We start from the raw sequence: 72,089 nt of genomic DNA on the forward strand, positions 1-72,089 counted from the left end.
TGGTGGCTGGGCGGCCAGGACGTGGCTGACGAGCTGGTGGTCGCCCTGGGTAAGCTCGGCCCAATGCAGAGGAGAGCCATCGCACGATCAGGCGCCTTCCTCACGGACCTCATCCTTCCTCTCGGGCGTCCCTCTGCGCGCCGCCACCTTCAAGCACGGCCGCTGTTCGCCTCCGCACGGTGAGCTCCCCGCACCGCGCGTGTGGGTGTGGGATGTGGATCCAATCTCGATCGATTTGAGACGCGATGCAAATAATGCAGCCACGGGGATCTGATTGGTTGGGCCATGAATAGATTAGAGGGAATTTGGTGTCGGGATTTGGCCATGTGTGCCGCGGGAACTAAAAAACAGAGAGCGCAGAATAGATTACAGGGAATTTGGTGTGAGATCACATTCAGTAGATAGTTTCTGGAGCTTAGATGAACTACTCGGCAACCTGGAGACGAGTGGTTTAATTCTCACACCATGAGGTCATTCACTCAGGCAGTAGAGACATCCAAATCCATGAGCACAAACAACACACCATCACATTTGTTCAATCTTAGTTACAGGGCACACCCGTACACAGCATTACATATGCTCAGTCTTAGTTACATGGCACACATTTATAACAAGTAGCAAGGACACACATTCAGTCGATCGACATACACAGATATAGAACATATATGTCCACATGTGCAATGTGGACAGAAAACACACAATAGCAAGCCAAATAGCACACACAAACCACACATCGGATGGCAGTCGGTCAATGATGAATGGATATGATAGGAACGGCACCTCCGGCATCAATCCTGGCTCTTCCAGCAGGATGGGAATCTTGCAGCCTTGCCCATTTCTTCTATGTTTCGCATTTCTTGGTATTGGTTTTCTGGTTTGTTGTGTATAAGATTGGGTTTATTTTTATGTTTGTTAATTGCTCCTTTCAACTCATCAGGGATCAAATCGCCATTGAACTCGAGCTCCTTCAATTTTGGAAGGTTGCCAATGCCGGAGAGACTCTCCACCGTGCCCCTTGTGAAGGACCAGATGATTTTCTCGAGCTTGGGAGCAGATCCGCTGGCAAACTCTATCTTGGTGATGGATGAACCGTCGACAATAAGAAGGTTGAGCCTTGGGAACTCATCTTTGTTGAACAAAATCTCATTTTCAACACAAGCTTTCTCCTTCAGCACTAGGCAGCGCATATACTGTATCTTGGCAAACATTGTTAGATCATCTTTGCTCAATTTGGTACCACAAAGAGTCACCTTGGAAACTTTCTCGGCCTTGTCAAATAATGAAAGCTTATTGTTGTTGTTCAACTCGACTTCCTTCAGTTCTGGAAGGTTTTTGACTCCAGAAAGAGATTGTATGACATCAGTGGAGCATAAAATGATCTTCTCGAGCTTAAGGGCCCCACCTTCAAACAAGATGTCAGTCATGTTGGAGCCCTCAACAAGAAAGCACTTGAGATTTTTGAATTCGTCATTCTTGAAGGTGAGCTTGCCATCGGTGTATGCTTTGTCCTGGAGCCTGAGACAAACTATATTGGGAAGCTTGTTGAGGACCTTCAGATCAACCTGCTTCAGTCGGGTTCCAGTTAGAGTTATCTTCGCAAGTTGGAAGTCGTCACTATGTTTGGTCAGCAGTTGAAGAAGTTTCCCCTTTTTTGTGGTTCCAGTAATGCTTAGGCTCTCAAGAAGAAGCTTGGGAGGTTGTTTATAATAATTGAGAACAGTACTTGAAAAATCTTCGTTGGAAGGATCTTGCTCAGTCATGGGAAGAGTGATTGACAGAGACTTGAGGCACTCATGCAGGTCACTGATAGCTCGAAGCAAATTCCTAATGAGTTTGTCATTGTCTTCAATAGCCACACCAAGCTTCCTCAGCTGCCACAACTTTCCAATATCTTTCAAAACTTGATGATTTCGTGCCTTTACATTGGACAATACCTCCATGTTTAACATTTTTCCGATCTTGTCAGGAACATAAGATATTTCAGTATTGCCTTCCCTTGAGTTCAGCACGGCGTGTCCAGCCAGCAAACGCTTCAGCTTCAGGGGTAGGACATTTACTGTTGCAGACTCAGGCACATGGGTGTCCCGAATATCCAATACTTCCAGCTCACGGAGGTTGTTGATTTCACTAGGCAGTTGTTTAACATCTGTTCCTCTTAGACTAAGATAATTGAGCAGTAACATCGTCCTGCAAATGTCCTTGAGGTACCGCTGGTTCTTACCACCAAAGCATTTACAACCTTCTAGATCTAGCACCTTGATAATGGATACTCGAAATGATTCTTCATAGAGCTTTTCAAAGAATCTATTGATTTTATCAGAGCGACGGATTCGGAGATTGTTGAAAATGGAGAAGTGGCGAGCCAAGTAGTGTGACAGGCGTGTTTCTACAATGCGCTGTTTCCTGGCGATCTTGGTTATGAATCCATGAACTACATCACCTATCACACAGCTCTTCACTTGTCCCGTAGCACCAATATCAGCAGGATAAACAAGCCATCGGTTAATTAGCGCATCAAAACATCGATTGGCATGTCGAACAGAACTGGCCCAGTCTTGCTTGGTTATCAACCCCTCTACAACCCACCGTCCTATCAAGGTTGACCGCCTGATGTGTTGTCTTCGAGGGAAAATTGCTAGGTATAGCAAGCAGGACCTGTATTCCTTAGGCAGGTCACTATAAGAGAACATGAACATCTTCTTAGCAATGATATTGTTGTCCAATGAGTTGTGTGCAGATGTGTGTGAAGCTTGAGGTACCGGCTGCAGGGCTTTGTGCAACTTGCTTAGCTCTTCATTGCTCCTCTTGGGGTTGGCGTGCAAAGCATGAATGAAGATCTTCATGCAGAATTCATGTTGCTTACACTTGTCCAAGATGTCAAGATAAATCTTCGAGTTATCTTTAAGCATGTGGTTTTTTGTAAGCTCAAGTGCAGTATCATGGTAGAGGCCAAGAAGACAATAGTCTATAGGCTCCCGCACTGGCCAACAATATTCTTTGGCTCGTGCTATGTTATCTTTGAATGTCAACATCAGTGCACCAGCTATGCGACCAAACATGCTGAAAGCATTTTTGGTCTCCTCCCATCTGGATACCCAGTCAGCATCGAGTTTGAGGATAACCAGGATCTTGTCATCTTGTCTCGTCAAACAATCTTCAATTTTGTCCATGATTCCTTTCATCTCGAGCTGGTCTTGCATCATGCACTCGATTTCCTGAATCTTTGCTATGGTTTCTTCAATTAGAGCATCGGAGATACAATGCTGACTTTGTATACCATCAGTTGTATCTATTTTCTTCATGGATTTGTCTTCCTGCAGCTCAGGTGGACCTGGTTTCTTCATGGATTTGTCTTCCTGTAGCTCAGCACCTGGTTTGTGCACGGATTTCTCCTGAAGGACCTTGCGTATCATTTCTTTAATTTGATCCTCAACCAATATAATGGTGCTAGTGGTGCTGACGGCGGTGGCTTGCTCCTGGATCTGTGGGCGCTTCTTGGTGGTCACCTGGGGAAACACCTCCCTTAGGATCTGTTCATAATGGGCTTCATTGAGACGAATTGCCGTTCCTTCATCTTCTTCCATATGCCCTTTAAGCTTCTTGGCTGTTCCCTTGATGATAGCCTCGTGCGTGATTGTGTATTCCTTCCTTTCTAGGTCTCTGATTGTGTCTTCCTTCCTTTCTAGGTCTTGTTTTGGTAGCAGGCGCACCTTCAGCTGGCTTGTGCTTGAGCTGCCACAGCGCTTGGAGGAGTACGCCTAAGGGTTCATCTTTAACGGATTCTGGCAGACCTAGCGGGTCTTCATCCATTTGTTCCAGGTTGATCTGCAGCTGTCCGCCCTTCATTTTTTCCATGGTGTTCTTGATTTCTTCAAACTTGCTGTCCACATTCATTGCTTTGATTTTTTCTGTGACTTCATCGAGCAGCTTCCATTTTTGTAAGCGAATATCAGTTTTTATTTTTTCAGCCTCCTCTTCACTGACTTGATCTTCCTGTTGCTGGGGCCGGTGTTCGGCAGATTGAAGCTTCCGCAGGATGTAGTACAGAATGTCCCGAGTTCGAAGGACTCGAGCAAACAAGTGCACTGCTGGGATGTCGACCATGACACTGCGCCTGCCTGGACAACGTTTTCCCCACATTCCCGAAGCTTCCTTCGCAATAGCCAGGGTTTCCTCCTTATCCGGTGCCACAACGGCGACCGATGGTATTGGTTCCCCCTCAGCAATGTGGTGTTGCGCGACATCCTCTATCCATTCAGCCAGCTTCACCCTAATGTTCTCCGGCGTACGAGGCTGGTAAAATGTCCCTCTTACACCAGAATGGTTAGTCGTTGCCATTGCTAGCATGAGTTGATCATTGCTCTTTTCTTTTTCATCTCCGGAACTAGCGGATGATGCGGATGCTTGCTCCTCCGCTGTAGGCGAAAGTGCCGCTGCCGCCTCCTTCGCCGGGACCTCAACGCCATACCTTTAACATGCAGGAAATAATTAATTAGAATGGAAAGTTCAACCATGTAGCAAGAACAACAGATAAAGAAAAAAAACTTCTCTAACTTCAATATATACAAGCCAGATGGAAATTCCGAGACCTTTGATAGGTTTATCTCGTCAAAACAGTCAAAATGGTGTGATAGTTTATCTTTCTATTTTATTTTTTTGAGGGGAGTGTGGTGGTTTATTTAGGTAAGACTCTGGACGAGGGGGGAATGGGTTTGATATTTTGACAATGGATGTTTACACAATGTTCATGTATATACAGGTTAAAGCGAATTATATTCAGAAATATATTATGTGACAACATAGCCGCTCGGTAGCTAACTAGCTACAATAGTTAGTTTCAGCCGAGAGTTTGTCATTTCATTTATCAGTAGGTATTCATCTCGGTGCTGCCAGTTGCACAGCCATATACACTAGTAGCATATGATTTCTCCCCTGATTTATTAGTTCTTACTATTAACTGTAAACTCAGTAGTATTTGTTCATCATATTATCAGTTGCTGACATTTAATTGTAGCATGACTGAACTGTCAGCCTCATTTATTAGTTCCTAGTAGTTAACTAGTACTCCCTCTGTAAATTAATATAAGAGTGTTTAGATTAATAAAGTAGTAATCTAAATGCTCTGATATTAGTTTACGGAGGGAGTACGTACTAGTTAACTAGTACTAGTAGTTAACTAGTACTCCCAACGGCCAGCAAGGCCAAAGGCCTACATTGCATGAAGGGCAGCTGGACTATATATCCTACAAATGAATCGCCGGTGCAGACGGGAGTTGATGGGCCTAAATGCTTTTTTATATTCCATGTTGTGTATATTCTAAAATACTTTCTCTTTTATTCTCTCTCTAGCATAGTGATACATGGGTTTATATGTGTGCACTGTTTCTTCTACATGTATAATTAAATTGTTCATCATTATTTTTTGTGAGGAAAATTGTTCATTACTCCCTCCGTTACATATTAAATGTGGTTGATTTATTATAACTTCGTACTATTTCTTTTAATTTCTCGATTTGACAATATGTATTATATCCATTTTATTGTTTGATATGTACTATTTTTTGTTTCACATATTTTCTGTATTTAATGGTTTTTGTTCTAGTACTTATTTTAATCTATTTTGCACCACTTAATCCGGAATATTCATGACGACTTCCTTTTCAGATCTATTTTCCCACCGGTAATCGCGGATTGCCTTACAACAACTTTCAATTTCTTCCAATTTATTTTTTCTATTTCACTAGTAATTATGAGTTTTTTTCTCTGATGATTTTATTTTTGTTCCACTGTTTTTATTCTTACAATAATTATGTTTGATGATGAATTCTAGTAATCTCGAGTTGCTTAATCTTGAATTATTCCACTGTGACATTATTTTTGTTACTCTTTTCTTGTCCCAATAGAAATCCCAAATTATTTTGAAAATGATTTTCCCACTTTTTTTCAAATAGTTGTATTGAGTTGTTGCATGGTGATAATTTTTGTTCCACTACTTACTATGGATTGTTCCAAGTTGACTTCCTTTTTGTTCCATTGTTAGTTATAAATTGTTTTATTTCGTTCTTTTTTGTTTAATAGTAATAATATTGTTGTATGATGATTTATTTATTTATGTTACATTAGGAGTTCGAGGTTGGTCGCGAGATCTTATGGGTTTCATCTAAGCCTATTGTTGTAATTCCTTGTCCTAATAATTATCTGGAATTATCCCACGGCTTCCTTTTTGTCTCACGTATTGTTTTTTGTCCAATAGAAATCCTAGATTGTTCCACTTATTTTAAGTTTTTGTTGCAATAGAATTATTGATGAATTCCAGCATGACTTTTTTGTTCCACTTGTTAATTTTCTATTACTAACATAGAACTGTTCCATGACGACTCTCAGTTTACTGTACTTACTTTATTTCGTGTTCAAATAGGAATCCTAATTTCTTCCATGAATTTTTTTAATGTTTTTTTTTCAACTAGTAGTATTGAATTGTTCCATGATAGTGATGTTCACTTGAGCTGTGTTGTTGAGTGGTCTACATAATTTGGCCCTTAGTGCATTGAATCCTAGTGCACGATTCCATAGTAGGTACTGCCATACCGGTAGGGGGAACTGGCAAATCCTATTCCACACCCTCCTTCCTAACAAGCAGAGTGGTAGGGACCTTGCTTAATGGGCCAGCCCATTTCCTTCTATGGTGTTTTCTTCATTCGTTGTCCAATTTACTTGTCTTTTTTTGTCGTGTTCATGCGATTTCCCCAAGTTTGTGTATTTCCTGGTTATTACGTCTTTGAAGAAAATTTCACCTATTTGTCTTTGTTTCTTATCCTTTTTCACTATTCTATTTTTTGTCCTTTTCATATTTTTCCGTTCAGTTTTATTTTCCGCCAGTGGAATATTTTGCTTGATTAAGGCACTTTTTGTGGATCCCAAACTTGTCCCACAAAAGATATGGGGGACAAAAAAAGAGCCTGGTAAAAATTTGAGATAAAGAAAGTCGATGTTGAAAAGATTGTGCCACAAGGTGGCATCTCTTTCTAGTCGCTGAAAAGTCAAAAGGGAGGCGAGCTACATCCGCTTCTCGAGAAAAAGCAAAAAACAGTATTTGGTGCCTAATTTTTCGTAAAGATAATAACAAATATTTTTATAGATGCCTAGTATATATGTACATACATATTTTTATCAATATATGTTTTAGACATAGGGTAAACAAAAATAATAATTTGTGGAGCTAGGGATTTGTATTTTGGGTAGCTTTTAAACTGAAGATTCTTTACTAACATTTTACATGTACTCCCTCCGGTTCTTTTCTATCCACATATAAGATTTGTTTAAAGTCAAACTTTGTAAAGTTTGACCAATTTTATAGAAGAAATATCAACATTTATAATACAAAATCAACATCATTAGATGCATCATAAATTTAATTTTCATATTGTATAATTTTGGTTTTGTAGATGTTGATATATTTTTAAATATAAATATGGTCAAACTTTACAAAATTTAACTTCAAACAAATCTTATATTGGAAGTAAAAAGGACCAGAGGGAGTATGCAGAATACATTTACATATATCCGTGAAATAAATTCAACTTTTTAAAACTTTTGATTATATTTTTGTACTGTTGAAAATACCATGTTCTATGGAGCACAAACAGATTGACACTCTCAACATCCCCTCTCATTTGAGGCAGACATTTTAAAGGAAATCAATAGATTTTCACTTTTGTGCCACTCTCTAGCCATCCATCTCGATGTCCTTTTGTTCCTCCATACCTTGGGGTGTCCATGCGCCTCTTAGGTTATGAATATGTTGATGGCACACGATAGATTCCCTTGACACACTAGTGGAGAACACAATCTTGTGTTGTCACCACTTTATGGTACAAGTTCACGTTGATGACCAATTATTTGTAGTAGTATAAATGTGTCTAAGCATTCTCTTATCGTTGTACTGTATTTATTAATCTTTTGAATTCGAAGAATTTCATGTGTAGATATTCGTGCTTCTATTTATACCTTAATGCACTCGAATTGGATGGACAACCATAGTGTAAGTAGGGAATTGCGGTCTGTGAGCAAGTACGGGCCCTATTTGCTTGGCTTCTACATAAATGCCAGAATGTGTGTGAATATCTTGACATAATTTGGAAGTCTCACAATGAGAAGAATTCTTGTTTTGTATCTTGAAGTTTTTTTAATGTTTTAACCCTTACTCGAAGCTTTGTTTCCTTATATGGCTGTTTCGTTTTCAAATTACTTGAAGTGTACTTTTACTCTTTGAAACAGCATGTATGAAATTTGGGAGTAGTACACCCTATAATTTACACACTCCTTCACCATAAACCACACAACTTAGAAATCCACCTTGTGATTTTGTACGTACATGAGCCAAGATGTAATTGAATTCCAACGGTTTTGTTATTTCTAAGGCAATTAAAATACCTAACTGCAAATCGATACTAGGATTCGTAGGATCTGATCATTGATATTCATACGAGCACAAAGCTATGATAAAATCTTCATCAGATGGCTATAAATATTAAATATCAAATGAAAAATAAACTATTTGTAAGCCGATTGAGAAATAGTCACTCTTGGATTTCTATTTCATAGAGCGGTTGTTGAGGCATGTTCGTTGTTATGTTCCCCTTGATTGCATGGATGTCTATTATTAGGGAAAGTTGTAATTGTACGACCTTTTATCTTCGGGAGTACCTAGAACTCATCTAGATGAGACATAATTTGGTCTCATTCACTTTGAAAACAAGAACAGATACAACCCACGTCAACACACGCGCATCTTATAGCATTACATCCAACGGCTATAAAAGGTGAATGAGACCAAATTATATCTCATCTAGATGAGTTCTAGCAAAACTGTTTATCTTCACTGTCTATTATTGCATCGAAATTCGTCTGGACAAACTTTTTTTTATTGTTCTCCAAATAAAAGAAAAATTGAACTCAAAACTTCGCAGATCAACATCACACAAGTATTACCAGAAATATTTTCAATTTTCTTGGTGCAATAGGAATTTATCAAAACGATACAGCACATTCAAAATTTGAAATTTGACAAATTTATGTTTTGTCAAAAAGATCGGAAACATTTTATACAAAGAGTGGCACTTGTGTGTAGTTGACTTGCAAAGTTTCAATGTCAAATGTCCTCTTGTTTGGAAGAAACAAAATTGAGAAATTTCTATACAAGGATAGCATGGATCTTGATGCAAACTGAATGGTGTACGTAGAAGGTGTACCTACATAGGGGTATGAAAAAACCACTCTTATCTATTATTGTAATTTCTGTTGTTAATTGTCAGCCATGGATTGGAGATAAAAGAGGGTAACTGCGGCAAATATGCTACAGTATAGTGTTCTGAGAATGCAGAGAGTGTTACAGTACCTGACTCGCCGCTCGCCAATGTCATGCGCCCTTTCCCTGAGCACACCCAGCTGGATGGCCGCGCGACGCTGCGCCACCATCTTGTTCACAAACCAAGGAAGCCAGAAGACGTAGCGCCGGAGGCCGCCCCTGGCGAGATGGAGCTCGGGGTTGCCGCGGTACAGGTACATGTCGATGCAGTTGTTGCTGTCTTGGGCGAGCAGCCGGACCTGGTTCATCCACGTGCGCATCTGCTCGTCCTGCTCGCCACCGCCGGGCGCCTTCTTTGACAGGTGCGTCAAGAAGCTCTGCATGCTCTCCATCTCCTCCTGGATGAACTGCACGTCATGCCGAACGCGGCCCAGCAGCAGGGCCTCGTTGCGGATGACGCCCAGCAGCGAGCTCACCGCGCCCGACGCAAGCTCCGCCATTGCTAGCTCCTCCCTCCACCGGCCGGTGGCTTTGTGTCTAGTTCTTCTCGCCTCTGTATTGCAGATGCGCCGGTTGCACCACAACGGTGCCGGCCGGTGGCTTCGTGTCTAGTTCAAATCGGTGATGCACTAATTCGTATGCACCCATGTGGGTGGGTGGCAAGAATTTGTTCTTCTTCACGTGCTCAAGGCAAGTATCTGTACCTAGCTTTTCCTTCGAAAGAAAGAAATACCTTCCTTCTTATGTCCACCTTGTGATCAGTACAAGATGTACACCGTCATAGATTCCAAAGCAGGAAAGATAATTGGCTTGGCTTGGTTTGATGGAGCCGAGCTGAGCCTACTTTCTACGAGTAGTTCGTTTCTTGACAAGCCAGTAACCAACATGTAAATGCAAGATCAGTTTTGTAGCCGACGGTTAATCTTTCAGTTTAAGCAAAATTTCTCAAATTAAAATAATTTTGTTCAATTTTTGTGGTGTATAGCACAAAATAATGGCTATATTGCTTGTAATACATTCCGCGGAATCCATCATACCATTTCGTATCTTCCGTTCCATCGGACCTATGAGCCATGTCTAGTCTACTTCAAATTAGATGGCCTAAAGTTAGGAGAATTGAAAATTTATAGATACATGTTGGAAATTTTCATAATATTTTTGTTGGTTAATCATTTGCGACATTTGAACTCACAATTTGAGCTCACCTAAACCCTTCAAGTTAAAGCACCCTCAGCTCACGAGCCCAGCGAGCTAGCTTGAACTTGATAACGGAGCTAATTAAGTTCTTTGTCCACCACAATATTAAGTGTTAACTGGTAACTAAGGCAGCGGCCCTTGATGATAATATACGAGGTAGGGGACCCAGTGTGGGTCTTTCTTAAAGGAAGTAGTGAGACAGACTGTAAAACGGATTTTCAGAACATGGGGGCAATACAATACTTTATTTTGAACTGCTCCAAAAAAGTACTTGAAAGATTTTAAAAATGTTTTTTTACATGAGAATGCATGCATGTGGTCTAAGTACCTGTAAATTTTGTTCAATAATACATTGTATTTGTGCTGCACAAAAAAGGCAAAATTTCGGCCCTAAAACAACAAGAAACAAGCCCATAATTTCGTGTATATTTTGTCTTTATTGTATCTTTTACATGTAAGTTGTACTACCTCTGTTTCTAAATATAAGTCCTTTTAGAGATTTCATTACGGACTATATACGGAGTAAAAGGAGTGAATTTACACTCTAAAACATGCCTATATATATCCGTATGTAGTCCGTAGTGGAATTTCTAAAAAAACTTATATCTAGGAATGTAGGGAGTATATTGCCAAAATTTTGGCCTAATATACTGCACTGGTATACGTTCATGCACACAATTTTTGAAAACTTTCAACCCGTAAAATTCTGCTTTTTTGAGCTTCAAAATAAAGTGCTCCGTTGCACCTGTGCTCAGATGTCAATTTTCGGCCAGACTGGTCCTGGATTAGCATATACTAGATAGCATCTTTAATTTGATTCTTTGATTCTTATCGAACCAACAATAATCAGGTCACCTTTAATTTGATTCTTTTGTTTTAGTTAAAGTTATTCTCTCCAAACTTGTATGTCACGCACAAGTCATGGCTCCAGGGTGGAATCAGGAACATAGCCAAACGTTGAAGTGGCCATGCACAGCGGCAAGTACTTCTAACCTCTTCGTTATAATGCTGCGAACTGATCCAGGGTTCATTCTTGAGAAAAAAGGTTTTCCCCCGCTTTGTATTACAAAGCAAACATCCGATACAACCAACAATAGATGCTGGGGCGGAAGCAGCACAACCACGCCCAAAAGAAAAAAAAGAGAAAAAAGAAAAGAAACAAATGTCGATAACGGCGGATCGACAAAGACGACGAAGCCTCGTGACCGTTGCTTCCACCGGAAATCGACCCCCAAGCTCCGAGACTTCGAAGCGCCGGTACCAATCAACACCTCCAAGAAGGGACGCTACGATGACGACGCTGCTGCCAAGGGTTTCCCCCGGTACGCGACGAGGAGAGAGGAAGGGTAGCCCCCACGCCCTCCAGGAAGGTCCGATGGCACCCTCAGGCGCCACCGTGTCGGTGTCGGCCAAGCCAACAGGGATTTCTCCCGATCCCATCCTCCACCTCAGGCACTCCGGAGCTCGCCACCAAACCGAGCACCACCCTGCGCACACGGACACGAAGCTTCCCACGCTGTCTCACCACGGCACCGCGAAGATGGCCTGCACAACAAGGGGAGCCCGGACTAGGGCAGCAACACCGTCAGCATACTGGAGGCCCCCACCTCCACCGTCCACGACGGTAGCCGACCGGATGCCAAAGCGGGAGCCTACCGGGCCCGTGGCCCCACAGGCCCGGCCGGGCCCTCAGAGGCCCGGACAACTCCCGCCTCCGCGGCGCAGCTGGCATGCCGTAGGCGTCGCTGCCCCCCGTCCGAGCTGCTCCATATATGTGTGTGGGGGGGGGGGGGGGAGGGCGCCCTAGCACACACCAGACAATTGCCTAGCTGTGTGCGGCGCCCCTTTACCGTTTACTCCCCCGGTCATATTTTCGTAGTGCTTAGGGGAAACCCTGCGGAGATCACTTCATCAACACCGTCACCACACCGTCATGCTGACAAAACTCATGTACTACCTCGACATCTTGCTGGATCAAGAAGGCGAGGGACGTCACCGAGCTAAACGTGTGTAGATCTCGGAGGTGCCATACGTTCGGTACTCGATCGGTAGATCGCGAAGAAAGTTCGACTACATCAACCGCGTTGTGAAACGCTTTCACTTACGGTCTATGAGGGTACGTAGACACACTCTCCCCCTTGTTGCTATGCATCTCCATGGATAGATCATTGCGTGTGCATAGAATTTTTTTGTTTTTGCATGCAATGATTCCCAACAACTCATAATATAGATATCGTTGAATGAATTGCCTGATTGATTACCAATTCAGTAAGCCTAGCTATACCTTCTCAGTTTTTTTTGACCATAAAACAGTAAGGCAAAAGCCTTACTGTAGATCTTTTTCATATAAATAGGAGGAAACATAGTCTTTACAATGGTTGTTGGGGAGACAACCATGGGATATTATTGAAAATTACATGAAAGTGAAAAAAAAATTATTAGATGTTATCAATCCAAGATGGCATGCCCTCCTTTAGACTGGGTTTGGCTCTTAGCATAGTCAATTTGAAAGTTTTGATAAATTCATATCTGCAATCATTGATAGAGCATGGGATTCCTTCGAATATCAGATCATTTCTTTGATTCCATATACTCCAGCATCCAATAATCATAATTTCCATGAAATGGTGTTGTCGATATCTTTGTTGAGCTTCAATAATCATATCATGACCTCCTCAGGTTCCAGCCTACCTGCTCAACCCGCGGACCCAGTATAGCAGCCCTTGACCCCTGGTCCTGATCCACTAACTCCAGCACCTTCTACTTTTCCACTGAGCCGACAACATCAACCCCCATTTCAGCAACTCAATGGCAGCATGAAGGCTTGAAAAATCATATGCTTGGTTGGCATGATGTTTCAGAGAAATAAGATCACTCGAGTAGCAAGTATTTACAAATTTGGCTTCATCTGCACCATCTAAGGCAATAACACACATACAATAGTTGTAAGGATGAGAGAAGAAGAACGACGTATGAACTGTGAGCAAGCTTAAAACAAATGACTCAACCACATTAGCTTTCATTCAAGGTTGCAAATGCAGCCTTCAAACATTTGGCCACCTTAGAAACATGGTTACAAATGCGGCATACGAACATCGTCCACCTTAGACACATGTCTACAAATTTTATCATTACAAAATGATACCTTTACCGCTCAAGTTTTAAGGATTTTTTCAGAAATAACTTAGTGACAAACATCTTGCACTTTCCGAGATCGACTTAGTATGTGTAGCCGCTGAGCTACCTCCATCATCGTTGGTCTTTGATCTACATCAAGGCTAAGGCATTCCACAGACATACCTGCTAGGCTATCAAGAAGCTCCAAATCTTCTGCTATTGCAATTTCCTTGTCAAACAATTTTGTCGCTTTCTTCTGTTTCTTACTGGCTTCAAGGAAACTCTTAACCGAGCTATCATTCTCAGAATGTATGGCCCTTCTCCTGTTAATAAGCTCCAAGATCGCAACTCCGAAACTATAGACATCATTTTTTTCGGTGAGTAGGCCTTCCTGTGGATATACCGGATCCATATAATTCATGTCGCCGATGACTGATGCAGTGTGTTCCTTGTCTCTCGCAAGCAACCTAGATATGCCAAAGTCTGAAATCTTGGGTACAAAGTTCTCATCCAAGAGTATATTTGCTGGTTTGACATCACCGTGTAGAATTTTAATATTTGCTTGTGAGTGCATATAAGCTAGACCATCCGCTGACTGTGCAGCAATACTTAAACGTGCATCCAAGTTGAGAGCAACCTTGTTATTGTTGCTGTGAAGAATGTCATGTAGGCTTCCTTGGGAGATAACTCATAGACCAGCATGGGGGATTCAACTTCAAGGCAACAACCAACGAGCCTAACAATGTTCTTGTGGATGACTTGAGATTGGATGATGACTTCATTTGCAAATTGTTCATTCTCTATCACACTACCATTGATCGGCTTCTTTATTGCAACTTGTTTGTTGTCAAGAAGGCCCATGTAAACTTCACCGAAGCAACCTTTCCCAATTAAGTTGCTATTCCTCAAAATTGGCTTGAGCTCCCCCTTTTTGAAAAGTTTAATGGTATTTGCCTGCTCTAATGTAGGACCGTCGTTTTTTTTTGTAGAATTCTTTGGTCTTCTTTTTCTCTTTGTGAAGAATAACAAGAAACAATAGAACCGCCATGAGAAGAATAACACCTATTGCACCTAGATGGACAAGAAACAAACTTAGGATATGTCACTAGATTCACAATTGTAGATCTAGTAGTAATGGTTTGTATAGCACGTGAATGGTTTCTTCTGTTCATGTACTCGGAATCTAAAGCAAATTACCACTAGAATCATCACCAGCAGAAAAATAATATAAATCAAGACGTTCAACAGGTTTGAACTACATGAAAATTAAGTGTGCAAAAGACAAGGAATCGCCCATAAAAAAGACAAGGGAATCATGTGGGTGGTAAGTTACATTCAAGTCATCCAAAGAAATTAAGCCCTAGATCAGACTGATTGACAAGAGGTCTGCTTCGGTACAACCCCCCCCCCCCCCTTAACGTATAAGGGCATTTTGGGCATACGGTGCTTAACGTATCCCGCGCCGTATGCGGCGTACCCATACAGGTAGAGCCGAGCGCACGGCTCGAGCCGATACGGCTGGCTCGCAACTACCCTCTCCCCGTCGTGCGAAAAAAACCCACGACCTGCGCTGATCACGCGGCCCATTCCAACGTCGCCCCGCCCCGCCGATCGCCGCCCTTACCCGCTGATAGCCGCCTTTCCCCGCCGATCTAGACGTGATCACGCTGCCAATTCCAACGTCTTCCCGTTCGGCCGATCGCCGCCTTCTTCCCGTCTTCACCCGGGATCTGGCCGGCGCGGACAGATCTTCGAGTCGCCCGCCGTACGTGATGTCGCGTCCGTGCAGGTCGTCGCGGTGACGTGGCCTACATGGATGCCGTCGCCGCCCGCAACTCCGTGATCAACCTCTCCGGCAACGTCCTCGCCGTCTGCAGCCACGCCAGGCGGGCCGAAGTGCACGTGCATGCCATGTAAGCCTTCTAGTTCGTCAAAAAAATTGAATCTGTAAATAATTATGTGCAATCACTTGTTAGATAAGAATTTCTCATCTGTATGATCGTAGTACATTTAATTTGATTTAAAATTGATAGATCAATTTTTATTATAATATTGCAGTGTAGGTTGAGAGATCATTTAATGGATAAAGAAACTGGATTTACGGATCTGTTTTTGGACACGAGTGAGTGGGATGGTAGCGATAGTGTTGATCGTACGAATGGTAATGATAGTAAAGATGATGATGATGGCAGCGACAATGAATCCTGGTCGTCGTACGATAATTTACCAGAGGAGGATTTTGAAAAGGAGGAGGGTGCTTGTAGTGAAAACGTAAGTGTCTTGTACATTCTTTTTGTCGCATGAAGAACCATATGGTACTTGCACGTGCATATGATTTTTTTATGTGCAGGAGGATATTGACGTTCACAACGAGGAAAATCATGGTGTTGAATCTTTCGGGGATAACATAAGCCAGGTTCGGTCCAAAATTTAAGATGTCATTGAATAATAAATAGTTGGTAATGACAACTTACACTTGCTTATGTGGAATATTGTAGGCTAACTTTGATGGTTGGAGTGGTGAAGATGGATATGAGCATGAGGATGGAGCTAATATGGACATTGAGGAAGCTGAAATCCAGCAACGTGCGCTGGAGACACAGTTGAAGGTTATGGGTATGACATTTGCATCACAATGGAAGGCTCACATGTTCTATAATAACTACGCCAAAGACCGTGGATTCAGTATCAGAAAAGATAAGGTGAAACGAGGAAAAGGACTTTCGACCACTGTTCGGTATAGGAGATACGTTTGCTCGAGGGCAGGAAAGCGTCGCAGTAAATTTTTAAACCCGGAGGGCCGTACCCGCAGGCTAAGACCAGAGACTCGTTGCGAGTGTGGCGCACATTTAGTCGTGCAGTTGGACAAAGGATGTGGAGTTTGGTTCGTGGCAGCTTTTATGGATGATCACAACCATTTGTTGGCTAGACCAGATGAGGTGGTATTTCTGCGGTCACATCGAGTGATGGAAGATCACCAGATAGCTGAGATCTTGGCGATGGAAGGAGCTGGGATCAGAAAGCATATCATCGTTGACAACTTCATTAGCAGGTATGGCTCGTATGATAAGTGTGGGTTTCTGAGACGAGACGTGTACAACCTATGTTGCCGAGAAAAAATAAAGTTGATTGCGAAGGGTGATGCTAACATGGCAATTGGGATTATGAGGAGCAGAAAGGAGAAGGATCCAGAGTTTTTCTTTGAGTACGTGCTCGATAAGGAGGGCCGTTTGAAGAGCATGTTTTGGTGCGATGCACAGTCGCGGCGGGACTATCAACTGTATGGAGATGTCACGGTGTTCGACAGCACATATAAGATGAACAGATACGGTATGCCGTTCATCCCCTTTGTTGGTGTAAACAATCACCGTTGCACCACAGTTTTTGGTTGTGCCATTGTGTCCGATGAGACCGAAGCGACGTACGTGTGGCTGCTCCAGACATTCCTGAAGGCCAATTGTCAGAAAAAGCCAAGGTCAATCATCACAGATGGAGACGCTGCAATGATACAAGCTATTCGGTTGGTTTTGGTTGATGTGTTGCACCGTCTCTTCTCATGGCACCTGGAAAAAAACATGCAGAAGCACCTTAATTACAAATCGCTAAGTGAGTTCAGGGCACTCTTGTACTACTCCACCTCTCCAGCCAACTTTGAGGCGAGATGGCACGCTTTCGTTCGTAAATGGAAGACTGATAAAACAGAAGAGTGGTTGAGTAGGATGTACAGGAAGAGGAGTCTGTGGGCAGCATCATATCTGTTAGATGGTTTTTTTCTGGGTATGCGCAGTAATCAGAGGAGTGAAAGTCTTAACTCTTGTCTTCACCTGCACTTGGACGGCGGTATGACTATTGTTGACCTAGTTGTGCATTATGAGAATTGCATAGTCCGACTACATGAGAACGAGGCGCATGATGACTGTGTTTCAAATCAGTCATTGCCACCATCAGTCACAAAATATAAGGATATTGAGAAGCATGCCGCCAAAGTATTCACTCATTCCAATTTTTATATTCTTCAACAAGATCTGAAGAAGATGGGAGAGCTTGAGATTTTTGAGACGCTAGTGGGAGTTGACTGCCACACCTTCATCGTGACATGGAGGAATAACCGGAAATTTCAGTTCAGCGTGAATTATCGAGCTGAAAACTCTGAGAATACGATAGACTGCAGTTGTGGACGAATGCTTCGGAAAGGATTGCCTTGCAAACACATTCTGTATGTGTTGGTTCATCTCAAAATATCTAAAATACCTAAATGTTGCATCCTTAAGAGGATGTCGAAAGTTGCGAGAGGTGGGCTGCCTGCACAGCGAAAGAGTGACTTGTTTGGCTGGGGTTGGACAGGGGCAGAGCAGCGTGCTCGCTATAGTCAACTCAGTATAACAGGAGCTGAAGCTTTTCATGTTGCTTCAAATGATCCATTCGTCTATGATGAGTTGATGCAGTGTCTGCAGAACATAATAGCGAAGAAAAAGGTCCCTAATGATGATGCCGTTGGTAGTACAAGAAATGTGCATGAGGAGCCACGTCAGCCGGAACAATATGTTGATGTCATAGGTGATCTCGTGAAAGTTTCCACGAAGGGCGCCCCTAAACAGAGCAGGACAGGGCGGGCAAAGAAAGATCCAAATGTTACAAAAAATGAAAGACCAATATCATTTTCTGAGAAAAAAACCGGTCCTCTTTGTGGCATTTGTAAGAGAGAGGGCCATAGACGGCAAACGTGCCCTGAGAATGAAAAGTAAGTTTTCCATAATTTTAATTATTTTCTGGTTCTCTCTTCACAATTGTCTGATGAGTTGTTTACAATTTGTTATGTAGGAACCGGGCATAAAGAGAACCGGGCATAAAGATGAAGTATTCATAATCAATTGAAGGCACTGGCAATTTCAATTTATTTGTTTAAGAATAAGAGACATGGCACTTTGAGTTTATTCTTTAAACCACCTTGTTCGATGAAAGTCATTACCACTTTCAGTTTATTTGTTTAAGAATAATAGACATGGCACTTTGAGTTAATATTTATGCCACCTTGTTCAATGTTATGAGACATGCGATTTATATGAGGACATGCGATTTATATTTTTATGTGTGAAACATATTATATTTGTATGAATGTGTTCTGCTGTCATGGCTTAGTCAACTTATGAACATTTTTAAAATTTAATGTATGTGACAATTTTTTTAAAAAAAACCCAGCAGTGGCCGGCTGCGCGCATGAACAGTAAACTACAACGCCTTCTGGCCGCCGAGCGGGGAGGCCATGGCGCACAGCAGGGCATTCATTAATGTTCTGTAGCGAGCTTGTGAGAAGGCGAAGACGCGGGTATGTTAACCGGTCGGTGCGTCTCTCCGCGGGCGAGGTGGGACTAAACCTACTCGGCACAACGCGCACGAAGAGGATCGGCCCACGCGCCCGACGCACGTCGTTTATGGGCCGACAGATCGCCATATTCTCCCTCGGGATCATTGCATGTGCCCGCTGGCTGGGACGGGACGAGACGTGCGCGCCTGTCGGTCGGCCGGGTGCTGGGCCAGTAGACCCGCGCGTGGCGCACGACCAATGGCGCCAGCCCGCACTAGCTGGAGTGCGCGGGCCCGCAACTGCCTCGGCGGGCGGCCACCGCACGGCCTGGAATATTCGTCGGATCCAGCGCCGCTGCTGCCACCAGAATCGACGTGGGATATTGTGCAGGTTTTATCCACACCGCACCAACTCAGGACGGCGGGCATATTTTTTAATAAAAAATGACCGCCGCGAGTAGGAACAACAACAACACTACATTTAGGGGCAAATTTCTACAGCAAATTTCTACAGCAAAGTGTGGCGGCTAAAACAAGCGCCACACCTTAGGCACAAATTTCTACAGCAAAAGCCTCTTCCAGCTGTGGCAAGCCTAACCTTAGTAAAAAACCAAACGTGTACCTAGAAAGATGTGGCACGGCACACCTTTGGCGTGGCTAGCTAAGTCATGAACCAAACATGTCCGTAATATCGCAGAGGCAAACTGATACATTTTAGGATAGAAAAATATTATTTGCCCACACGCATTTAAATGTGTAGTGTCTCACGAAAGCAATAAATAAAACGTGGAAAATTGTCAAAATCTATCCCAGTGCCATGTCGCATTACAATCGATCAAAGTATCCAACAACGGTAGGGAAACCTTCTACGAGACTAAAACCCTACCAATGCTAATACCTACTCCTTCTCCATGATTTTAACAATTTTCATCTTCACTTTCTCTAATTTGTTGACCTCAGAAAAAATGATTTCCGCGACAATACGTGGCCTTGACTCATTAATCTCTTGCTGGTCAAATTCATGTGTCCAGCGATCTCCGTTCCAGTATTTTATGCATCACATCACAAAAACTCCACAAGACACTCTGCAATAAACATGTGTGATCATCTTAGGATATAGCATGCACTTTCTTGTACTCATTTAACTTACCCATCATGTTGTGCCGGTATTTTATACTCATTAATTGGCCATGATGAGACATCTGGAAATTTTTTTGATTCAAGAATAGAGTTGGCCTCCATAATATCCTTAGATATTTCAGCTCTCTGAAACAAATTAACAAACCAGAATTTAATGTATGACTCAATAATTTTCTGAATGCGAGTGTGAAAATTTTAGCGTACCAGGGTGCCAATCATATTGCGAATTCTTTGGCTAATTGCGCCTTTAGAATTTGAGTCAAGAACTTGAAACTCCTCCTTGACGGTGTGCATCACTATGGTTATCCAATGATTATCATTAACGTGCATAGGAAAATATGCCTATATAGTAATCAAATGATGTTAGCGCAATTAAATAGTAATGAATAACAAAAACAAATAAATATGAAAGAAATACCTTGTCCCGTCTGAAATACTCATCCATTACTCTTGCGACGACTTTTGCTTTCTTTGTAACTTGTTCTGATTCTAAATCATTAATTGACTTGGTCTTTCCCCTAGCCCTACCCAACATAAATTTTGGGAACCACGTTGTTGATATGAAACGGTCAGAGAAATCACGGTGTTGTAGGTGTTTAGAATATGCATTGATTATCTGCATACATAAACAAAAAATTTCTATCAACTTGCGAAGTTCAAATGAGAGTATTGTTAAAACCAAACTCATACTTACAGCGCCATTCAACTATTTAAACTTCAGGACATCGTGAAGCATAGCTGGCGTGCATATGTCCCCATCTGGTGGCGGCATATCGACCACGGTTCGGTGTGCATGCTTCTTTGTCGATGCGAGAGTCTCAACAAAAACTCTGGCTGCCTCTATGTGATCCGGAGTCATATTAAGAGTACTTGCCAGAATTGAATATGGTGACGATGCAAACAGATCTAAAACAATGCAGCTACACCTGTTAAAAATAATAAAAAATTTACGTAACGCATGAATGAATTATAAAGTAGTACTTGACTTACTTTTTTAACACGTTTCTTGTGGGTAATGAGAAGGTCGTACGGGGATTGACAATATTTCGACGGTTTTCGTTTGCGTTTACCTTCATTGTCCTGACTGCCTTCACCATTACCTATATTGCTCTTTGTCGGGAAACTCTCAGACATGTCTTCAGACTTTGTTGGTGACAAACCATCCATAGACTCATCAGAAATATCAGCATTCTGCGGGGTTCTGGACATAGACGGAAACTCTTTTGTACGTACAGTTGATGACGAACATGGGGACTTTTCATTATCGTGTATAATGAAAGGATCAGTAGCGTCACCTTTACCCGGTGTCGTCGTCGGAGCACCCGTGTCATCAACGGGCACGTCTGTATCATTGAAACACGTGAAAGATGTTACTAGCTCCACGTCGGTAGGTGAATCAATATCTGGCCAATATTTTGATGACTTGTACTGGCCATTCTCCATCCCAACTCCTTGACGTACATTAACAAATTCATCATTGCTGTCCCTCTTATTGGGTTTGTACAGCACACCTTCTGTGTTCAACTTTTCCATTACCATCTACAAACACAAATGAAACCCGATCAGCATTTGAACAACTAAAACATGTTTAATATAACTTCTACATTACCTGTGCACATCTTTCGGGTATATTGAGAACCTCCTTGTGAAGCAGCTTTATGTATGTCATCACACGGTCCATACTGTTAGTCGTGTTCGATGAAACCCCTGACGTGCTTGGCTTTCTACTCCTGCCACCACCTTTCCGTTTAGGTTTCTTCGTTTCTTCATCTGGGACAGTCCCTTCACGTGCTACCTTAGCATGTCTGTACTCTTGGCTAACACAATTTTCAAGCTGTACAACAAAAAAATAAATAAATAAAATAACAACTATAGTTAATTACTATTTGCAACCAATAAGGACTATACTTATTGACTTACATTGCCGGTGCCACGCCCGTGCATGTTGTCATAGTCGTCTCTCTTTTTCCCTTCCGTTTCTGGCCAGTTAACCATTAGTGGGTATTCACGAGACAAAGGATCAAATGTATCCACACCAATTGGCTCAACTTTTTCCCAGTATATATACTGCATGATAGTAAACACAACTAGTCGGACACATAGATCACATAAAATATATATGTACATACAACTATTACAAATTTCTTGTACCTGAAGAAGAGCCAAGTTCCCGATAGGCCACTTGAATTTTTCAAGATCTTCGACCGATTTTTTAATAGCATCCATGCACACCCTCAACGTAAAATCGTTCCAATTGTATGACTTGATAGCGTTCACGTCCTCCACCATTTTGTAATAACGATAAGGAACAAACTTGGTGGATTGTGGTGCTAAGACTGTACCTATGAGAACCAGTACGGTCCTTCTCACAAAATCATCATCATATGACTGAGTATCAACAATATTTTTTATCAACTCATCGATGAGGATTAGGCCTGTTCTTTTGTCTAGAAACCGATTCGGAACCATTTTTTTGGCATCTAGTTGTACTGTTGCTATCATGCTACTGACATCATCACCCTCGTTACGTAGCCCGAATATGTCGTAAACATCTTCATTAAGCACACTGATGCCGTCTGTATTTGGTCGAATAATAAATCGCTTTCTAGTACTATCATACGTTGTAATCATAAATTCCAATAAAAAATTTCCTCATTTTCACGGAAGGAATTCTCAACATACAGTTCAAACTTGTGCCACGTAGCATCATGCGCTGTCTGGGTGTGAATTTTTCCACCAATTCACACCACTTCTCAACCGAGTAGTACACATCTCCCAATTCTTGCATTCTAAATAAGATGCCAGTTATCTAACTAGTTACGAGATTCAAAAAAGATTACATATGGTTTAATACCATACCTTCCGTCGTCTAGACGAGCACCGGCAGCCCCCGTTGCCAAACCCCGCCCGGTGTGGGTTAGTCGTGGCAGCCGCACGCCCTTTGCCCACACGAGCGCGCTGGCCGACGACCCGTCCTAGGGTTTAGGGTGCCGGCGAATTTGCCGAGACGGCACGGCCGGGCCTGAGATCCAAGTCGCGCGCGCAGATGAAGGATTGTATGGCCGCCGTCAGGCCGGCAGGGAAGGGAGTTTGGACGGCCACGGCGGTGCAACCGTCGGATCGGGGACGGGTGAGGATGTGCGTGGAGGCGGCGGGGCTAGGCGGTCTTGGGGCGAGGTAATGGCGGCTTGGTTTCCATGCCATGCACGCACGTACGGCGTCATCGACGTGGTCACGCCATAGTTGGCCACTTGGCCCGTCCCGTCAAACTACCGCCGGCTGGCCCGTGATGCATTTATTAAAAACATGCATTGTAGTTTAATACCACATCGCTAAGCCGGCGCGCCGTTGACTCCTTTATATAGTTTTCTTTCGGTCAATGCACAAACATCTTAGTTCGTGGGACTCTATTTGGAGGATATGCATGATCGATGTGAGTCTTCACCTGCTCAGAGCTTGTGAAGGTTCACATGGATCATGAATATTCTTCAAAAAGAGAGCCATTATCTTCGATGTTTTTTTAACCTTAGAAATTATTAATGCATTTTTTAATGCAACCATTTTAACGTCAGCCGGTGGACCTCAAACTTTTTGGACACACATCTATCCACAAGTCCATCATGCGTGCAAGGTGGGCATAAAAACCGACCAACCGAATGTCGAACCGATACCGAAACCGAAAAAACCGAATTTTCGTTTTTTGCTGCTACTACAGAAAATTTCGGTTTTTACTTTTAATAACCGAACTCGAAACGGTAGGTTCGGTATGAAACCGATAACCGAAAGAAAAACCGAAGACTCGAGCGATCCCAGTACTCCAGGCAAGTACAAGGCTCCCTCACATCAAGCGTCAGGCTGGCCACACATCTCGCGAAGCCAGCAGCCACTCGCGGCCACGCGCTCGTGTCCAGCTAGCCCATGTGCGAGCTACTTTTTTTGTGCGCAGGCCCACGTGCAAGCTAAACCAGTTTTCTGTGTCATGGCCTCATGGGCCTGGGCTGTCCGTATAAATTGAATGGCCCAATCGTGCTAGTGGAGTCTGTAGCAGCAGTGAACTATCTTATTTGTTTAGTCCCACATCGACCAGCTTTTCTCAAGCGGCTAAGGTCCTTGGCTATATAAAAAGTCTCAGGGCCTCAAAGTAGCGCTGTAACTTGTCAGCAGCAAGGCAACTGTTCGGCATAAAACCGAAAACCGAACCGAATTTTCGGTTAGCTGTTTTGTGTTGCTAATTTCGGGTTCTACTTTTGCTAACCGAATTTCTAAAAAAACCGAATGGTATAAACCGAATTTTAGGTTTCTACCGAATGCCCATGCATGCGTATGGTGTTCGAAATCGTTCAACTCTTGCGTGGGGCCCTAAGATGGGCATGCCCACTGTTTCCCAAAATTGGGTCACGTTTCGTGCATGCCACCTTGTACCAGCAATACAACCGGCACTGATCAATTCACTTGCAAATGAAGTTTTTTTTAACATCCTTGAAATGAACTCAAATTTGTGTGGCTTTTTTTCAATAATTTTTTCGGTGAAAACACCACATACCACACCCCCGGACGTGACGCAACATGTTTCTCGTAACGTTGAGATGCATGTTTCCGTTTATTTTTTGAAGTTGCATGACTAACATCAAATTAAACATACGTTTTAAAAAAAAGTGCACAAAGGGACAAAATGGAAAAAAATTGCTAGGTAATATAGTGATTTGACTATACATAGCTACCCGGGCAGGTATGTAACGTCAAATCTCTTTAGTATTAGCTATTTTAAATCTAACAAAGAGCACGAACGCGGCTATATAAGCCGGTCGTGGCGTCCCTCAGCGCGCGAGAAGGCAAAAAAAATAATGATTAAAAAAAACCCAGCCCAACCGGTTGCAGGCCGCAACTGCGCGTAATCGGTCCGGCCCGATCAAGCCGGGCGGCGAAAGGGCCGGCCTTTCGGCCCAGCTACAGCCTGCAGCACAGTCAACCGGGGCAGTGGCGGGACGGGGCGGGAATCATAAGAGTTCGAAAGGCCGGTGGGAGGCAGGTATATAAGGCGGTTGCGGCGTCATTCGGCGGGCGAGGTGGGACTAAACTTTAGTCCTCACCCCCGCCGACCCTGCCCCCGCACCGCGTGCAGAGTCAATGGGCCGGCCCACACGCGGCGCCGCGCACTGTCATTCTGCCGGCCAATGCAGCAGCCATTCTAATTTAGTCCCACCTCGGTAGCCGGATGGTGTCCACACCAGTTTATATAGCCGCCTCCGGTAGTCATTGCATGGTCATATCTTATATTGTGATATGACTTTACCTAACTGCCCGGGCAGTTCACTGTCAGACAGTGTACTGCCGGGCAGTTATGTAGAGCCATATCACAGTATTAAATATGTTTATTTTATCATTTTGTTTATTTTTTTAATTTCAAACGGAAAACAAATTTTTGTAAATATGGTTCCGAACTATGATTTTTTTACTCCGTCAAACGTCACGACACTTTTTCTTCCACACGTTGCCATCACCATAAACAGCACCAACGTAGGCCCCCACGCCAATTGCACCAAAATCTTTTTCTTCTCCGTCAAACGCAACGACACTTTTTCCACACGTTGCCATCACCATCCACAGCACCCACGCCAATTCGCGTATTTTTCCGGCGCTCGGCGCATTTTTTAGGGTTTTCCAGGTCGAAAATCGCAAAAAACACTGCCCGGACGTGACACAACGTTCGTTTTGTGTCCGTTATCGTTCCAACCTTGCGTGGGAGCTTACGTTGGCCGTTCCCACATGTATGCACACTTTGGTGCAATTGCATGTATGCCATCACGTAGCCCCAGTGCAACCACCTACCTCTCGATCTGCCGGGGAGGGGGTCCCCAACTACGGTTTTTTTCTTCTCCATCAAACGCCATGACACTTTTTCCACACGTTGCCATCACCATCCACAGCACCCACGCCAATTCGCGTATTTTTCCGGCGCTCGGCGCATTTTCTAGGGTTTTCCAGGTCAAAAATCGCAAAAACACTGCCCGGACGTGACGCAACGTTCGTTTTGTGTCCGTTCTCGTTCCAACCTTGCGTGGGGGCCTACGTTGGCCGTGCCCATATGTACTCCACCAGAATCGACGTGGGAAATTGTGCAGGTTTTATCCACATCGCACCAACTCAGGACGGCGGGCATATTTTTTAATTAAAAAATGACCGCTGCGAGTAGGAACAACAACAGTACATGTAATATCGCAGAGGCAAACTGATACATTTTAGGATAGAAAAAATATTACTTGCACACACGCATTTAAATGTGTAGTGTCTCACGAAAGCAATAAATAAAACGTGAAAAGTTGTCGAAATCTATCCCAGTGCCATGTCGCATTACAATCGATCAAAGTATCCAACAACGGTAGGGAAACCTTCTACGGGACTAAAACCCTACCGATGCTAATACCTACTCCTTCTCCATGATGCAATTTTTAATGCAACCATTTTAACGTTAGCCGGTGGACCCCAAACTTAGTATTGTTATAGTAACTAATTATAAAGAACTTACTATTTTTTTCTATAAAGTGATGCAAAAAGTACTGATGCAAAAAAATAGTGATGCGCCCCTCCCACCTCCCCCCGCGCCGTGACTCATAGAAGGCAAAAAAAATAGTGATGCAAAAAAAAGCCCAACCGTGGTTGCAGGCCGCAGCTGCACGTAATCGGTCCGGCCCGATCAAGCCGGGCGGCGAAAGGGCCGGCCTTTCGGCCCAGCTACGGCCTGCAGCACATACCAATGGGGCAGAGACGGGGCGGGGCGGAAATCAGAGGAGTTTGAAACGGTGGTGGGAGGCAGGTATATAAGGCAGTCGCGGCGTTGTTCGGCGGGCGAGGTGGGACTAAACTTTAGTCCTCACCCCCGCCGACCCTGCCCCCGCACTGCGCGCAGAGTCAATGGGCCGGCCCACGCGCGCCGTGGCGCACTCTCACTGTGCCGGCCAGTGCACGCAGTCCAACTCATAGATTCGGTCGGGCCCGCGTCGCTTCTGTCTCACCTTGGCGTGCGGCAGCCATTCTAATTTAGTCCCACCTCGGCGGCCAAAGGATGTCTGTCGTGGTTCTAAGTCTGACAGTAGAGTGGGGGGTAGGTATGGAGAGGCAAGGTTCTAGCTATGGAGAAGTTGTAAACACAAGAGATGTACGAGTTCAGGCCCTTCTCGGAGGAAGTAAAAGCCCTATGTCTCGGAGCCCGGAGGCGGTCGAGTGGATTGTGTGTATATGAGTTACAGGGTGCCGAACCCTTCTGCCTGTGGAGGGGGGTGGCTTATATAGAGTGCGCCAGGACCCCAGCCAGCCCACGTAATGAAGGGTTTAAGGTGTATTTAGTCCGGGGCGTTACTGGTAATGTCCCACATAAAGTGTCTTAACTATCATAAAGTCTACTTAACTACAGGCCGTTGCAGTGCAGAGTGCCTTTTGACCTCCTGGTAGTCGAGTGAGTCTTCGTGGTCGAGTCCTTCAAGTCAGTCGAGTGAATCCCTCGTTGGTCGACTGGAAGGTGACCTCTTCTAAGGGTGTCCTTGGGCAGGGTACTTAGATCAGGTCTGTGACCCTACCCTAGGTACATGACCCCATCATTAGCCCCCGAATGGATTGAGGCTTTGAGTGACGGAGGAGTTGATGCTGTTTCCGATTGACCTTTGCACACTGGTCGTGCGTTGTCCTGAATCCAGAGAATCTCTTCGTTGATAGTGAGCAACTTGTCTTCAGTCGACTCGATCCATTCTTTTCTTTCGTCGAGTGATCTTTCGGGCTTCGTCGATTTCCGAGCGACGGATCGCAGGAAATCCCGCGCCTGACAGACTGATCTGCCGTTAGCGGATTCCGCGGGATGCGAAATTTGGGGAAACGCGCGAAGCGGAGCGGACTGCGGCGTTCGGATGGGACGGGACATAGACGCCTCGATTCTCGCGCCGCTTTCTTCGCCACGTATCTCGCCCGTGTAACAGTTCCAGGATATGATTAGATCTGCCGGGTCCACCTGTCATCCACTCGGAAGGGATCTTATAAATGCGCCCGGCGGGGTTTTTTTGAACAGTGCCTCAGCATTCTCTCTCTCTGCCTCCTTCGTCTCCGCCCAACGCGCTCGCTCTTGCCCCCGCACCACTTCTCCTCACGCGCCCCGCCGGAAGCCATGGTCAAGGAGAAGACGGCGGCGCTGGAGCGCGCGAAGAAGGCGTCGGCGACGGAGAAGGCGAAGGGGAGATCCACCAGCCGCGGTGGGTCTTCGTCCAGATCCCGCCTGCCGAAAGGCTGGGTCCAGGGAGATTGGATCCAGTCGACCATCACGGAGAAGGACCTCCTCGACATGGCCAACGAGGGCCTGATCCCCCATGGAGCTGCGAGGCTTCCGGGGAAAGAGTGGCAGCCCCAGCCGGAAGAGGGTGAGTGCGTGCTTCTGGCTACCCATGTCGACCGCGGATTCTCTTTGCCGCCGAGCGTTTTCTTCCGTGGTTTCTTGAACTTTTTTGGAGCGCAACTCCACCACTTCACCCCGAATTCTATCGCCTATCTTGCCGCGTTTGTGTCCATGTGCGAGAGTTTTCTGGGCTGTCGACCGCACTGGGGCTTGTTCAAGCACATATTCACATGTCGCTCTCAAACTGTGAAGAAGGCGAGTCCAGGCGACGAAAGAACCCGAGTGGTCCAAATGTGTGGAGGTCTGGGGATCCAGGTGAGAAACAAGAGCACCTTCCCAGCTATGACATTTCCCGAGTCAGTCAGAGGCTGGCAGTCGACCTGGTTCTACTGCCAGGACGAGTCGACACCGGGGCAGTCGAGTGGGCTCCCTCCATTTACCATGGACCGAGTGAACAAGCCCTCCTCCCTGAAGCTGATTCCGGAGGAGAAAGCTGACGTGAAGATGTTGATGGAGCGCGTAGTTCAGTTGGTTCGGGAGGGAGTGACGGGCATGGATCTCCTGGAAGTTTTCCTTAGGCGCCGAATCCAGCCTCTTCAGTTCCGGAGCCACTGCATGTGGTTGTACTGTGGGACTGAGGACGTGACTCGGGTTAACCCAGAAACAGTCGACGATGCCACTCTGGAAAGGTGGATGGCCGCTGTTACTGGGAACAAGGATAACCCTCGCGGAGCCAGAAGGATTCCTCCACTCGACTGCCACAGTGACCCAAACAAGGTATGTCTGCTCCACTTCCCATTGTATTTTTGTCGTATTTATTTCTGTTTTCTCTGTCGATCGGTCGACTGATCTTTGTCTTGTTGTCCATCAGGCCCTCACTGAACTGTACTCAATGCCCAACGGAGCGCAGGCTCCGACTGAGGAGGGAGAAGCGAGCGGGGGCGAGAGTCAGGAGGAGGAGTGGGACTCGGACGCCGCCGAGGCCGATGATGATGACGATGACGATGATGATGATGACGATGAGGACGGCGAAGAGGAGGAGGAGGAGGAGGTCGCACCACCGCGCTCGGAAAGGCGGTCGAAACTTGTTCATGACCCTGCGACTGAACGCGGCGAGGGGGTCGCGACTGTTACTCAGTCGACCAAGCGCCCCCGGACCACCTCTCCGGCGCCGACTGAAAAGGCGCCGAAGCAGCCCAGGGCGGCCCCGTCGAAGCCGACCAAGCACCTGCCGAAGATGAAGGTGTCCATCCCCACCATATCAGGGTAATCATATTGCTTACGTCTTCTTGTTTTGTGTGAACTTTATCTCTGGTTGGCGCTGGAGTTAGTCGACTGACTCTTTGGAGTTGCAGTGCTGCTACTTCTGAGACCTCAGCCCGGGCTGACGACCATGCGATGGAGGACGCAGCAACCTCAAAACCTGGTATTATACTCTTAACACCGTTTCTAGTCGACTGACTCATGATCTCTAATTCTGATTCTTTTCTGTAGCTCCATCCAATGTTGTTATCACTCTCCCTGATGACGATGAAGACGAGGAACCACTAAAGCACAGAATGAGAAGGAAAGCGTCTGCCAGCAGGGTGCCCCAGGATGTGACGGTGCCTGAGACTCTGGTCGCGGAGGAGGAGAACACCACTCGACACACTGTGTCCTTCGCAGATCCGCTGACGAGTGCTCCGCAGCCCTCCCTCTTCACGACGCACCACGTCCCAGAGGACCAAGCTGGCGCCGCGAAGGAGGCGATACGCCAGGCAGGGATCATGATGGAGCAGTTGAAGACCATCCGGGATGCGAGCCAGGCAGCTTATGACGCCAGTTCCGCCCTTCAAAGGAATGTTCAGGTCAGTCGACCACCACTTGTTCTGTTAGGATATGCTATCAAAAAACTTTTCTTTCCAGAATTTATAGTAGTCACCCACTGGGTGTGTTGATTTAAACTCCGTGTTAGCGGGGGCACGCTGAGTGCACCCGCTGGGTGTAGTCCCCAAGGCTAAGGTCGACTGCTGGCAGTCGGCCTTAGGCTTTATAATTTCAGTCTCTCCGTCATTCGACTACGGCGAATGGATTTCGCAAACCGGTGGGGGCACGCTGAGTGCACCCACTGGGTGTATTCCCCGAGACTGTGGTCGACTGCTGGCAGTCGGTTACAGTCTTAGAGAATACATCTTGTTTTTTTTTGAGGTCGACTGGTCGACTCTGTCTTCAAATAGGATTAGTGGGGGCACGCTGAGTGCACCCACTGGGTGTAGTCCCCAAGGCTAAGGTCGACTGCTGGCAGTCGGCCTTAGGCTTTATAATTTCAGTCTCTCCGTCATTCGACTAAGGCGACTGGGTTTCACAAACCGGTCGACTGGTCGACTCTGTCTTCGACTGGTCGATTAGTGGGGGCACGCTGAGTGCACCCACTGGGTGTAGTCCCCGAGACTACGGTCGAATGCTCGTATTCGGCTGTAGTCTTAGAAACGCGTGATTTTTCCTTTTTCACTCGGAAGTGAATTATATTTGACATTTTAGTCGATTGGTTCTTCGCAGAACTCCTGTGATCTTGTGGCTCGCTACTCTGAGCTGGAAAACAAGCACATTCAGCTCGAGCTGAATTTGAAGCTGGTTCAGGAGAATCTGACTAAGGCAAAGGAGGAGACCGAAGGTATGTTTGGTGAGACCTTGACGACTGCTTTTTCCCTTTATTTGTTTCAAAATCTGATCTTGCTGTAACTTGCAGGTAAGGTGAGGGAGGCCGAACGGAAGAAGGACCTTGAACTAGCTGAGAAGATCAAGCTTGTTGACGAGAAGTTAGCTTCAGTCGCCAAGCTTGAGCAAGAAAATGCCAATCTGAAAGCTGCTCTTGGGAAGAAAAAAGATCTGGAGGCCTTCCTGAATGGTCTTGCCAAGAAGCTGTTTCTTATGCTTGAAGGTAAATCTCTATGCTCGGCGATCATTTCCAACCGTGGTTTTTCCATTCGACCATTGCCTTGACTCGGTGATCATCCTTGCAGAATTTTGTCAAAACTTTGAAGAAGAAACTAGCCGGCTGGAACCAAACCTTGACCCCGTCAATTCTCCGATGGACGACGAAGCTGCCATGAATGTTTTCCGACTGGAGTCCCGTGTTGCAGCTGTCGTGGACTATCTTGCAAGGCTGAAGGTCGCCACATCTCGCATCGACTCGACGCTCTGGCCCGGGGAGACTCTTCAGAATGACCTCGAGTCGCTGATGGCTCGCTTGAACACGATCCCTGGTCGAGTGCAGGAGTGGAAAAAATCCTCGGCTCGGTGCGGTGCAGATGTTGCTCTGTGTCTGGCCCGAGTTCACTGCAAAGATGCGCGAGAAGACAAGCTGGCGGCCCTCCGGGTGGCCAACACCAAGAAACACGACTTCAGGTCCTTTATGGAAACTTTCCTTGCGGCTGCCACTCGGATCGCAGATGGGATTGATCTTGATGAGTTTGTTGCACCTTCCAGCCCTCCACAGGAGGGGTAAAAAACTTCTTCTAAGCTCGACGCTTTAAATTTGCCTCGGTATGCCGAGTGGAATTGTAACCGATAAACCTTAACGGGCTTAGCGCCTGAGCACTTCCGGTTCCTTTAGGTATCGATCCGAACTTGAATTTGTCGTTTGAATATGATTGCTCTTGGCTCGAAATGTCTTTTGCAGGTTCAAAGCAGGGCGCTTACTGCAATCAACTTATTCCTTAATCCACTTAGGTGAGCGCTGGGCTGCAGCTAAGCCTCCGAGTGGAAGTCTGGCTTATCACTCGGAAGGATTTTCATAACTTAGGCGAGCACTGGGCTGCAGCTAAGCCCCCGAGTGAGAGGTTTGCCCTTCACTCGGTAGGATTTCGATAACTTAGGCGAGCACTGGGCTGCAGCTAAGCCCCCGAGTGAGAGGTTTGCTCTTCACTCGTAGGATTTTTATATCTTAGGCGAGCACTGGGCTGCAGCTAAGCCCCCGAGTGAGAGGTTTGCTCTTCACTCGGTAGGATTTTCATAACTTAGGCGAGCACTGGGCTGCAGCTAAGCCCCCGAGTGAGAGGTTTGCTCTTCACTCGGTAGGATTTTCATAACTTAGGCGAGCACTGGGCTGCAGCTAAGCCCCCGAGTGAGAGGTTTGCTCTTCACTCGGTAGGATTTTCATAACTTAGGCGAGCATTGGGCTGCAGCTAAGCCCCCGAGTGAGAGGTTTGCTCTTTACTCGGTAGGATTTTGATAACTTAGGCGAGTACTTGGACTGCAGCTAAGCCTCCGAGTGGAAGTCTGGCTTACCACTCGGTAGGATTTTCATAACTTAGGCGAGTACTTGGACTGCAGCTAAGCCTCCGAGTGAGAGGTTTGCTCTTCACTCGGTAGGATTTCGGTAACTTAGGCGAGCACTGGGCTGCAGCTAAGCCCCCGAGTGAGAGGTTTGCTCTTCACTCGGTAGGATTTTTATATCTTAGGCGAGCACTGGGCTGCAGCTAAGCCCCCGAGTGAGAGGTTTGCTCTTCACTCGGTAGGATTTTCATAACTTAGGCGAGCACTGGGCTGCAGCTAAGCCTCCGAGTGAGAGGTTTGCTCTTCACTCGGTAGGATTTCGGTAACTTAGGCGAGTACTTGGACTGCAGCTAAGCCTCCGAGTGGAAGTCTGGCTTACCACTCGGTAGGATTTTTGATAACTTAGGCGAAACGGATTCGCAGCTAAGCCTCCGAGTGGGAGTCTGGCTCACCACTCGGTAGGATTTTTTATAACTTAGGCGAAATGGATTCGCAGCTAAGTCTCCGAGTGGGAGTCTGGCTTACCACTCGGTAGGATTTTCATAACTTAGGCGAGTACTTGGACTGTAGCTAAGCCCCCGAGTGGAAGTCTGGCTTACCACTCGGTAGGATTTTGATAACTTAGGCGAGTACTTGGACTGCAGCTAAGCCCCCGAGTGGAAGTCTGGCTTACCACTCGGTAGGATTTTGATAACTTAGGCGAAACGGATTCACAGCTAAGCCTCCGAGTGGGAGTCTGGCTCACCACTCGGTAGGATTTTTTACAAACTTAGGCGGAACGGATTCGCGGCTAAGTCACCCACTGAGGGGGAATTTTATTGGACAAAATAAAAAGTGACAAAAATTATGGAGGAACTATGACACTTATTATTTCGAGGTCCATGAACTACAGAAGTACTTTATTGCAACTCATCCGAGTGATAAAACTTAAGTGTAAAATGGGCGGAGTAGTTCCGCGTTCCAAGCTCGGGGCTCGTCGATATTATGCTCAACGTTGTAAAGACGGTACGCCCCGTTGTGGAGAACTTTGGTGACGATGAAGGGTCCTTCCCAAGAAGGAGCAAGCTTGTGTTGTTTCTTCTGATCCACTCGGAGAACTAAATCTCCTTCCTGGAAGGCTCGACCTCTAACATTTCTGGCGTGGAAACGACGCAAATCTTGTTGGTAGATGGTCGACCGGATCAGAGCCATCTCCCTTTCTTCCTCTAAAAGGTCGACTGCGTCCTGCCGCGCTTGTTCAGCTTCTGCTTCGTTGTAGATTTCAACTCGAGGAGCATTGTGGAGAAGATCACTCGGCAAGACTGCTTCAGCTCCGTAGACCAAGAAGAATGGAGTTCTTCCGGTCGACCGATTAGGTGTGGTCCGCAGTCCCCAAAGCACCGAGGGAAGTTCGTCGACCCAAGCTCCAGCTGCATGCTTGAGATCACGCATCAGTCGGGGTTTCAATCCCTTGAGAATCAGGCCATTGGCTCGCTCTGCTTGTCCATTCGACTGCGGATGGGCGACTGAAGCGTAGTCGACTCGTGTGCCTTGAGAGTTACAGAAATCTCTGAATTCCTCCGAGTCAAAGTTCGACCCATTATCCGTAATGATGCTGTGCGGGACTCCATATCTGAATATTAGTTCCCTGATGAAGCTAACAGCAGCACCGGCGTCAAGGTTCTTGATTGGTTTAGCCTCAATCCACTTGGTGAACTTGTCGACTGCCACCAGTACATGCGTGAAGCCACTTCGCCCTGTTCTCAAAGGACCGACCATGTCCAACCCCCATACTGCGAAAGGCCAGACGAGTGGAATGGTCTTCAGGGCTGATGCAGGCTTGTGCGACATATTCGAGTAGAACTGACATCCCTCGCACTTATCCACTATCTCCTTTGCCATCTCATTCGCCTTTGGCCAGTAAAATCCGGCTCGGTATGCTTTGGCCACGATGGTCCGAGAGGACGCATGATGACCACAGGTCCCCGAGTGGATATCATTGAGGATGAGTCGACCTTCTTCTGGTGTTATGCACTTCTGACCAACTCCAGTCGCGCTTTCTCTGTATAATTGTCCTTTGATTACGGTAAAGGCCTTAGATCGACGGACGATCTGTCGAGCCTCTTCCTCATCCTCCGGGAGCTCTTTTCTCAGGATATACGCGATATATGGAACTGTCCAGTCGGGAATGACCACCAAGACCTCCATGATCAAGTCGACCACTGCTGGGACTTCAACCTCAGTCGGATCTGTGGCACTCTTGGGCTGTGGAGCTTCTTCGGTGAAAGGATCTTCTTTGACTGACGGAGTGTGTATATGCTCCAAGAACACACCACTCGGAATGGCTTCTCTCTTGGAACCTATCTTTGCTAGATCATCAGCTGCTTGATTTTTCAGTCGGGGTATATGATGGAGCTCCAACCCCTCGAACTTCTTTTCCAGCTTCCTCACTGCACTGCAGTATCCAGTCATGGCTGGGCTTCTCACGTCCCACTCCTTCATCACTTGGTTGACCACTAAATCCGAGTCGCCATAGACCATCAGGCGACGGACGCCGAGTGAAATGGCCATGCGCAACCCATATAAGAGGGCCTCATATTCTGCCTCATTGTTGGAGGAATCAAAGTGAATCTGGAGCACATATCTGAGCTTATCTCCTCTGGGGGAAACCAGGACAACCCCAGCACCGGAACCATTCAACATCTTAGAGCCATCAAAGAACATGGTCCAATGCTCCGAGTGAACTTCAGTCGGCTGCTGCTGTTCAATCCACTCGGCGAGGAAATCTGCTATTGCCTGGGACTTAATGGCTTTCTTTGCCTCAAACTTGATATCAAGGGGAAGAAGTTCAATCGCCCATTTAGCCACTCGACCAGTTGCATCTCTGTTGTGCAAAATCTCTGATAGTGGAGCGTCGCTGACGACTGTGATGGAATGATCAGAGAAATAATGAGCAACCTTCTTTGTGGTCATGTATATTCCATACACAAGCTTCTGATAATGAGGATATCTCTGCTTGGATGGAGTCAAGACTTCAGACAAATAATACACTGGGCGCTGAACTTTGAGAGCTTTTCCTTCTTCTTCCCGCTCGACCGTAAGCACAGTACTGACGACTTGTCCTGTGGCTGCGATATAGAGCAACAGAGGCTCTTTGCTGATTGGAGCAGCAAGCACCGGCTGGGTGGAGAGCAGAGCTTTTAGCTCGGCAAACGCTGCATCAGCTTCTGGAGTCCACTCGAACTTGTCTGCCTTCTTCATCAGTCGGTAAAGAGGCAATGCCTTTTCACCGAGTCGTGAGATGAATCGACTTAATGCGGCCAAGCATCCAGTAAGCTTCTGGACATCGTGCACTCGCACAGGGCGTTTCATTCGGAGAATAGTGCCGATCTTCTCTGGATTAGCGTCGATTCCTCGTTCGGAAACGAGAAAACCGAGTAACTTGCCACCAGGAACTCCAAATGTGCACTTTGATGGATTGAGCTTGATATCATACCTTCTGAGGTTGGCAAATGTTTCGGCGAGGTCAGCGAGCAGGTCGGAACCTTTTCGTGACTTGACGACGATATCATCCATATACGCTTCCACATTCCGACTGATTTGAGTGAGTAGACACTTCTGAATCATTCGCATAAATGTGGCTCCGGCATTCTTGAGGCCGAATGGCATGGTGATATAGCAGAAGCACCCGAATGGAGTGATGAAAGCTGTTTTTACCTCGTCGGGTCCGTACAGACGGATCTGGTGGTACCCGGAGTAGGCGTCTAGAAAAGACAGTCTCTCGCATCCCGCGGTCGAGTCAACAATTTGATCTATGCGAGGGAGAGGAAAATGATCTTTCGGGCAGGCCCGGTTGATGTGCTTGAAATCAATGCACATTCGGAGTGATTTGTCCTTCTTAGGAACCATGACGACATTAGCGAGCCACTCGGAGTGGTATATCTCTCGGATAAATCCTGCCGCCAACAGTCGAGCCACTTCCTCACCAATGGCTTTTCTCTTCTGGACGGCGGACCGCCGAAGATGCTCTTTGACTGGTTTTGCAGATGAGTCGACTCTTAGGCGATGCTCAGCCAGTCCCCTGGGAACACCTGGCATGTCAGCGGGCTTCCATGCAAAAATGTCCCAGTTCTCACGGAGGAACTGGATGAGCGCTTCTTCCTATTTCGGGTCGAGTGTTGTGGAGATGTGGGTCGGAGCTGCATCGGGGTCGGTCGGGTGAATGTGAACAGGCTTCGTCTCACCGGACGACTGAAATGCAGACTCTGTGGCGGGTTTCTTGGATCGCAGCAAGTCACTCGGATCTGCGTTTTGCTTGTATTCTTCGAACTCGACCGCTGTCACCTGGGAATCAGCAATCTTTGAGCCTTTCTGAAAGCACTCTTCTGCCTTTTTCCGATCACCGGTGACAGTGATCACTCCTTTGGGGCCGGGCATCTTCAATTTGAGGTACACGTAACATGGTCGAGCCATGAACCGTGCATAAGCTGGTCTCCCCAAAATGGCATGATATGCACTCTGAAAATCCACGACCTCGAACGTCAACTTCTCTTTGCGAAAATGTTTCGAATCGCCAAACACCACGTCCAGAGCTATTTGGCCGAGTGACTCGGCTTTCTTTCCTGGTATAACTCCATGAAAGCTCATGTTACTGGTGCTCAGTCGGGACATCGGAATGCCCATTCCTTTCAGCGTGTCTGCATACAACAAATTCAGCCCACTACCACCGTCCATCAGCACTTTTGTCAGTCGAGTGCCTTCAACAACTGGATCGACCACCAAAGCTTGCCTCCCAGGGGTGGCAATATGAGTCGGGTGATCAGATTGGTCGAAGGTGATGGGTGTTTGGGACCATCTCAGATAATTTGCTTTTGCTGGGGCAACCATGTTCACCTCTCGGTTAATGACTTTCAATCGACTCTTGCTCTCCACATCTGCAAAGATCATCAGAGTAGAGTTGATATGCGGATATCCTTCCTCACTGTCCTCCTTGTCTTCGGCCTTGTCCGACTCCTTCTCCTTGTTATTAGACTGTTTTCCCTGAAACTGCTGGATCAGGAGTCGACATTGGCGAGTGGTGTGCTTCGGGTAGATGATATTCCCCTCTTCGTCTTTCTTCGTGTGGATGTGACACGGCATATCCATCACGTCGTTCCCTTCTTTATCCTTTACCTTCTTAGGGTTCCAGGATCCTTTTGGTTTCCCTTTAAACTTTCCCTGAGTCACGGCCAGAGCCTCTCCAGGAGCTGCCGGTTCAGCCTTCCGCTTCTGTTTCCGACTGGTGTTTCCCTTTTCCGACTGACTCGGCTTGTGCTTGCCGCTTCGGAGTCGGTCTTCTTCTTCGCCGTTGGCGTACTTGGTAGCAATCTCCATCATCCGACTCAAGGTCATGTCACCGGTTCGACCAAACTTCAAACTCAATTCTCTGTTCTTGACGCCATCCTTAAAGGCGCAGACTGCCTGATGATCAGACACATTCTCCACAGTATGGTGCAAAGTGATCCATCTCTGAATATACTCTCTGAGAGTCTCATTGGTCTTCTGCACGCAGACTTGCAACTCCGTCAGTCCAGCCGGTCGCTTGCAAGTTCCTTCAAACGTTCTGATGAACACTCGGGACAGATCTTCCCAAGTGTAAATGCTGCTAGGAGGTAATTGAGTCAACCATGCCCTGGCAGAACCTTCCAGCATGAGGGGCAAATGCTTCATGGCCACCTCGTCGTTCCCACCACCAATCTGAACCGCCACTCGGTAGTCCTCAAGCCAAGTTTCAGGCTTAGACTCACCAGTGAACTTGCTGACTCCTGTTGCCAACCTGAAATTGGGAGGGATAACTGCGGCTCTGATAGCTCTGCTGAAACATTCAGGACCAGAAACATGCACTCGACTGCTTGTGGGCGCATCTCTGTCGAGTCCACCTCGATGGGCTCTGTTCCGGTCGACCAACCTTGCACGATAATGGATCGCGCGTCGAAGCCTGGTTCTCTGGGGTCGACTGGAACTCTTCGCCCCGCACTGAGCTGACGTCTGTCATCTTGCTGCCGAGGAGCGTAAGACCCACCCCTCGGAGGGGAATTGGGCACTCGACGCCTATCATCTCGGTCGAGTCGGTCACCATATTGGTCTCGCCGATTCTCGCGCCCTTCACGCCGCGGAGGCGATCTGGGGCTGTGAGCCGACTGAACCGTATTCGCAGCGACGGATCGACTGTGAATTCTGTTGCGCGACTGCGACACGGCCGAATTCTGATCTCCTGCTGCCCGGAGCAGATCCCTGATCTGCATCAAGCCTCTGCCAGCTTCCGACTGAGAGGGCTGAATGGACTCTGCTATACGGGTCGCAGCTGCCAAATTCTGGATTGGGGTTCGATATACCTGAGTCGGCGGGAAGAGTTGACGTCGACTGGTGTCAGGAACTCGTTGCCGCGCACGCTCGTCGAGTGCTCGCTGAAGACTCTCCAGTCGAGTGCGTTCGGCCAAATTGGCCAAACGTGCCTCCTCCAAGGCGCGAGCCTCGGGGGTTTCTCCTGCGATGGGAGTACGCAGGACATCCACGTTCCTGCGGCGAAGTTCTTCTCTTTGCAGGGAGTCGAGTGGCTCGGGCTGGTACTCTTCGTGGTCTCGTGCGGGGTCGCCTCCGTCGCGTGGTCCACCATCACGGGCGAAGCCAGGGGGACTGCGGGGCCCGTCGACCATCATGATTTCCGCCGCTGGATCACTGCTATCGCACTCGGATGCAGTCTCTATGGAGCCAGTCGACAGATCGAACAGGCCGTAGAGAGATTCGTCGGGCTCGATTGCCGCAACTTGGGTGGTGGCCGTCTGGCGAGCCACCGCGTGCCTCACCCACCGCTGAATCCTCGACCGGCCCGAGCGCTTGCGCTGGCGGGAGACCGGGAGGGTGGTCGATGGGGATGTCGACCGATACGGGGTCGACGGTTGCCGCAGCAGAACACCGCGGACACATGCGCGAAAATGCGTCGCACCGCGGACGGGGAGCGCATCAACGTCGAGTGGAGCCTCCTGGAGCCAGGCGGAGTCGTCGGCGATGAAGGTGAGAGCTCCGAGACGGATCTCTCGACCCTCGACCAAAACTCCAGCAGCCACCATGATGAAAGTACTCGGAAGAATCGCAACTTCTCCACAAAATTGCTAAAACACCTGCCCCACGGTGGGCGCCAACTGTCGTGGTTCTAAGTCTGACAGTAGAGTGGGGGGTAGGTATGGAGAGGCAAGGTCCTAGCTATGGAGAGGTTGTAAACACAAGAGATGTACGAGTTCAGGCCCTTCTCGGAGGAAGTAAAAGCCCTACGTCTCGGAGCCCGGAGGCGGTCGAGTGGATTATGTGTATATGAGTTACAGGGTGCCGAACCCTTCTGCCTGTGGAGGGGTGTGGCTTATATAGAGTGCGCCAGGACCCCAGCCAGCCCACGTAATGAAGGGTTTAAGGTGTATTTAGTCCGGGGCGTTACTGGTAACGTCCCACATAAAGTGTCTTAACTATCATAAAGTCTACTTAACTACAGGCCGTTGCAGTGCACAGTGCCTTTTGACCTCCTGGTAGTCGAGTGAGTCTTCGTGGTCGAGTCCTTCAAGTCAGTCGAGTGAATCCATCGTTGGTCGACTGGAAGGTGACCTCTTCTAAGGGTGTCCTTGGGCAGGGTACTTAGATCAGGTCTGTGACCCTACCCTAGGTACATGACCCCGTCAATGTCCACACCAGTTTATATAGCCGCCTCCGGTAGTCCATGCATGATCATATCTTATATTGTGATATGGATTTACTTAACTGCTTGGCAGTACACTGTCTGGAAGTGAACTGCCCGGCAGTGGGTAAAGTCACATTATGTTTATTTTGTTTATTTTTTTAACTTCAAACGGAAAACAAATTTTTTTAAATATGGTTCCCAACTATGGTTTTTTTCTACTCCGTCAAACGTCACGACACTTTTTCCACATGTTGCCATCACCATCCACAGCACCCACGCCAATTCGCGAAAATGACACTTTTTTCTATGGTTTTCTCCGTGAAACGCACCGAAAACACTAACCGGGCGTGACGCAACGTGCGTTTGGTGTCTGAATTCGTTCAACTTTTGCGTGGGGCCCGATGATGGGCATTCCCACTGCATCCCAAATTTGGGTGACTTTTCGTGGGTGCCACCTCGTGCCTCCCATGCAACCCGCACTGATCGGATATGAACGATGTCAGCCCCGAACAGCGTTCTCTTTTCTTACTGAGCCGGTGGACCTCTAACTTTTTCCACACGCACCATCGGCAGGGCCATCATGCCTGCAAGTTTTCATATTTTTCCGGCACCATATGAATTTCCTATGGTTTTCTCTGTGAAACGCACCGAAAACACTGACCGGGCGTGACGCAACGTGCGTTTGGTGTCCGAATTCGTTCAACTTTTGCGTGGGGCCCTAAGATGGGCATGCCCACTGCATCCCAAATTTGGGTGACTTTTCGTGGGTGCCACCTCGTGCCTCCCATGCAACCCGCACTGATCGGATATGAACGATGTCAGCCCCGAACTGCGTTCTCTTTTCTTACTGAGCCGGTGGACCCCTAACTTTTTCCACATGCACTCATCGGCAGGGCCATCATGCCTGCAAGTTTTCATATTTTTCCGGCACCCTATGAATTTCCTATGGTTTTTTCTGTGAAACGCACCGAAAACACTGACCGGGCGTGACGCAACGTGCGTTTGGTGTCCGAATTCGTTCAACTTTTGCGTGGGGCCCTAAGATGGGCATGCCCACTGCATCCCAAATTTGGGTGACTTTTCGTGGGTGCCACCTCGTGCCTCCCATGCAACCCGCACTGATCGGATATGAACGATGTCAGCCCCGAACTGCGTTCTCTTTTCTTACTGAGCCGGTGGACCCCTAACTTTTTCCACACGCACTCATCGGCAGGGCCATCATGCCTGCAAGTTTTCATATTTTTCCGGCACCCTATGAATTTCCTATGGTTTTCTCCGTGAAACACACCAGAAACACTGACCGGGCGTGACGCAACGTGCGTTTGGTGTCCGAATTCGTTCAACTTTTGCGTGGGGCCCTAAGATGGGCATGCCCACTGCATCCCAAATTTGGGTGACTTTTCGTGGGTGCCACCTCGTGCCTCCCATGCAACCCGCACTGATCGGATATGAACGATGTTAGCCCCAAACTGCGTTCTCTTTTCTTAGTGAGCCAGTGGACCCCTAACTTTTTCCACACGCACTCATCGGCAGGGCCATCATGCCTGCAAGTTTTCATATTTTTCCGGCACCCTATGAATTTCCTATGGTTTTCTCCATGAAACGCACCGAAAACACTGACCGGGCGTGACGCAACGTGCGTTTGGTGTCCGAATTCGTTCAACTTTTGCGTGGGGCCCTAAGATGGGCATGCCCACTGCATCCCAAATTTGGGTGACTTTTCGTGGGTGCCACCTCGTGCCTCCCATGCAACCCGCACTGATCGGATATGAACGATGTCAGCCCCGAACTGCGTTCTCTTTTCTTACTGAGCCGGTGGACCCCTAACTTTTCCACACGCACTCATCGGCAGGGCCATCATGCCTGCAAGTTTTCATATTTTTCCGGCACCCTATGAATTTCCTATGGTTTTCTCTGTGAAACGCACCGAAAACACTGACCGGGCGTGACGCAACGTGCGTTTGGTGTCCGAATTCGTTCAACTTTTGCGTGGGGCCCTAAGATGGGCATGCCCACTGCATCCCAAATTTGGGTGACTTTTCGTGGGTGCCACCTCGTGCCTCCCATGCAACCCGCACTGATCGGATATGAACGATGTCAGCCCCGAACTGCGTTCTCTTTTCTTACTGAGCCGGTGGACCCCTAACTTTTTCCACACGCACTCATCGGCAGGGCCATCATGCCTGCAAGTTTTCATATTTTTCCGGCACCCTATGAATTTCCTATGGTTTTCTCCGTGAAACGCACCGAAAACACTGACCGGGCGTGACGCAACGTGCGTTTGGTGTCCGAATTCGTTCAACTTTTGCGTGGGGCCCTAAGATGGGCATGCCCACTGCATCCCAAATTTGGGTGACTTTTCGTGGGTGCCACCTCGTGCCTCCCATGCAACCCGCACTGATCGGATATGAACGATGTCAGCCCCGAACTGCGTTCTCTTTTCTTACTGAGCCGGTGGACCCCTAACTTTTTCCACACGCACTCATCGGCAGGGCCATCATGCCTGCAAGTTTTCATATTTTTCCGGCACCCTATGAATTTCCTATGGTTTTCTCCGTGAAACGCACCGAAAACACTGACCGGGCGTGACGCAACGTGCGTTTGGTGTCCGAATTCGTTCAACTTTTGCGTGGGGCCCTAAGATGGGCATGCCCACTTCATCCCAAATTTGGGTGACTTTTCGTGGGTGCCACCTCGTGCCTCCCATGCAACCCGCACTGATCGGATATGAACGATGTCAGCCCCGAACTGCGTTCTCTTTTCTTACTGAGCCGGTGGACCCCTAACTTTTTCCACACGCACTCATCGGCAGGGCCATCGTGCCTGCAAGTTTTCATATTTTTCGGCACCCTATGAATTTCCTATGGTTTTCTCCGTGAAACGCACCGAAAACACTGACCGGGCGTGACGCAACGTGCGTTTGGTGTCCGAATTCGTTCAACTTTTGCGTGGGGCCCTACGATGGGCATGCCCACTGCATCCCATTACAAAAAAGTCATTATTCTTACTTATAAATTAAAAAAACAACGCATTATTATTATGTAAACACATTTAGCCGTTAATGCAACACATTACAGTACAAAAGTTTCCATATATTTAAAATATATTTTAGACATTAATTAACAATACATAAATATTAAACATGTAATTATTAATCTACACAAATAACTTATTACAAAATTCATTACAAAAAAACTCATTATCAATTAATTATCGAAAAACTCATTATTGTTTTAGCAATTACTTATAAAATACTCATTATTTTTCGTATAAATTTAAATAAACAACTCATTATTATTATAAGTAATATAGTTGGTTTTTTATTAATTATAGAATTTATGTATACTATAAGCCAGGCATAAATAACTAAAAAACTTAATACTATTTTTTTTAAACAAAACAACGGGCACTGACTGAGCGCGATGGCCCAGTGACTGTGCGCGACGGCGCACCTGGGCCGGCGCATTGAGTGTGCGCGCGGTGCGGGGGCAGGGTCGGCGGGGTGAGGACTAAAGTTTAGTCCCACCTCGCCCGCCGAACCACGCCGCGACCTGCTTATATACCAAGCTCCTACCACCCTTTCGAACTCCTCTGATTCCCGCCCCGCCCCGCCTCTGCCCCGTTGGTCTATGCTGCAGGCCGTAGTTGGGCCGAAAGGCCGGCCCTTTCGCTACCCGGCTTGATCGGGCCGGACCGATTAGGCGCAGTAGCGGCGTGCAAGCACAGGTGGGCTTTTTTTTTCATCAATATTTTTTTTTGTTCTACGATTCACGGCGCGGGGAGAGGTGGAAGGGGCGGTTTTTTGTCCCACCTCGCGCGCCCAGGGACGCCAGGACTGGCTTATATAGCCGCCTTTCAGATATTTATTGAAATAGGTAGTAATAATGTCATGTGACTTTAACTAAAGTCAACTGACATTATTACTATCTTATTTTTTAATATAAGCTTGTCAATTCGCGCAGAAATAACAATAGTAAATTTTTCATATGTATATCTTCAACACGAAATAAATTCCCTATTAAGTACTCTTTTTAATATAATTACTTAATAAATTTTGTATTAAGTACTGTTTTTAATTTAAGTACTTAAATTTTTTATGTCAAGTACAGTTTTTTATGAACGGTCGTTTCCAAATTATTAGTTATATCAATAAACTAATTAATAATTTTTAATAAGCTGCAAAATGTTAGGCATTTACACAAAACTCATAAAATATTAGAAAAATACTGATTATTTTTACCTATAAATTGTAATAAGAAAACTCATTATTCTTACTTATAAATTAAAAAAACAATGCATTATTATTATGTAAACACATTTAGCCGTTAATGCAACACATTACAGTACTAAACTTTGCATATATTTTAAAAATTATTTAGACATTTATTAACATTACATAAATATTAAAAATGTAATTACTAATTGACAGAAATAACTGATTAAAATATTCACTACAAAAAAACTCATTATGAATTAATTATCAAAAAACTCATTATTGTTTTAGCAATTAATTATAAAAAACTCATTAGTTTTTCGTATAAATTTTAATAAACAACTGATTATTATTATAATAAATATAGTTAACAATTCTATATTACGTATGGAGTTTTATTAATATTATTTTTAAAACAAAAAACAAAAAAGTCTTCGACAGCGTGCATTGGCCGGCACAGTGACAATGCGCGACGGCGCGCATGGGCCCGCCCATTGACTCTGCGCGCGGTGCGGGGGCAGGGTCGGCGAGGGTGAGGACTAAAGTTTAGTCCCACCTCGCCCGCCGAACCACGCCGCGACCTACTTATATACCAAGCTCCTACCACCGTTTCGAACTCCTCTGATTCCCGCCCCGCTCCGCCTCTGCCTCGTTGGTCTGTGCTGCAGGCCGTAGCTGGGCCGAAAGGGCGGCCCTTTCGCTACCCGGCTTGATCGGGCCGGACCGATTAAGCGCAGTTGTGGCCTGCAAGCACAGTAGGCATTTTTTTACCATTGTTTTTTTTCCTTCTATAATTTTTTTTATAATTAGTTTTTTCCTTCTATAAATTTTTCTTATAGTGTTCCACCATTATCAGTAGGATGCATGCCAAGTCTTTTGTATTTTTCATCGCTTTATGAATGTTCTATAATTTTTCCGAATATGTCGACAAGTTGGCCTCCTTCTCCAGAACCCGTTTGGGCAGGACCGAAGGCCCCGTCTGAAAGGAGTTTTTTCCGACAGCCTTCAAATGTACCCACATTTTTTATACTGTTCCACCATCATCATTAGGATGCATGAAAAGTTTTCTGGCTTTTTTATCGCTTTAAGAATTTTTCAGAGACCGTTCGAGTATGAGTGAAGGCCCCATGCACGCGTAATCGAGCACTGAATTTTCTCGTAACGTTGAAATGCATGTTTCCGTTTATTTTTTAAAGTTGCACGACTAACATCAAATTAAACATACGTTTTTTTCCAGATAAGCCATTCCTAGTTCATTCATAATTCAAACTACCTTACATAACAGTAAACATAACCGAGCACTGCTCTTACATAATTTAGACCAAAATTTAAATAAAAACCCTAAAACTAGACTACTCGTCGTCGCTGGCGCCGGTGAGGTCGACGACCGGCGCCATACTGCCGGCCTCTCCTTCGCCGCCGTCGCCGCCATCGTCGTCGTCGTCATCGTCGCTAAAATCCCACCAGTTGTCTTCCCACGCCTGCTGCTCCTGCACCGCCGCTATGGCCGCCAGCCGCTCTCGTTCCTCACGAGTGGCCACCGCCGCCGCCTCCTCTGCCGACTGGGCCAGCATCGCAAGTAGCCCTGGCGTGTCGTCGGGGTCTTCGTCTTGCGCGAGGGCGGCCTGCGCCGGCGGGATCTCGACCAGCGCCGGGTCAGGGGGCGCCTGCTGTGCCAGGGCAGTGGGGGCGGCTGGAGGTGGGCCATGGCGGCGGCGACCACGAGAAGTGCCGGCCTCGCCGGTAATGTCCCCGACGGTGCGGCCGGCCGCCGCATCCCTGAACGCGCCGAGGACGATGTCGAAGTTCTTCCCGTGCCACCACCTGCGCCGGGCCCTCCGGTTGTAGCGGCCGCCAGGCAACGCGTGGAGCTGCTGCCTCGTCGGCGGCGGTCCCATGGTGGGAATGCCGTCCGCCCCGATTCGCCACGGCCGCGGCACTTTGGCTGCCGGCGGCACCATCACGCCGAACCGGGCCAGATCCTCCGTGTCGCCGACGGTGAGGCTCAGCGGCCAAACGCCGGTCGGCCACGCGCCCTCGTCGGAGTCGCTGGAAGACATTGCCGGCAAGGAGAGGGAGATGGGCGGGCGAGGAGAGGAAGGGAGATGGGCGGGGCGAGGAAGATGGCACGGCGTGGTGAGGGCTGGTGCGGCCTTTTATAGACGGCGGGGGAGGGAGGTGGGCGGGCGAGCCGTCTGTGACGTGCGCCCCGAGGAAGAGGCGGGCGGCTGGCGGCACGCGCGACCGCGGTGGCGTGTGAAAGCGAGGCAGCGGCGGCGTGTGAAGGTGCGGTGCGGCAGGCGAGGGATCGGTGGCGTGGGAAGGCGCGAGGACGGCAGGCGCGGCAGTGGAAGCGTCGGTGCCGTGCGGGCGGTCGCCGCAGCGTCGGCAGCCGACCGGTCGCGTCAACTGCCGGCCCGAGACGGAAGGCTGGCGGCAGGCGCCCGGTCGCCGCACGCGCGGTAGTGGGCGGCGCGGACTACAAGGCTACCATGCTGGCGGCAGGCGCCCGGTTGCCCGCACGCTTGGCAGTGGACGACGCGGACTACGAGGCTACCATGCTAGCGGCAGGCGCGCGGTCGCCCGCACGCGCGGCAGTGGAGGGCGCGGGCGGCACGAGATCTGCCGCGAGCAGTCGGCGCCTGCATGCGCGCCGCCAAAACTGCAAAGCAGTTAATGCACGACGGCACGGCCGTCCGTGCCAACTTTTTTTTTAAAAAACACGCCCTCACGGCTGCCAACTGCTCGGCTCGGCTCGCGCCCTCACGATTGCCAAGCGGCTCGGCTCGTCCCGCAGCCGCGTATACACGGGCGCGCGGGGTATCGCCGCCGACGCGCAGGGGCAATTTGTTTTACTTATGACGATCGTGCCCCTGGCAGCGAAGGGGTATGGGTGAATCTCAGCCTTTGATGTATTTAAGGGGGGTGTACCGAAGCAGAAGTGTTTAGACAATTATATATGCAGCTTGTGTCCATCAAGACATGTAGAAGCAGTTCCTATGTCATACATGTGGTTCTATGTTGGTTAGAGGATACAGCTTAGTACTTACCCACAGTCGCCTTTGCTGCTAGAGGGAATATATCTCTGCAGGTTCCCTCTTTGCCGTCGCCTACCATTCCAAATGCGCATGGACAGTCATAGCCTCCTAGCCTGTTTTTGCAGATCCCGCCACTTGTGCAGTTATACACTTCCGGATGCTTGCACTCATCAATGTCTGAAGAGTCAACACTTGGGAGAGTTAACAAATTGGTAACACTTGGAGGAATCAACACTTGGGGGAGTTAACAAATAGACAATTTCTTGAATATGTATGTAGGAGTAATGGAAAATATATGTACCTTGGCATCCGTGAGCGACGTAAGGGTTGCCATCGTAATGATCCCAGCACTTGCAGATATAGCCAGGAGTATATGTATTTGTTGCGTTGGCGCAAGAGCTTTTGGCACTGACGCAGGCGTAATCCGGAGGCAGCGGCTGTCCTTCCGCCGGACAGGAACCTCTCTCGGCGGCGAAGTCGAGCACGAGAGGGATACCCCGGGGGAACCTTTGAGAAAGCGTCTTGTTGCCGAGCATGTCGGGCGTAGAGAAGTTGTACCATGACCTCTCCAGCAGCATGGCATAGGAGCACGGGTTGGCTTTCCAGTCAGCGTAGTCCTCGGCATTGACGGACAAACTGAAATGCTTGCCGGGGCCGCCATCGGGCGCGAAGCTGCCCTCGCAGCAACCCCGCCCCGTGCACGACCCGTTCGTGGCGGTCAACCAGTAGGGGAGTTGTGCACTGCAAGAGAACTCAAGCACATTGCCCGGCACATGCAGCGGCAACAAAGGGCCGAAACTCGATACTCCAGGTGGCCTAACTGGCGGCAGTATTGTCACTAAAGGCTGGGCTTTAAAGCCGACGCCGATGAGAACATTACGCGTCGGCGACACGGCGAACGGCGAGTCGGAGAAAGAAATTTTCTGGGACAAGCTGTGATTTTGATTTGTGCTGCAGTTGTACGAGACCGCAGCGTATGCTCGTGCCTCGCTCGTGGCAACTGATATGCTCAGGAGCTCGAATGGCGACGGCGAATACTGATCGGTGCCCTCCCTCACGTACCTGCGTGTCCTGTTGTCAGCAAGGAAAGCGCGAGGTGGGATGGAGGAGTCGTCGCACAAGACCTCGAAGCCATCGCGGAAGCAGCCGGGGTCAACGCCGACGCCGAAAGGAAAGGGAATGTCTATGTCACCGCACTTGTGGCGGCAACCCCCTTCGCCGCGGCAGCGAGGATGGCTAGTAGGGTCACTGGCAGGAGCACCAGCAAACGTGATTGGAAATGCGAGCTGGGCGTAGTCATGGTGCTCTAGTAACTTCTCTATCTGATGTGATAGAACTAGCTAGGGATGAATGGAAGAATGCCAAAGGAATCAACTTATATAAGCTGTTTGCACACGACACGTACGCCCACATGCTCCTCACCGAAAACAGAATATTGCCTTGAAAAACTGCCTCGGCCACTTGACTCTCCTTGGGGCAGACTGGTGCATTGCAGGTGACCACTGGCCAACTTGATTGCAGTCAAAGCAGCCAAGCCTTGCCAGTTCAATGCACGGACGGGTGTGTTATTTAACTTGCGTGGGAGCAAAATGATAACAAGCATAATGGCAAAAAACGAAACGACTAGGAAGACGCGCAATGACCGTCTCAAGGTCTCCATAGCTGCAAAAATCTAATCATTTTGTAAAAGTCATGAATATGTTCCTTAATGAAGATACCCTCCACGATCCCAAGTCAAGTCCAAGTTCACTAATATTTTCGAAATTGATCTTTAGCCTGGACATCGACTTAGCAGAAGTAGAATGTACGGTGTCACTAGAGCATCCTTCGTCTTTTAACCATATATCCGGGCGAACAGCCCGAACAAAAAACGTCAACATAACCTTTATGCCTAGCTCAAATGTTTGGGTTGTCTGTCACTCCATAATCCATATCCAACTCGTACGTGGCGGATTTGGTGCGGCCCGGTTTCCTCCGCCATGTCAGACTGGTCCCTATCCGCATCCCGGATAGAACCCTAGCCATTTGTCTCACCCAACTCCACTTTCAGTCCGCTCCACTCCACCACCACCCCTCCCATCCTCTCCGGTCATCTATAACATGACAAGCATCGGAATTGAGTCCAGTTGGTCCACATCCGTCTACTGGGAGCTCACCGACTGCTCAAATAAGCAAGAGAGAAAGATGTCCACCTCATACTCCATTGGTCTAGAGGATACCTGAGCTCCGCCGTCGGAGCCGCCCCGCGTCCATAGGGATGAAGATGAGGTGAAAGCAGTGGAAGGGCCTAGAGTGCATGGCTAGTCACCCGCAAACAGTGACAGTCGGCAATCTCCATAGTTACTCGTGAGGTGGGTGTGAAGGAGGATGAGCGGTATGGAGATCCAAACCCGGCGCTAGCGCATGGCGAGCAGGGCGGAGGGGCCACTGACGTGGTCGACACCGTCGCAAGGAGGAGGCGCCGGAAAGGGCTGCTAGGGCTTTTCTTGCACATGTAATGGGCGATAATACAGTTTTTTATTAATTTTCAGAAATAATATACAGTTTTGATATTTTTGACAAATAATATGACATCATCTTCCTGAAGGACGACTGGACATAATCGTCTTCCTAGAGGACGACTGGACCTAATCGTCTTCCAGGAAGACAATTAGCTCCAGTCGTCCACCAGGAAGACGATTAGTTCCAGTCGTCCACCAGGAAGATGATTAGTTCATGGCATGGACATTTGTCTATCTCGAAATTGCTGGCTAACCTCAGAAGACATTGCGACATACTCGGTTGGAAACGATCGAAAGGATAATGAGTATGGGGCATCTTGACAAGATTACAATGCACTGCTTACCAACCCTTTCTGTATGGGAGGGGGGTTTTATAAGTCGAGTAGAGAAATATGACGGGAAAGAATATGGCGGGAACAAAAGGGGTGTCGGGAAAGAAGTTGGTGGGAACATAAGGGTTGGCGAGAAAGACGATGGCGGGAACAGCAGGGTTCGTGGGAAAGAAGATGGCGGGAAAGGCAGGTTGGCGGGAAAGGCAGGTTTGGCGGGAGAGAAGATGGCGGCAAAGGGTTCCCGGGAACACGGTTATGAAAAAGTCCAGGCTAGGAACTAATCATCTACATGGAGGACGACTAGAACTAATCATCTTCCTGGTGAACGACTGAAACTAATCGTCTTCCTGGTGGACGACTGGAGCTAATCGTCTTTCTGGTGGACGACTGGAGCTAATCGTCTTCCTGGAGGACGACTAGAGGCCCACCTTCAGACGACTGAGCCGACTGGACACTAATCGTCCTCCAGGACGACGATTAGGCCCAGTCGTCCTCCGGAAAGATGATGCCATGTTATTTGTCAAAAATATCAAAACGGTGTATTATTTCTTATAAATTAATTAAAAAATGTATTATTTTAAAAAAAATAGCCACTTAAGCTGGTGGTGGAGAAAGAGTGAGCGAAAAAATGGGATGAAAAAAAAACTGGTGGATTGGAGGGTTGGATGAAAAAAATTGTTGGAGTGGGACGATCAGGAGGGAGAGCCAGCGAAGAGGTGACGAAACACTCTGCCAGGCCGAAAGGGAACGTTATTCTTTTTTTTTTAAGTAGCAGAGATGTGAACACGCGGAATTATTTTCCCATGTGAAACATTCAACACGTCAATGGAAATATTCTCCCATGTGAATACGCGATTTGTGTCAATGTACATATTCTCCAATGTGAACATGCATATTCTTCCAACGCACATATCTTGACCAGAAATATGCACACAATTACTCCTTCCTCAATATGTTAAAGAAAATAAATGATGTTCTGATTATGTGTGTACAGTGCTCAATGAGACTCTATTAAGTTTGTTGATAACAAATTATGTAAACTTGTAGCATGGATCCATTTTTAATGGTACAAAATCAAATAGTGTTATAGTAGTATCTGGTACAAAATCGAATAGCGCCCAATATTTAGGGCTCAAGATCGATTTTTTACTATACATCACCATGGATGAAAGTAGGCTTCACTTAGGAATGCAATGTCGTTGAAGATTGCTTCACTTAGGAGTAGTAGAGTGCATATGATTATATGAAGGTGACATGGAGAGTGATATTCTCAAACAAACAAATCGGTCGTGTCTAGCGATTTCCCGTTGATCTTTTTCTCTTATTAAAAACTGGTTTTTCCACAAGAGGTAGTTTGTGTGACGTGGTGGCGGTACTGTCGTGGAAGCTACCAAAGTGCCGACGGTAGTGAGGTCATATCATGTTGAGTTTTTAATCACAATAGTAGTCTTGTGTATGTTTTTACAAGCAGCAGCAAAAGTTCAAACGGTTCTCATCGGTCAGACTTTGGCAAGTCGTTGGATATGTTTAATCTGACATGACAAATTGTGCTCAGACTATTAGCTACTAGGCGATAATTAATAAAGCAGCACCGGCCTAGTTGCATATTTGTGCCTTGGAAATACTGTTGTTTAGGTTGTGTGACGTGGTGGAGGTATTGTCATGGAAGCAACCAAAGTGCCGACAGGAGTGAGATTTATGTCATGGTGCAGGACGACGATGGTGCAAGAAGACCGTTAAGTTTTCATTCAAATAGCGTCGTACTACATCCGCCCCGAAAAGGTTGTCTTAGATTTGTCAAGATATAGTATCTAAACACATTTTAGTGTTAGGTATATACGTAAAAGATAAATCTAAGATAACCTTTCCGGGACAGAGGGAGTATTAACTAGTATCGCATAGTGTTTTATTATTTTTTCTTGATTTTTTTTTACAACACATGACCATGGATGAATGCAGCCTACTTGTCTTGGGAAATCAATGTCATGGAAGATGCTAGCAGTGAAGAGACATGTAAAGCTTTGGAATTTTCTTGTTTGACCGGTAGCCGGGTTGCACCGGGGTAACCCCGGCCGGCCGGCTCGAGGACTCCTCCGCGCCAAGCTCCTCCCTCCCGTCGCCGCTGCCGGGGGCATCGCCTGGCAAAGCCCGTGTGGCGTGGCAGCGGCGGCGGATCTCCTCGGCCATAGATCGGATCGAAGCGGCGGCGTTCCGCACCGGCCATTCAACGGCAGTGTTGCGGGGAGGCGGTGGCCAGGATCTGCAACCTGCGACGGCGGGCGGTCAAGGGCAGTGGGAGGCGTCAGCGGTGGACGCGTGATACGTCTACAATGTATCTATAATTTTGATTGTTCCATGCTATTATATTATCAATCTTGAATGTTTTTACAATCATTTACAACAATTACCTATCATTTTTGGAAACTAACCAATTAACTGTGAGTTGTTATTTTTTGCCCTGTTTTTGTTTTACAGAAAATCAATACTAAACGAAGTCCAAATGCCATGAAACTTTTCCAGGCGCGCCCTGGTGCCTCGTGGGGCCCACAGAACTCCATTTGACCTAATTCCTCCACTATAAATTCACAAAAAATCCGAAACCCTCAGGGAAGTCCATGAAATACTTTTTTCGGTGTCGCAAGTTTCTGTTCCAGAGAGATCCTATCTGGAGGCCTTCTTTGGTACTCTGCCGGAGGGGGAATTGATCACGGAGGGGCTCTACATCAACCTTGTTGCCCTTCCGATGATGCGTGAGTAGTTTACTACACACCTTCGGTTCCATAGGTAGTAGCTAGATGGTTTCTTCTCTCTTCTTGATCTTCAATACAATGTTCTCTTTGATGTTCTTGGAGTTCTATCCGGTGTAATCACTTTTTGCGGTGTGTTTGTTGGGATTCGATGAATTGTGAGTTTATGATCAGATTATTCATGAAATTATTTGAGTCTTTGCTGCACTCTTTTATGCATGATTATTATAGCCTTGTCTTTCTTCTCTGATCTATTGATTTGGTTTGGCCAACTAGAATGATTTTTCTTGCCATGGGAAGAGGCGCTTTGTAGTGGGTTTGATCTTGCGGTGCTCAATCCCAATGACAGAAAGGGACCTGACACGTATGTCGTTGCTACTAAGGGTTAAAAGATGGGTTTATTCATACGTGAGTTTATCTTGTCTACGTCGTGCCAGTGTTCTTAAGGCATTACTCCGTTCCTTTATGGACTTAATACACTAGAAACATGTTGTGTAGCGGTCGATGTGTGGAGTAATAGTAGTGGATGCAGGCAGGAGTCGGTCTACTAATCTTGGACATGACGCATATATACATGATCATTGCCTTGGATATTGTCATGATTATTTGCTTTTCTATCAATTGCCCAACAGTAATTTGTCTATCAAGCATATGCTATTTTCTCGAGAGAAGCCTCTAGTGAAACCTATGGCCCCCGGGTCTATCTATCTCATATTACTAAAACCCTAAAAATATTGTTTCCATCTTTATTTATTTATTTTATTTTGTATTTTTGTTTCAATCTATCATATACCATTTAATCTTGTAATTTACTGCCAAGGGATTGACAACCCCTTGTTTGCGTTGTGTGCAAGGATTTGTTGTTTGTGTGTAAGTGCTGCCAACGAGGTGTTGTGTGATTCTCCTACTGGTTCGATAACCCTGGTTTCATAATTGAGGAAAATACTTATCTCTACTGTGCTGCATCATCGCTTCCTCTTCGGGAAAATACCAACACAAGCTACAAGTAGTAGGTAGAATTTCTGGCGCCATTGCTGGGGAGACATCATCAACATCTATCAAGTACCTTTGCACAAATTCTTATGTCCTTGCATTTACTTTAGTTGCCATTTTCCTCTAATTTTCATCTCCCCAACTTCTACAACATTTTTACAAAAATACGAAAAATATTTTCCGTTTGCCTTTTTCTCGTTTGCTTGTTTGCTATCTTGTTTGCGTAGTCACGATGTCTCAAACACAAAATTGTGTGATTTTGCCAATACTAATAATAATGATTTTATTAGTATTCCCGATTGCTCCTCCCGCCACTAGTGCGGAGACTTGTGATATTAATGCCGCTTTGCTAAATCTTGTCATGAAAGATCATTTTTCCGATAGTCCTAATGAAGATGTCGCATCCCATCTTAACACTTTCGTAGAATTGTGTGATATGCAAAAGAAAAAAGATGTGGATAATGATATTGTGAAATTAAGATTATTCCCGTTCTCATTGCGGGATCGTGCTGAAATTTGGTTCTCATATTTACCACAAAATAGTATTGATTCTTGGAATAAGTGTAAAGATGCTTTTAATACTAAGTATTTTCCTCCCGCGAAAAATATTTCTCTTAGAAATCAAATTATCAATTTTAAGCAACTTGATCATGAACATGTTACCCAATCTTGGGAGAGGATGAAATTAATGATAAGAAATTGCCCTACGCATGGTTTAAATTTAGGGATGATCATACAAAAAAATTATGCGGGATTGAATTTTGTTTCTAGAAATCTTTTAGATTCCGCCGCAGGTGGTATTTTTATGGAAATTACTTTTGGAAAAGTTACTAAATTTCTTGATAATATTATGGCAAATTATTCAAAATGGAATACCGAAAGAACTCCTACTACTAAAAAGGTGAATATTATTGAAGAAATTAGTACTTTGAGTGATAAAGTTGACGCGCTTATGAAATTGATTGATAGTAAAAATGTCAATATTGATCGTAATGATGTGCCAGTGTCTACTTTGATTGAGCAAAATGATGATCCCGTAGATGTGAATTTTCTCTCGCGAAACAATTTTAATAACAATGCTTATAGAGGTAATTTCAACGCTAGCCCGTTTCCTGAGAATTCCTCTAATATTATGGCAATCCTTATGGTAATTCTTATAATAATAATAGGATGCCTTCTGATCTTGAAAGCAATATTAAGGAATTTATTAATGCTCAGAAAGTTTTCAACACTACGATAGAAGAAAAGTTGAGTAAAATTGATGATATGTCTAGGAGCATTTATAGTATTATTCATGATGTGGAAAATCTTAAGACTAAATTTTTTTTACCCAATTTTTTTGACTGGTATTTTCCACCCAAAATTGACATTAGTGAATCAATTAAAGCTTTACATGTCTCCATGGATAAGAGTAACAAAAGAACCGCCATGCTGAGAGCTAAATGAGATTTTTTTAGAAAAAGCGACTCCTCCCGATTTTTATCGTAGTAATGATGAGGATATTAAAATGATTGGTGTTTCATATATTGATTCTTTTTTTAGCAATTTAAAACTTGATGAAAAGGGAACTAAAGACGAGTCAACTTTAGTTAGTAGGAGTTCCCATAATTTGGAGGGTGATAATCTTAATGAAAAAAAATCTCAAAGCACATACCTTGACAAGGTTCTGAAGAAGTACAAAATGGACCAGTCAAAGAAAGGGTTCTTGCCTGTGTTGCAACATGTAAAATTGAGTCAGACTCGAAGCCCGACCACGGCAGAAGATAGAGAGAGAATGAAAGTCATTACCTATGCCTCGGCCATAGGTTCTATAATGTATGCCACACCTGATGTGTGCCTTGCCATAAGTATGGCAGAGAGGTGCCAAAGTAATCCAGGACTGAATCACTAGACAGTGGCCAAGAACATCCTAAAGTACCTGAAAAGGACCAAGGATATGTTTCTCGTTTATGGAGGTGATGAAGAGCTCATCATAAAAGGTTACATCGATGCTAGCTTCGATACTGATCCAGATGACTCTAAGTCACAAACCGGATACATATTTATATTGAATGGTGGAGCTAGCTATCAGTTAGTGCAATTCCAAGTAGAGCGTCGTGGCGGGGTCTACGTGTGAAGCGGAGTACATAGCTTCTTTGGAAGCAGCGCATGAAGGAGTTCATGTCCGATCTGGGTGTAATACCCAATGCATCGGGTCCAATGAAAATCCTTTGTGACAACACTGGAGAAATTTCCTTGGCGAAGGAATCTAGGTTTCATAAGAGAACCAAACACATTAAGAGACGCTTCAACTCCATTCATGAAAAGGCCAAGGATGGAGACATAGAAATTTGAAAAATACATACAGATCTGAATTTAGTAGACCCATTCACTAAACCTTTTCCTCGGCAAAACATGATCAGCACCAAGACTCCATGGGTGTTAGAGTCATTACTATGTAATCTAGATTATTGACTCCAGTGCAAGTGGGAGACTGATGGAAATATGCCCTAGAGGCAATAATAAAGTTGTTGTTATTATATTTCCTTTCATGATAAAGGTTTATTATTCATGCTAGAATTGTATTGACTGGAAACTTAAATACATGTGTGGATACATAAACAAATACCGTGTCCCTAATGAGCCTCTACTAGACTAGCTGGCTCGTTGATCAGAAGATGGCTATGGTTTCCTAACCATAGACGTGAGTTGTCATTTGATAATGGGATCACATCATTAGGAGAATGATGTGATGGACAATACTCATCCGTTAGCTTCGCATATGATCATTCAGTTTATTGCTACTGCTTTCTTAATGTCAAATACATGTTCCTTCGACCATGAGATCATGCAACTCCCGGATATCATAGGAATATCTTGTGTGCTATCAAACGTCACAACATAACTGGGTGATCATAAAGATGCTCTACAAGTATCTCCTAAGGTGTCTGTTGAGTTGGCGTGAATCGAGATTGGATTTGTCACTCTGTGTATCAGAGAGGTTTCTCTAGGCCCTCTCAGTAATATACATCACAAGAAGCTTGCAAGCAAAGTGACTAAGGAGTTGTTTATGAGATGATGTATTATGGAATGAGTAAAGAGACTTGCCAGTAACGAGATTGAACTAGGTATGGAGATACTAATGATCAAATCTCGGGCAAGTAACGTACCGACAGACAAAGGGAACAATTTATGTTGTCATAAAGGTTCGACTGATAAAGATCTTCATAGAATATGTAGGAACCAATATGGGCATCTAGGTCCCGCTATTGGTTATTGACCGGAGAGGCATCTTGGTCATGTCTACATCATTCTCGAACCCGTAGGGTCCGCACACTTAATGTTCGTTGATGATATAATATTGTATGAGTTATGTGAGTTGGTGACCGAATGTTGTTTGGAGTCCTGGATGAGATCATGGGCACGAGAAGGAGCTCTGGATTGGTACGGAGGTAAAGATTGATATATAGGACGATGCTATTTGGTCACCGTAAAGGTTTCTGAATGTACCGGGTATTCATCGGATCACTGGAAGGGGTCCCAGGAGGCCCCGGGAGGTTATTGGGCCATATGGGCCAAACGAGGGGGGCACACCAGCCCACAAGGGGACAGCGACCCCACCTCTAGGCCTCCAGACCTAGGAAAGGAAAAGGGATTTTTATTTCTGTGCCCCTGGTTCCTTAGCTCTACTCATTCATCCCCACTCTGTTAACTTTTGCTCACTTTTCCCCACTCCCTTGCCCGAAACCCTCAGAACAGGTTATAACGGACGTTGCCGTCGGGTCAATGCCTTTGACCGTTAGCTGACGAGTGGGGCCACGTATACATGGGCGCATGCGAGACCATGGTCGTGGGGTAGCACGTGTGTCCATGGACATGCCCGAAACGTCCCATCATATAAAGAGGGTAACCACCTCCATCGCCCCTACCATTTTCACCCAAATCCCCTCCCTATCGCATCGTCTTCCTCTCCCCCACCGGTGTCGTCTCGCTCTCCTCCACTGCCTCCACCGCATCGTCTCACTCTCCCCCACCGCATCCTCTTCCTCACCTTCATCTCCTCCCTTTGTAAGATGGCCGACGCTCATGGCGACGCCGGCGCAGCGGCTGGAGATGTGGTGGAGCTGCAGGGTCCAGGCACGGTGACCGCGGATGTAGGAAGCGTCCATGGCGGTGCAGGGAAACTCGCAACTGCTGCGGATGTGGCGGGCTCTGCTCAGCACTACAGAAGGTGAAGGCGTCGAGCGGCGCAGTCAATCCAGATGCCCCCGTTGCGCCGCCTGCTGTGGAGGAGCAGGTATTTGCACTTGCTTAGCTTGTAGAGTTAATTTCTCCCTAGTTGCATTGGTTAGATTGTGATTCATACGGTAGTTCAGATGGTTAGAGTAGTTGGTTTGACAGATGGGCCGGGGTTTTCTGTAGGGTATGGGTTGGGGGACGGGGTTTTTGGACTAGGGTTTGTTGGATAAATTCGTTGCAAAAATGCTATGTTGTGAACTATGATTTTAGGTGCTGCAATGATTGGGGTTTTTAGATTTGGATAAATTCGTTGCAAAAGTGCTTGATGTTGTGAACATATTGGGGTTTTTAATGCTATGATGCTTATTAGATTTGTTTTTAGTGCTCACAGATTGGGGGTTTTAATGCTAGATGTTTTTGGATGCTTCTTAGATTGGGGTTTTGAATGTCATATGCCCAAATGGAATCCATTGACTAAGAAGTTATAAATTTGATTCAATGTGTGTAAATTTGTCATATTGGGGTTTTTGATTCATTAGTATATAAATTTGATTCATTAGTATATAAATTTTTCCACAATATGTAGTTATATTAGCTCTGTTCTTCAATGTGTGTGCATGACCAATGATCAATGTGTTATTTGAATGTCATATTGGGGTTTTTGATCAATGTGTGTACAAATCTAATACATTGATATACTAGTGATGGATGTGGTTTTTGAATGCATAGAGCTAAGGGGCATGGAAATAAAAAAACCCACTTCTAAAACATTTCTAATATTGGGAGTATATTAGCCCTATGATCAACGTGTCATGTGTGCATATCTAAATTTTCAATTGGCTACTAGTGATGGATGTAATTGTATATTCAGGAGGGTTATGGTTGGGGGGGAGGAAGAGGAAGCTGGCTGACTACGCCCCGTACGAGGGGGAGTTTAGTGATGATTCTGAATATGAGGTAAGCATATCCCTTGTTCACTTACTTCCTTTGACATGGTGTATATGAATCTATAATGTATTAATGCAATTCATTCATGTGTGTAGTATGATTCTGGAGATGATGTGTACAAGGGCAACATCTCATCCTTCATAGCCAAGGAGGTGGAGAAGATCAAGGCCAAGGGAGTTGCTTCCTTCTACAACCGCAAGTTCAAGAACTGGCACTGCCCCTACTACACCACCAAGCCAAAGCCAAGGGATGGCCGCTTCGATCACCTTCTGTACATGCTGAGGATGTGGCGATTCGCGGGGAGGAATACATGATCAGGGGGAAGCATGCCGCCCTCGCGAAGGCACTGACTCCAGCGTGATGTGATCGATGATGTGATGCTGTGTTACTTTTGGTTTGGTTTGTTGAACTGTTGGGTTACTTTTGGTTTGGTTTGTTGAACTGTTGGGTTACTTTTGGTTTGTTGAACTAAATCTCGTTGGTTATGGTTTGTTGAACTGAATCTCTCGTTGGTTATGCTAGTAATCTGGTTGCTATCTATATTTGTCTATCGTTAAATTTGCCTGTGGTATATTTGTTTGTCATAAATCTATGGTTAGTTATGTTTAGATGTTGTGAACTATGATCTTAGGCGCTGCAATGATCACACATGTTGTGTAGGAAATCAAATGCATGCTCCAAATGAGATCATGTAAACCTTGGCAAACTTGGACAGTACAAATTCAAGAAAATGCAAAAACAAGTAAAACCTTGGTAAACTATCTATGTTTGTGTAGGAGATCATGTGTGCAAAATTTGAAGTGATTTAGAGGAGGTCAAATAAATTTGAATTTGAGAAAATGTGCTCCAAATGAGCTCCCAGGCTAGGGTAAACAGCCCATTTGTAATCAAGTTTTTTTGAACCTACTCTAAATGAGCCAAATGTTTTTTATTAACACATATTCACTTTCCATAGTGTAGATTTGAAGTCTCACTATTTTTTGAATTAATCTTCATCTTTTTACATTTTTTGAAAACATATGCTTTAATATAAAAACTATTAAAAACACGCTTTGAAATATGAAAATGGAAAACTAACTTCAGATCCTTCTTATTCACTTTAAAATAAAGCTTTAGTGATTTTTTTTGATTTTTTTAAATTTTTCAAAAACAGAAGGTAACACCACCTCCTCTCCTTGAACTCTATGAAATCATGTACATGATAGCTCATATGTGTGAAGGTTTTCTCATAAAAATGACCATAGACCAAGTTTATGATTTTTCGTTGGTCACATGTCACATAAGACAACATTGTGCGCATGTTTTATATATTTTTGATTTTTTTTAAATTAATGGTGCTCATTTGACCTCGATCGTGCCAGCTAGGGTTTTTCATGAAAATGACCATAGACCAAGTTTAGTATTTTCCCTTGTTAGTTTGTCTTATAAAACAACGAATGGCGAAGGTTTCATATTTTTCGATTTTTTTTTGAATTAGTTATGCTCAGTCAAAGCCATTGAAACCCCGTTGACCAGCTCAAAACCCCTCTAAACCCCGCAGGGTTTCGCCAAACCCTAGCTCCCAATGTCACTTGTCCGATCATACCCTTGTGCCAAGCGACAACCCTCAGATCTGGCCTTCTAGAAGGAGCTAGCTAGGATGGCTGTGTGCAGGCTCCAGGCCATTGGATCACAAGGACGGCTCCTCATTGTTGGATCATGGGGCGATCCGCGAGAGGCGATCCTATTGGTTATGCTCGGCTGTGATACGTCTCCAACGTATCTATAATTTTTGATTGTTCCATGCTATTATATTACCCCTTTTGGATGTTTATGGGCTTTATTTTACACATTTATATCATTTTTGGGACTAACCTACTAACCGGAGGCCCAGCCCGTATTGCTGTTTTTTTTTGCCAATTTCAGTATTTCAAAGAAAAGGAATATCAAACGGAGTCCAAACAAAATGAAACCTTCGGGAGCGTGATTTTTGGAACGAACGTGATCCAGAGGACTTGGAGTGCAAGTCAAGAAGAAGCCGAGGCCTCCACGAGATAGGAGAGGCCCCCCTATAGGGCACGCCCCCTGTCTCGTGGGCCCCTCGGGCGTCAATCGACGTACTTCTTCCTCCTATATAAGCCCACATACCCCAAAAACATCCAGGGAGCACCCGAAACACAATTTCCACCGCCGTAACCTTCTGTACACGCGAGATCCCATCTTGGAGCCTTCGCCGGCACTCTGCCGGAGGGGGAACCGACCATGGAGGGCTTCTACATCAACACCATAGCCCTTCCGATGAGTTGTGAGTAGTTTACCACAGACCTACGGGTCCATAGTTATTAGCTAGATGGCTTCTTCTCTCTTTTTGAATCTCAATACAATGTTCTCCCCCTCTCTTGTGGAGATATATTTGATGTAATCTCTTTTTGCAGTGTGTTTGTCGAGATCCGATGAATTGTGGGTTTATGATCAAGTTTATCTATGAATAATATTTGAATCTTCTCTGAATTCTTTTATGTATGATTGAGTTATCTTTGCAAGTCTCTTCGAATTATCAGTTTGGTTTGGCCTACTAGATTGATCTTTCTTGCCATGGGAGAAGTGCTTAGCTTTGGGTTCAATCTTGCGGTGTCCTTACCCAGTGACAGAAAGGGTTGCAAGGCACGTATTGTATTGTTGCCATCGAGGATAAAAATATGGGGTTTATATCATATTGCTTGAGTTTATCCCTCTACATCATGGCATCTTGCTTAATGCGTTACTCTGTTCTTATGAACTTAATACTCTAGATGCAGGCAGGAGTCGGTCGATGTGTGGATTAATAGTAGTAGATGCAGGCAGGAGTCGGTCTACTTGTTGCGGACGTGATGCCTATATACATGGTCATGCCTAGATAATCTCATAATTATTCGCTTTTCTATCAATTGCTCGACGGTAATTTGTTCACCCACTGTAATACTTATGCTATCTTGAGAGAACCCTCTAGTGAAACCTATGGCCCCCGGGTCTATCTCTTATCATATTTGCTTCCAATATACTTTTATTTGCATCTTTACTTTTTGCATCTATATTATAAAATACCAAATATATATTTTTCTTATCATACTATCTCTATCAGATCTCACTTTCGCAAGTGGCCATGAAAGGATTGACAACCCCTTTATTGCGTTGGTTGCGAGTTCTTGGTTTGTTTGTGTAGGTGCATGGGACTTTTGAGGAGCCTCCTACTGGATTGATACCTTGGTTCTCAAAAACTGAGGGAAATACTTCCGCTACTCTGCTGCATCGCCCTTTCCTGTTCAAGGAAAACCAACGCAAGCTCAAGACGTAGCAAGAAGGATTTCTGGCACCGTTGCCGGGGAGGTCTTCGCTCAAGTCAAGACATACCAAGTACCCATCTCAAACTCATCTCCCTCGCATTTACATTATTTGCCATTTGGCTCTCATTTTCCTCTCCCCCACTTCACCGTTGCCGTTTTATTCCCCCTCTCTTTCCCAATCTCCTCCTCTCTTTTCGCTCGCCTTTTTCTGTTTGCTTGTGTGTTGGATTACTTGTTGCCATGGCGCAAGATAATACCAAATTGTGTTATTTCTCGAATACCAATAATAATGATTTCCTTAGCACTCCAATTGCCCCTCTTAATGATGTTGACTCTTGTGAAATCAATGCTGCTTTGCTGAATCTTGTTATGAAAGATCAATTCGCCGGCCTTCCTAGTGAAGATGCCGCTACTCATCTAAACAATTTTGTTGATTTGTGTGATATGCAAAAGAAGAAAGATACGGATAACAATATTGTTAAATTGAAGTTATTTCCGTTTTCACTTAAAGATCGTGCTAAAGTTTGGTTTTCGTCTTTGCCTAAAAATAGTATTGATTCTTGGAACAAGTGCAAAGATGCTTTTATCTCTAAGCATTTTCCTCCCGCTAAGATCATTACTCTTAGGAATGATATTATGAATTTTAAACAACTTGATCATGAACATGTTGCCCAATCTTGGGAAAGAATGAAATTGATGATTCGCAATTGCCCTACTCATGGTTTGAATTTATGGATGATCATACAAAATTTGTATGCCGGTTTGAACTTTGCTTCTATAAAACTCTTAGATTCGGCCGCGGGAGGCACGTTTATGGAAATCACGTTAGGAGATGCTACAAAACTTCTTGATAATATTATGGCTAATTATTCTCAATGGCACACCGAAAGATCTTCTAGTAAAAAAGTGCATGCTACAGAAGAAATCAATGTTTTGAGTGGAAAGATGGATGAACTTATGAAGTTGTTTGCTACTAAAAATACTCCTCTAGATCCCAATGATATGCCTTTGTCTACTTTGATTGAGAATAATAATGAATCTATGGATGTGAATTTTGTTGGTAGGAATAGTTTTGGAAACAATGCTTATAGAGGAAACTTTAATGCTAGACCATTCCCTAGTAATTCCTCTAATAATTATGGAAATTCCTACAATAATTCTTATGGTAATTTTAATAAGATGCCCTCTGATTTTGAGAATAGTGTGAAATAATTTATGATTTCTCAAAAGAATTTTAATGCTTTGCTTCAAGAAAAAATTCTCAAAGTTGATGATTTGGCTAGGAACGTTGATAGACTTTCGCTTGATGTTGGTTCTCTTAAAATTAGATCTTCTTCTCCTAAGCATGATATCAATGAGTCTCTCAAAGTAATGGTAATTTCCATTGATGAGTGTAAGGAAAGAACCGCTAGATTGCATGCAAAAAAGGATAGCTTTATAAAAGCGTGTTCTTCTAGTTTCCATGAAAATAATGATGAAGATCTTAAAGTTATTGATGCGTCTCCTATTAGATCTATGTTTTGCAATATGAATCTTGATAATTATGGGACTGATGATGAGTCAACTTTACCTAGAAGGCGTCCCAAGAATTTGGAGTTTTTAGATCTTGATGCTAAATTTGGTAAAAGTGGGATTGGAGAGGTCATGACTTTAAATAGTATTGAACCCACTATCTCGGATTTCAAGGAATTTGATTATGATAATTGTTCTTTAGAAGGTTGTATTTCCTTGTTGCAATCCGTTGTTAATTCTCCTCATGCTTATAGTCAAAATAAAGCTTTTACCAAACATATCGTTGATGCCTTGTTGCAATCTTATGATGAAAAACTTAATTTGGAAGTTTCTATACCCAGAAAACTTAATGATGAGTGGGGACCTACTATAAAGATTAGAATTAAAGATCATGAGTGTTTTGCTTTATGTGATTTGGGTGCTAGTGTTTCTATAATTCCGAAAACTTTATGTGATATTCTAGGTTTCCATGATCTTCATGATTGCTCTTTAAATTTGCACCTTGCGGATTCCACCATTAAAAAGACAATGGGAAGGATCAATGATGTTCTCATTTTTGCAAATAGAAATTTGGTACCCGTGGATTTTATCGTTCTTGATATAGATTGCAATCTTTCTTGCCCTATTATTCTTGGTAGACCTTTCCTTAGAACGATTGGTGCGATTATTGATATGAAGTAAGGGAATATTAGATTACAATTTCCATTAAAGAAAGGCATGGAGCACTTTCCAAGAAAAAAAGTCAAATTACCTTATGAATCTATTATGTGGGCTACTTATGAATCAAGTGCTAAAGATGGCACTACTTAGATCTATCTTCGCTTTTATGCCTAGCTAGGGGCGTTAAACGATAATGCTAGTTGGGAGGCAACCCAATTTCTTTGTGTTTTTGTTTTTGTTCCTGTTTAGTAATAATTTTTCGCATCTACTTTCTGTTTAGATGTGTTTTTATCTTTTAATTAGTGTTTGTGCCAAGTAGAACCTATAGGATAAACTGTGATGATAGTTGATTTGATTCTGCTGAAAAACAGAAACTTTGTGCTCACGAGAAAAAATTCAATAAATCACATAAACGTGATTTTTCATTGATTCTTTTTGCTTATGATCAATAAACAAATTTTCCACTACGTACTATTTTGGTAGGATTTTTAGAGTTCCAGAAGTTTGCGTTAGTTACAGACTGTTCTATTTTTGATAGATTCTGTTTTTCGTGTGTTGTTTGCTTATTTTGATGCATCTATGGCTAGTAAAATAGTTTATAAACCATAGATAAGTTGGAATACAGTAGGTTTAAAACCAAAATAAATAAAGAATGAGTTCATTACAGTACCTTATGTGGTGGTTTTGTTTTCTTTCACTAACGGAGATTATAAGATTTCCTGTTGAGTTTTGTGTTGTGAAGTTTTCAAGTTTTGGGTAAAGCTTTTATGAACTATGGAATAAGGAGTGGCAAGAGCCTAAGCTTGTATTGCCCAAGGAACCCCAAGATATTCAAGGATAGACAAAAGCCTAAGCTTGGGGATGCCCCGGGAAGGCATCCCCTCTTTCGTCTTCGTTCATTGGTAACTTTACTTGGAGCTATATTTTTATTCGCCACATGATATGTGTTTTGCTTGGAGCGTCATGTATTATATTAGTCTTTGCTTTTTAGTTTACCACAATCATCCTTGCTGTACACACCTTTTGGGAGAAGCCTATTTTATTAGAATTTTCTAGATTACTCTATGTGCTTCACTTATATCTTTTGAGCTTGATAGTTTTTGCTCTAGTGCTTCACTTATATCTTTTAGAGCACGGCGGTGGCTTGATTGTATAGAAATTGCTAGTCTCTCATGCTTCACTTATATCTTTTTGAGAGTCTTTTAGAAAAGCATGGTATTTGCTATGGTTATAATTTGGTCCTAGAATGGTAGGCATCCAAGTTGGGTATAATAAAAACTATCATAGGAAGTGAATTGGATGCTATGATCAATTTGATACTTGATAATTGTTTTGAGATATGGAGGTAGTGATATTAAAGTCATGCTAGTTGGGTGATTATGAATTTAAAGAATGCTTGTGTTGAAGTTAGCAAGTCCCATAGCATGCACGTATGGTTAAAGTTGTGTAACAAATTTGAAACATGAAGTGTACCTGGCTTGTGCATCCTTATGAGTGGCGGTCGGGGACGAGCGATGGTATTTTCCTACCAATCTATCCCCCTAGGAGCATGCGTGTAGTACTTGATTTTTGATGACTTCTAAAATTTTGCAATAAGTATATGAGTTCTTTTGACTAATGTTGAGTCCATGGATTATACGCACTTTTACCTTTCCATCATTGCTAGCCTCTTCGGTACCGTGCATTGCCCTTTCTCGCCTTGAGAGTTGGTGCAAACTTCTCCGGTGCATCCAAACCCCGTGATACGATATGCTCTATCACACATAAACCTCCTTATATCTTCCTCAAAACAGCCACCATACCTACCTATTATGGCATTTCCATAGCCATTCCGAGATATATTGCCATGCAACTTTCCACCGTTCCGTTTATCATCATCATGACATACATTACTTTTGTCATATTGCCATTGCATGATCATGTAGTTGAAATCATATTTGTGGAAAAGCCACCATGCATTATTTTTTCATACATGTCACTCTTGATTCATTGCACCATCCCGGTACACCGCCGGAGGCATTCATATAGAGTCATATCTTGTTCTAGTTTCGAGTTGTAATTCATATGTTGTAATCAATAGAAGTGTGATGATCATCATTATTAGAGCATTGCCCAAAAAGAAAAAAATAGAGAAAAAAAGAAAAAAAAGAAGAAAGGCCAAAAAAAAGAAAGGCCAAAAAAAAAGAAAAAGGAAAAAAAGAAAAATAAATAAATAAAAAGGGAAATGTTACTATCTCTTTTTCCACACTTGTGATTCAAAGTAGCACCTTGTTCTTCATGTAGTGAGTCTCATATATTGTGCTTCAAAGTAGCACCATGTTTTTCATATAGTGAGTCTCATAAGTTGCCTTTTTCATACTAGTGGGAATTTTTCATTATAGAACTTGGCCTATATATTCCTATGATGGGCTTCCTCAAATGCCCTAAGTCTTCGTGAGCAAGCAAGTTGGATGCACACCCACTAGTTTTATTTTGTTGATCATTTATTTATAGCTCTAGTGCATCCATTGCATGGCAATCCCTACTCCTCATGTTGACATCAATTAATGGGCATCTCCATAGCCCGTTGATTATCCTCGTCAATGTGAGACTTTCTCCTTTTTTGTCTTCTCCACACAATCCCCATCATCATATTCTATTCCACCCATAGTGCTATATCCATGGCTCACGCTCATGTATTGCGTGAAGGTTGAAAAAGTTTGAGATTATTTAAGTATGAAACAATTGCTTGGCTTGTCATCGGGGGTATAGAAGTTGGGAACATCTTTGTGTGACGGTAATGACGCATGGCCTAACTATATGATTTTGTAGGGATGAACTTTCTTTTGCCATGTTATTTTGAGAAGACATGATTGCTTTGATTAGTGTGCTTGAAGTGTTACTATTTCTTTTATCAATATGAACTTTTATTTCGAACATTTGGATCTGAACATTCATGCCACAATAAAGAAAATTACATTAAGAATTATGCTAGGTATCATTCCACATCAAAAATTCTTTTTTTATCATTTACCTACTCGAGGACGAGCAGGAATTAAGCTTGGGGATGCTTGATACGTCTCCAACGTATCTATAATTTTTGATTGTTCCATGCTATTATATTACCCATTTTGGATGTTTATGGGCTTTATTTTACACATTTATATCATTTTTGGGACTAACCTACTAACCGGAGGCCTAGCCCGTATTGCTATTTTTTTTGCCTATTTCAGTATTTCGAAGAAAAGGAATATCAAACAGAGTCCAAACGGAATGAAACCTTCGGGAGCGTGATTTTTGGAACGAACGTGATCTAGAGGACTTGGAGTGCAAGTCAAGAAGCAGCCGAGGCCTCAACGAGATAGGAGCCCCCCCTATAGGGCACACCCCGTGTCTCGTGGGCCCCTCGGGCGTCCACCGACGTACTTCTTCCTCCTATATAAGCCTACCTACCCTGAAAACATCCAGGGGGCACCCGAAACACAATTTCCACCGCCGTAACCTTCTGTATCCGCGAGATTCCATCTTGGAGCATTCGTCGGCACTCTGTCGGAGGGGGAATCGACCATGGAGGGCTTCTACATCAACACCATAGCCCTTCCGATGAGTTGTGAGTAGTTTACCACAGACCTACGGGTCCATAGTTATAAGCTAGATGGCTTCTTCTCTCTTTTTGGATCTCAATACAATGTTCTCCCCCTCTCTTGTGGAGATCTATTTGATGTAATATCTTTTTGCAGTGTGTTTGTCGAGATCCGGTGAATTGTGAGTTTATGATCAAGTTTATCTATGAATAATATTTGAATCTTCTCTGAATTCTTTTATGTATGATTGAGTTATATTTGCAAGTCTCTTCGAATTATTAGTTTGGTTTGGCCTACTAGATTGATCTTTCTTGCCATGGGAGAAGTGCTTAGCTTTGGGTTCAATCTTGCGGTGTCCTTACCCAGTGACAGAAAGGGTTGCAAGGCACGTATTGTATTGTTGCCATCGAGGATAAAAAGATGGGGTTTATATCATATTGCTTGAGTTTATCCCTCTACATCATGTCATCTTGCTTAATGCGTTACTCTGTTCTTATGAACTTAATACTCTAGATGCAGGCAGGAGTCGGTCGATGTGTGGAGTAATAGTAGTAGATGCAGGCAGGAGTCGGTCTACTTGTTGCGCGCATGATGCCTATATACATGATCATGCCTAGATAATCTCATAATTATTAGCTTTTCTATCAATTGCTCAACAGTAATTTGTTCACCCACCGTAATACTTATGCTATCTTGAGAGAACCCTCTAGTGAAACCTATGGCCCCCGTGTCTATCTCTTATCATATTTGCTTCCAATCTACTTTTATTTGCATCTTTAATTTTTGCATCTATATTATAAAATACCAAAAATATATTTATCTTATCATACTATCTCTATCAGATCTCACTTTCGCAAGTGGCCGTGAAGGGATTGACAACCCCTTTATTGCGTTGGTTGTGAGTTCTTGGTTTGTTTGTGTAGGTGCGTGGGACTTTTGAGGAGCCTCCTACTGGATTGATACCTTGGTTCTCAAAAATTGAGGGAAATACTTACGCTACTCTACGGCATCGCCCTTTCCTCTTCAAGGAAAACCAATGCAAGCTCAAGACATAGCAGGCTGCTCGCCCAACACTGACTCCGTGAAAAAAAAACGTTGTTATTGGGCCCAAAAGGAAACCAAGCTCTGGTTGGGCCGTCGAATTGCATCGTTGTTTTTGCATCGTTTTCTCTGTTTTTTGTGAATGTGCTGGCTCTGTATTTTTGCATCATTTTTTTGCCTCGTTTGCTCTGTTTTTTGTGAACGTGTTGGCTCTGTATTTTTGCATCATTTGAAATCAATTGACATTGCGTAGCAAATGACCAATTTTTAGGGGCCAAATTTATTTTTATCATGCAAAATGGCCACAAACTATTCAAAAATTGTCTCTTTTTGTTCATATAATATATATGACCACGGATTCCCACGCGCGCAATTAGCTTCTTTTTCTTCTTCTTTTTCAAACCACCGTTTCCCATGCGTGTACACTCCCGATGCTGCGGTGGGTTTGAAAACGGGTTACTTCACATTTGACCCCATTATTGCCACGGCCAAATAACATGTAGCACTACGGCTATTTAAGTCACCCTCTGCCTCTGCCATCCCTCATCCATCTCCCTTCTTGCTCTTCGACTCCTTCTCCGTCTTCTGCACATCCCTCAGCCATGCAGTACACCGGACCAACCTACCACTTCCCACCCACCGTGCCGGAGAGGCTCTACCCTACTGGCATGTACGTTGATCGCACACTACGTGTGTGGGCGATATCAAGGCTGAGGACCGCAAGAAACTTCACCGAGTTCTTCCTCGCGTCCGGCTACCACCACCTCCCGAGGGGATCTCCAACAATGTTCCACGTCGAGGAGGTCATCCAAAACCGGGTGGTGGGTGCTCTCCTTGCCCACTTCACCAACACATTCGACGCCTTCTACCTCCTTGGCTGGGTGTTTTGGTGTGGCTCCGAGTTCATCGCTTTCACCACCCACAACAGGTTCACGGAGTACAACAACATCTTCCCCACCACGACGCGCATGCACACTCTTCCGTACCCCATCGACAACGCCACGGAGGAGCAGTGAAAAGGGCGCCCGGAGGAGGAGCGAGGTGGAGAAGGCGGCGGCTAGGGTTCTAAACCCTCTATCTTTTTTAGTTTATGTTATGTTAAGTTGTAATTGAACTATGTTGGAGTTGCTATGGGCTTGTTGGCCCTTTTCTTAATTTCTATTATTAAGTTTTCTATCTATTATATTATTAAGTTCTTCCTAGTTTGAGATATGTGATCGTGCTATGGGCTTGTTGGCCCTATATTGGGACTACATATTTGTTGATTATTTTCTTAGAGAGCTCGGCTTGTTAGGAGGGTTCCCTTGTTAGTAACCACCTAGTGCATGCAAGAAAGCTTTGTTAGTGGGGATGAATGAGTACAACCAAGCAACGGAGTAGCTCTTTTTTTACACAAGCCATAAATATGTAGCCACCTGGCTAGAAAAGGGGAACCAACGGTAGTGACCATCGCTGCATCCGTGGTGGCTGGCGTACAAGAAAGCTGCTCGGTCAGTGCATCGTGGCGTACACATCGGCGCATGTAGGCTCGGTCGACGCATGCAGGCTCGGTCGGCGCATCATGGGATTGTGGCATCGGCGCATGCAGGCAGGCTTCGTTGGGTGTATGCATAGCAGGCTTCTGCCCTGGCGGCGCGCGCAAGCGTTTAATGCAAGGGACGGCCCAATGAAACCATAGCCCAACGGTCGAATAGTGACACCACCTAACGCGGACCCACTTGTCAGGTCGAATAGACGACACAGTCCAGCATGGCCCCACTAGTCAGAGTTAACGTCCAAGCCTTTGACTTGACAGCAAAGTCCGTTGTGCCCAGTTATGAGGGTTTCTGGCAAGGGAGTGGGGAAAATTGAGCAGAGCACGGGGATGAATGAGTAGATCTAAGGAACCAGGGGCACAGATGTAAAAATCCCAAAGGAAAAGGGGGAGGGCTAGCCCCTTCTGCCTTCCCTCCACATGAAAGAAAGGAGGGGGCGCCACCCCTCCTGCCTTCCTCCCTGGCGCCAAGAAAGGAAGGGGGGCGGCCAGGGTAGGAGACCTAGGGCGGCCGCGGCCCCCTTGGGGTGCCCTAGGCTGCCTCCCCTCCTCCACCAACCTATATATATGTGAGGAGGGAGAGGGGCAAGACACACCACGACCCCCAAGCCGTGTGCGGTGCCCCTCTCCCTCTAGTTCATCCTCGGTCATATGTTCGTAGTGCCCGACGAAGCCCTTCAGAGATAGTTGAATCACCACTGTCACCACATCGTCGTGCTGCCGGAACTCATCTACTACTTCGCTCGTCTTGCTAGATCAATAAGGCGAGGACGTCATCGGGCTGAATGTGTGCTAAACGCGAAGGTATCGTATGTTCGATACTTGATCGGGCGGATCATGAAGGTGTAGAACTACATCAACCACGTTTATACACGCTTCTGCTTAACGGTCTATGAGGGTACGTAGACACACTCTTCCCTCTCGTAGCTATGCATCTCCATGGATAGATCTTGTGAGTGCGTAGATTTTTTTTGTTTTCCATGCAATGTTCCCCAACAACGGATACATGCATCGGATCATCATGAATTGGGAGTGCTATTTTTTTACTACAATTGAAGTTGATCAACCTAGTGATAACTTTATTCATGATGTAAGCAACTA

General features: G+C 45.3%; 1 protein-coding gene and 1 pseudogene across 1 annotated transcript; both read right to left on the reverse strand.

Moving 5' to 3' along the window:
- Nucleotides 1-585: 585 nt before the first annotated feature.
- On the reverse strand, nucleotides 586-9,807 carry LOC123080007 (uncharacterized). Its single transcript, XM_044502864.1, has 3 exons — nucleotides 9,398-9,807; nucleotides 3,694-4,468; nucleotides 586-3,662 (listed from the first exon to the last, which is right to left on the reverse strand). Exons 1-3 carry the CDS (start codon nucleotides 9,805-9,807, stop codon nucleotides 789-791), a joined length of 4,059 nt encoding a protein of 1,352 aa, XP_044358799.1. The 3' UTR covers nucleotides 586-788.
- A 3,871-nt stretch (nucleotides 9,808-13,678) lies between these two features.
- On the reverse strand, nucleotides 13,679-58,358 carry LOC123080014 (wall-associated receptor kinase 1-like; annotated as a pseudogene).
- Between the last annotated feature and the right edge of the window lie 13,731 nt (nucleotides 58,359-72,089).

The sequence above is a fragment of the Triticum aestivum genome, chromosome 1B (genome assembly GCF_018294505.1).
Source record: "Triticum aestivum cultivar Chinese Spring chromosome 1B, IWGSC CS RefSeq v2.1, whole genome shotgun sequence".
In the NCBI taxonomy this organism is placed as follows: Eukaryota; Viridiplantae; Streptophyta; class Magnoliopsida; order Poales; family Poaceae; genus Triticum; species Triticum aestivum.

What these genes read in the sequence shown, in the direction of transcription:
- LOC123080007 (XM_044502864.1), bottom strand. Translation starts at nt 9,807, where the DNA reads ATGGCGGAGCTTGCGTCGGGCGCGGTGAGCTCGCTGCTGGGCGTCATC. An exon ending in ATTGGCGAGCGGCGAGTCAG is followed by an intron (nt 4,469 to 9,397) that starts GTACTGTAACAC and finishes TGCATGTTAAAG; the next exon opens with GTATGGCGTTGAGGTCCCGG. An exon ending in AAGGTGCGCCTGCTACCAAA is followed by an intron (nt 3,663 to 3,693) that starts ACAAGACCTAGA and finishes GAAGACACAATC; the next exon opens with AGAGACCTAGAAAGGAAGGA.